The 72,089-nt window shown below is 27.7% G+C and overlaps 1 protein-coding gene across 5 annotated transcripts; it reads right to left on the bottom strand.

Annotated features, from left to right (window-relative positions):
* Nucleotides 1–11,852: 11,852 nt before the first annotated feature.
* Nucleotides 11,853–69,796, bottom strand: LOC136089260 (homeobox-like protein HDP1). 5 transcript variants are annotated; one of them, XM_065815102.1, is made up of 11 exons: nt 69,658–69,796; nt 49,887–49,970; nt 46,403–46,479; nt 45,745–45,831; nt 33,249–33,335; nt 32,580–32,684; nt 32,118–32,201; nt 31,656–31,739; nt 31,194–31,277; nt 29,498–29,548; nt 11,853–12,470 (listed from the first exon to the last, which is right to left on the bottom strand). In XM_065815102.1, exons 3-11 carry the CDS (start codon nt 46,461–46,463, stop codon nt 11,905–11,907), a joined length of 1,209 nt encoding a protein of 402 aa, XP_065671174.1. In that variant the 5' UTR covers nt 46,464–46,479; nt 49,887–49,970; nt 69,658–69,796; the 3' UTR covers nt 11,853–11,904. The 5 variants fall into 5 exon arrangements, with proteins under 5 accessions (XP_065671174.1, XP_065671176.1, XP_065671172.1 ...); XM_065815104.1 differs by having other exon boundaries at nt 32,580–32,663; XM_065815100.1 differs by lacking the exon at nt 46,403–46,479 and having other exon boundaries at nt 69,658–69,790.
* Nucleotides 69,797–72,089: the final 2,293 nt, after the last annotated feature.

Raw genomic sequence — 72,089 nt, 5'->3', positions numbered from 1 at the left:
ATATTTTATTAAGTTTTAGGCCAAACTTAAGTTTTTTAGTCCACGACACAATGCTACATTTAATATATCACCAGCCAAAATTTCAGTCGTAAAATTTGAACAGCTGTTGAAAAATCTTTTTTTACCCTTTACCCCATTTTTTGACCTTTAATGATTAATAAATAATAACTTTTAAAAATTTTTTAATTCTTTTTTACTTTTTTAGTTTTCTTATATTATATTATACAACTTGAAAAAAAGAAACATTTGTAAAAGAATGAATACATTTTTTTTTTCTAACTACTCTACTAATAAATATATAGTGTTTATAGTTGGTATATATGTTTATATTGTTTTGTTTCCATGTATTCTAATTTATGAGACTTGGCAAACGTGTAGAGCAAGATTTTTTAACTTTACCAGTCAAGCAATGTACTTGTAGCAGAAGTTTGACTTGGCAGCGTTTAGTCTTAAGTGGTGTTACTACTTTAGGTCTTAGTGTTGTCTAGTCTTTATAAATAATTATTCATGAAACATATAATAATGTTTTTTAATGATACTTTGCCTAGTGTTTTTACTTATGTTCTATTAAGTATAAATGTTATGTTACTTAAGTCATTTTATATACATCCTGCGCATACAAATTTTGTACGCAGGATGTAATTCTTGTTATATAGGCGAATCTTCTCGCTGCCCTAAAACACAAATGATTAAACTTAACGGAGAGGCAAAAACTCACACATAGACAAACTCACACGGGGAGACAAAAACTCACACATAGACGTTTTTCTAAGTGTGAGTTTTTGTCGAATAATTGAGTTTTTGTCTAATAATAACTGTTTCTCGATATTGGATTCTGTCTCCAATAAGTTGAGTCTAAGATTAAAGAAAGTTTGTTAATTGAATAGAAAAATACAGGTATATATATATATATATATATATATATATATATATATATATATTATATATATATATATATATATATATATATATATATATATATATATATCATTTTTACAATTTTTAGACCCTGCTCAATGGGCTCAAAGGTCAAATTTTCATCTCAACAAATTATATCACAACCGATTTTTACTATATCTTCAACTTGCGGTCCGTTTATTTTATTAAGATCGCTAATATTTAATGACGCTTTAAGGCTTTTTTAAAGCAGAAAAATTGATTTTTTTGCAAGGAGAAAAATCAAAAATAATTTTCATTTTTATTATTTTCTAATTTTATGTTTTATTTTAGAGGAAAAAATAATATATCTACATTAACAGTAGATACAAATATAATTTAATATTTAAAATAAATTGGGTAAAGATACAAGATGAACACATAAAGTTATTTTGATCAATGATACCACTAAGATCCTACCATCATCTCAATTGCTTACTGGAGAGCAAGTTGCCATTTACATGACAAACTAGTTAAAGCAAGAAAAGAAAAATTACAATATAAACTTAGTCATATAGTTTTTTGAAAATTTCCCCATGGGAGTTTTGAAATTGGTTGCAATAAACCTAGAGTGAGTAATTTTTTTAAAAACACTTGTTGTTTCGTCACTGAAAAAAATATGGAAAAGAAGTTCATTTCCAATAGTAACTGACCAATATATTAGGTAAATGACACATTATATATTTATTTTTAAATTTAATTTCTTAAAACAAATATATTCACATATACATATATATATAAATATATACACATATACGTATAAATATATATATATACATATATATATATATATATATATATATATATATATATATATATATATATATATATATATATATTTACATTTATATATATATATATATATATATATATACATATATATATATATATATATATATATATATATATATATATATTATATATATATATATATATATTCATATATATATATGTATATATATATATAAATATATATATATATATATATGTATGTATATATATATATATATGTATATACAATATATATATATAAATATATATATAACTATATATATATATATATATATATATATATATATATATATATATATATATATATAAAATTTAAGTACTATAGATAACTACAAACGTGAAATAAAGTGCTTATTTGCTATAAGTGTGAAAGATGCGTAGCAAAAAATTTTATTAAACAAACAAATCACTAAAGAGGAAAGAAATGTCGATATAAATTTTATGAATGATCAACGAGGAGAACCTAAAGCTACGATGGGTGGAATAGACAAAAAGTACTTATTTACTACTTGTAGAAAGCAAAGGGAGATTGAATCTACCAAAAAAGAGGGTGACTATTTCAAATAGTAAATTATTAGCTTCTGAATATATAAGCAATTTAGCTGTAAATCAGGTTAGCAATAAATAATCACAATACGAAGAGGTTAACCAAAATTTTGAAAATCAAAAGAAAGAAAACCGAGATCTCCTAGAAGAAAACCAGATTTTGTTGAAGTTATGCTACCTAGGAAAACCTTAACGGTTAGTGCTGTTACAGCAAAGTGATATGGTATTCGGAGTTCAGCACATAGAGTTACTTTGGCTAATGGCTTTAACTCAGATGGTGGAAACCCAAAAGACTTTGATATTTTTGTTAGGTCAGAAAAGGTCCATTTAAATGATGCAACTAGAGTTAATCGTTTAAAAATTAAGAAAGATTTCATTAAAATAGCTTAGGGAAAACTACTTTGTATTCATTTTGATACAAAACTACTAAAAGAGTATTTTTATGGCGAAAAGAGAAATTTTGAGCGCTTAGCGCTAGTGATTTTAAGTGAAGTATTGATAAAGAACAACTTTCTGGGGTTCTTTCTATAACAGTTATTCATGGAATAACACAAGCCAAAACTATTAAGGAAATATTGAAATCTTGGAATCTCTGTGTTTTAATAAATAGTGTATGTTTTGACACTACATCTTCAAATACAGGTGAGAAAAATTTGTGCGCGAGATAGTATAATAGATGATATTTTTGTAATTTGTTATTTTTATATTTTTATAATTTTCGTTATACTTTTGGTCTGCACTGGATGTGCAGACCGTTAACATGGTTTGCTTGCAGACATCACATATACTTCTCATTTGTCATTATCTAGCATGTAGCACTTGCAGTTTATGGGATAGTCTCAAACGGACCAGTTGATAATCTTTTCAAAAAAATTCAAAATATCTGGGAAACTATAAAGCTGCACATAAATGTGAACAACCTTAACAGGTTTGAATGGAGCAAGCGAAAAGGAAAATCTTTAGAAGAAAAGGTAGAGATTTGTTTACTTCGTTTTTATAAATTAAAAAAAAAATCATATTAACAAATTTGAACTACACTTTTTTGAATGCTTTTGAAACCAAAATTCTTGAATGTTCCTTGTTCACAGTCAATTTTCCACGAGGTGACTACAAGCATTTGGCAGAGCTTGTTCTGTTTTGGCTAAGCAGTGATAAACTAGCAAACTTTAAATTTCGTAAACCTATAGTTTTTCATCATGCAAGATTTTTATCAAAAGCTATCTACTACATGACAATAGGACTGCTTACATTTAATTTGCAACAGTTTGATATAATTAGTACAGAAGAAATAGCAGCAGTTCATCAAGTTGCTGAGTTTACTGGGCTATTTCATGCAAGATGGTTTCTGAAAGCTCAATTGGCAGCTCCTTCTCCTTGCTTAGATTTATGTGCAACCATGGACATGATCAAGTATGGATCAGTTAATAAAGCAATTTCAACTGCAGCAATTAAAAGTTTCAAAAATCATTTATGGTCTCTTACAGAACGAAATGTTGTACTTGCTATATGGGATGAAATGCTGGACATCAACACAAGAGAAAAAATTGCCAAAAAATTTCGATATCCTAAACTTTTGAGATTAACATTGGGAAAACCTCCTTTTCCAAACATTAACATAATAAAAATCCCAGAGTTATGGGAACTGCTTGGATCTCCATGTTGGATTCTAATTCAACAGCTAAATCTATCTGCAATAGAAACGGAATGGATGAAAGTTAGCTAAAAGTAAGTTTTTCGCTTAATTATTTAATTTTATTAAATTTTTTAGCATTTAAAATATTTAAAAATGCCTGTTTATATTTTATTTTAGAGATTAGAATAATTTTTCAGGATATTGAGTCCTAAAAAATTCATAGTAAAGTTAGCTTAAGTAAATGATTGTGCTGAGAGAGTAGTAAAGCTTATCCAAGACTTTACACACATGTGCCAGGATCCAAGACTTTACACACATGTGCCAGGATCCAAGACTTTACACACATGTGCCAGGATCCAAGACATTACACACATGTGCCAGGACCCAAGACTTTACACACATGTGCCAGGATCCAAGACTTTACACACATGTGCCAGGATCCAAGACTTTACACACATGTGCCAGGATCCAAGATTTTACACGCATGTGCCAGGATCCAAGACTTTACACACATGTGCCAGGATAGAAGACTTTACACACATGTGCCAGGATCCAAGACATAACACACATGTGCCAGGACCCAAGACTTTACACACATGTGCCAGGATCCAAGACATTACACACATGTACCAGGACCCAAGACTTTACACACATGTGCCAGGATGAGGAATTAAAGCAATATTTGATTCTTTCAATTTAAAGTCACAGACAAAAAGTTTCAGTCAATACTAAAGACAAGTTGTCAAAAATTATTTAACATGTGGTATGTAATTATTACATTGTTTATGTGATTGTTAAATTGTAAAATGACATCTAATTTTATAAATTTATGTCAAGTAAATTGATAAAAATATTATTTTTAAAACATGATTTTAAAATAATAATTTAAAAAAATTGTAATTCTTATTTATAAATGTGCTAAAAAAAGCTTTCTAAACCCACATATGTGCATAGCTATGCATAACACAATAAGAAAACTATCCCTAGTTGTATATTTCATCTGCTGTTGATAGCTAGCTATTAAGTCTAATAAAACGTAAAAACCGGGTTTTTTTGATAAACCAGGTCAAAGTTTTAACATAAAAAACTTACAAAACAACACCTGAAGCTGTCCTAATAGTCTCTATTTTGCTAAATAATTGTTTTAATTGGTCATACAAATGAATTCACTTAAACAAAACAAAACAAAACAAAAAAAAATTAATTAAGGGGGTTTAATTACTTATAATATGACTTTTTGTGGCAAAAATTTAATTTTCGAGCCCGTTGAGCGGGTCTAAAATTTAAGCAAATAAGTTAAATTATATTTTTTCTTGAACCTAGAGTACGCCCACAGCACATGGAAAATAGTAGTGCCTTTTGATTTTCATAAACAAAGGGCGTATGACCCACCCTAATATATATATATATATATATATATATATATGTGTATATATATATATATATATATATATATATATATATATATATATATATATATATATATATATATATATATATATATATATATATATATATATATATATATATATAGGTATGTATGTATGTATGTATGTATGTATGTATGTATGTATGTATGTATGTATGTATGTATGTATGTATGTATGTATGTATGTATGTATGTATATTACTGAGTATTTTAGGCTACATAATACGTCACTAATGCCACACTATAATAGGCAGCACCGTCATCTAATATCGTGTGGCCCAAGACTTCGTTAATAATGTATATATAGTATATAAGTTTGAACTGCAACAGAATGCTGATATTACAACTATATGTTACGGCTGGGCAGCAATTTTTTTTCAAAGTATTTACATATAACAAATACCGCCAAAAATAAAAAAGAAAGATTTATTAAGTATAAAAGCAAATAATAAAACGATTAAAAAAATTATTCATTTTCAATATAGCACTTATAATTTGACTATATGATATTCTTTTTGAATTACGTTTTTTATTATTGAGCTATATTTCTTTTATTATGATAGATTATACAATTACAATATCATTGCTCTTTTATAACGTAACTAAACAATAAGATTTTTATAACATTTTTTGTTTTCGTGTATACAATGTATATTGTCATTGTATATACAACGACAGTATGCAATATACACACAATGTATATTGCCCTATGAAAAATATATCCTTATAAAAGAAATGAAATGTAAAAGAATATTTCATTTTGGTAATAACTGAGACAACATTAAATTTTGAAACGAGATTTTAATTTCAGTTTACATGTTTGTTTGATTTGTGTTTAATTATAAAACAGTACGCTTTGAATAGTAACTCAGACGTCTTTTGAACGTTTCACGCTGACCAAAAAAAGTTATTTCGGTTCCAAAAAGGTCAAGGACGTTCAGATCCCAAACTGATTTTACATCGTACGTTCTTAGTACGTCTGGTGCCCGCTGGGGTATGTAAAATTTCAATAATTTGCTTATTTTCCCCAATAACTAGATAAACATCAACCAATTTCTTACAAATTACCGATATTGAGCTAAGTAATAATATTTCACATTATATCCATGTTGTACATGTTATATGGTATTACTCAATTTATTTTGTTCTCTAGGTTTTGAACAACTGAAAATAACTTTATAAAACAATCCACCACACATTTCTTTGAAATACTGTAAGGTACTTTTTCTTTCAACAAGGGATATGTGTTAAGATAAAGCTCTCACCATTTTTAACCTGGTTGGCAATCTTTAAACTATTGAATTGTTTTTTCAGTTATCATCCGCTATGAAACATTATCCCTAATCGATACTAAGGACAATATGGCGCCCCACTGATTTACAATATTTATTTTTTAATTTATGAAGCAATGTTGTTTTGGGTATTTCAAAAAATTTAGAAGCCTCAAAAGTTGACATTTTTCAAACGTATTATTTGCTAAATGCTTTTTTAAGAGTAGAATTTCAGTAATTTGATCAAATACAATATTTTCTTGTGCCAGGATGATTTCTCAAACATTTTCATGACATTTTTGAAACATATTATTACAAAAATGAAGAAAAGAAAAAGTTAATTATTATTGAAGATATAAACGTAAATATTATAATATTTACCTTTATATCTCCGAATATGCGTTCACTAAAAAACAACGAATATGCAATTACTAAAAATATCTTCCCCATTATCAATAAATCTACCAGAGTAACTTCCAGATTGATTACTGCTATTGATAATATTATCAATAACATACTTAATACAAGATATTTTTCTAAAGTCAAGAATAATAAAACAAATATTTCAGTTTACAATATACTTATAGAGTATAAGAGAAGTATATTGTAATCACTTTACAATATACTTCTCTTTGTCACAAAGCTCAAAAGCCACAAAAGTTGATAATTCAAAAATCTTATATTAAAAAAGAATTATTGATGAAACGGCTACTCAAAAATTTAAAACTTGCTATCGGCAACTAATTCGCAAAAGGCTGATCTCAGTCTTTTGTGAATTTCCTAAAACTTCAAACAAGTAATTCCTTTCATCAAATTTACACAAATTTTTATCATATTTATACACAAATATTAGTATGAAATGCGGTAAATAAATATAATGTGAAACATCTTATCTCAAAAAATTAGCAAATTCATTTTTATTTATTTTATTTTTTATATTAAATGAAAGAATATAGAGATATAGTGTTGGATAATTTTTTACATTTACATTATTATATTATTGTGTTTGATATTTATTTTAATTATGTCTCGGAGTTGCTATGCAACGGTAGTTTTATTTACTTTGTTAATTTTGGATTTTTTATTTATGATATTATTATTTGTAAATATTTACTGCCAATCTGTGATTACTTTGTGATTGCAATCCGTGGCTTCTTGTAAATACTTTGTAGTTGTAAATTAAACATGTATAAAACAAAAATAAATAAAAAGTTGAAGACACAGGACGCTATCGCTCACTGAATGTGTAACTGATAATTAGCTGATAACTGATAAATAGAAAAAGCATTATTTTTGACTAATAAGATTTAATTAACTATGGTAAAATTTATGTATAAAAAAAATTAATTAATCATTTTCTCATTGGTTGAAGCAAAAAAAGAATTGACCGAAAAAAAAATTTGAAATCATTTATTGGTTTTATTGACGTTATTCGCAAATTCAAAGTTACCCATAATGACTGTATGAAAAAGTTTATTATTTTACCGTTCCGCACAGCGCTATAAACATAATTAGTACAGCTTTAATGTTTCATTTTTGATAGAATAAAAACACCTTAAAAAGCTTTCCCTAATCAGTTTACATTTTTAATTAAGATATAATTACATTATTTACTTCTTTTATTCGCGTTTTATTCAAAAAATTTTACTCATTTCACAGTGGGGGAAAATATAATAAAAGTAAGGAAAGTTGGGGTAAGGGGAATAACATTATGGGGTATTTTTGTTCCCAGCCTCCAGTCGCCACAATTTTTTGGAAAGTATCATCATTTAACATTACCATAAATATATTTAAATTTGGAGTTTGCGCAACATCTGAAAGTGTTAAATCTGTAACAACAATAAAAATCCGATTTGCGCTATTGAATTTATATTTTTTTAACGGTCGAATTACATTGAATTAGCATTCCATGTAAAAAAATAAAAATATTTTGAATTGTGAAATCATATAAACTAAACAAGTTGATACAAATTCCAAGTTTTCTACAAGTAGAGGTTTGACTTCTTCGAGAAGAAGCAATTCCACTTTCTGCTTTGCAGCAAGTTAATCACTGAATATGAGCTACATAGAAGTATCCTCCTTTAATCCAGGTTTTTTTTTTTTTAGAAATTTTAGTGCGAAGAATTCTTTGAAGTTTTTTACATTTTTATTTTTGCTTTCCTGTGCTTCTTCATAAAGCATACCATTAGGTAAGCTTTTGTTGCGAACAACCTGATGAGAGAGTATTAAAAGTTTGTGTAAACCCTGGGGCATGTAATACCAGGGGTATAGATGAACAAAACGTTGGATTGTCTCCTTGCAATATATCTCTAGAACCTCAGGGTTTACCTCCTCCATACATTAGACAGTGCATAGTTTGATATACTAACGCTTGGTTAGTTGCTTGTCGATACCCAATACTTCAGCAGAAACAGAATAATCATGAAAACATTTTTGAAAATTGAAAATGAAAGTATTTTATAGAGCATATATCGCTTAGCTTAAAATATAAAAGTCATAAGGAAAAGTTAGATTTTTTTTACGAAGTGCACTGCTTTTCTTATAAATAGTATCTTGATTAATCATTTCACTAGGAGTTGCCCCAAAAATTGAACAACAAAGAGATGAATCAGTTCATCACTTAGAGTTGTTGCTTCTTTGCCATCCAACATGGTTATTTCTAGTTGATATTTAATAAAAATATTTTCAACAAGAGTGAGCTGAAGTTTCTGTCATTTGATATGATTTAGCTCCGGAATAAAAATATCTTTGTTCACTTTAACATATCTAATACGTATTGGTCTGCAGTACAAAGTTGATGAAGGCTTCTCATTGACCTATATAATTTCAGATATAGCAACTAAAGATAGTTGAAGTGGTACCAAGCAAGTCAGGAATAGACTTTCCTCAACAGAAGAATCTTCACAATCTTCAGTTTTCTTTTTGTAAACAGATTGTCCTACTGCATTCAAATCCAACTGTGATGAGTAGTAAAAGTTTGGAATTCGGAGGACAAGTATTGGCAGTTTCGATTATCCTCTTTGTCGTATGGTTTGGTATATCTTGATGTCCTACTTCATCTGAGTAGTCCTCTACTTGTATTCCAGAGGCAGGGATGCAGCACTCTTTTGCCTCTCGTACAAAACTATATAAGAGATACATCTTGCTGTATCCACTTTACTTCGATTCATTCCGCATTATTTGACAATCATTTTTAAATAATTTGCGTTGTAATAACAGAGCAAGTGCTTCATATTTACTATAGCAACTATCCTGCAGTACTACTCAATCCTCTTTACTACTGAGTATTTCGTGCAATACGTGTGTATCTTTTACCTTCGATCCATCTTGAGATGCATCATAGCAGCATGTAATAGTTCATTTGTGGACTTTTGGCTGCATAGTTCTTCGAATTTTTTTTCTTTGCCTTGCACGACCCACAAGAAAACTCCACTGTAGGTCTCTCTTGTCCTAAATATCAATGAGGCATTACAGAAATTTATCTAATTCTATCTAGAAGAGTATTATATCTTTATGATTAGACAGTCAGTTATACTTTCTTGGGTAGGAGTTTTCGGAGGTGGAACACTCATTTTTATACATATCATACTAATCGCGGCACTAGATATTTGTACACAATTTTTTAATACATTAGGCTTTAAAAGAATTTAAATAATTATTTTACAGTTTTGCTCAAAAAGAGTGGGTTGGCATTTTTCGAAATCTAAGATAAAATACTTTTGAGGAATGCATTACTTCATATAACTTCTAATCCATTTTTATTAAAGAAAACTGTAAACATTTAAATATAGATATAATAAAGATAGCATTTAAATATTGGCGTTGATAACATTACATTTGCATAGAAGACATATACTAATACATAACACTAAGGGTTATTATATAAATATATTATTATTTAACTACCAGGATTAACGGGTGAATGTGGCGGTTGAATATTCTCTACAGGTTTGACATTGCCATCTAACCAGTTCCGTTACTTAGCCTAAAATTGTGTCCGAGTTCTGTTTTTCTCCATCCATTTCTTTCTGTTTCTAAAATCCAATTTAATCCGGTCCGATATATTCAAACCCTTCAAAATAATGTCAGCCTCGATATTTACTATACTGTTAATCTTCTTTTCCCACTTTGCATTTAAAGGTTTATATACAAATCTTGTCGATTCATCGTGTTAAAACTGTCGTTTAATTTTTTCAATTTTATTTATTAAAAGTGGGTTTTGTAGTTTATTTATTTTGACAACAAACCGTTACAGCGCGCTCTACCGGCTTGTGCTCAATGCTGCAAAGACTTGTGGTCAATTAAAATTAATTGATCAACGCTTTGGTGGCGGGTGTTAATTATTTGTTTAATTATTAAAAAGAATGACTTGAATAAAAAGGTTTTAAGCAAATTACGAATATACTTTTGTAAAGTAATTTTTTTGTTAAATTTTCAAAATTTGGTTAAGTCAACCTTTGACAACATGCGGTGACAAGGAGGGCAAGGAGCGAGGGAGGGCAAATGGGGGCAGAAAATCATTTTTTATAAATTGTTAGTTATGGTAATAAAGTATGCATTTAAATTAATTTCTTCTTTACGTATTATAACGTGTCGTAAATAAAAAATTGAAAAATAATTTCCTAACAATGTAAAAAAACTTGCAAAAAAATTAAAATCACTGTTTTTTTTAAATAGTTATAAAGTTATAGGAAAATATGTATAAATATTTTCAAGTTCCATAAGGATTGATTATTTCTAAATGTTACAGATGTATTACCAGTATTTACATGTTGTTCACGTTTTTCACACATATTTAACAACTTTTTGTCTTTGAAGCATCCTAATGGGTTTACAAAACTAATCAAGTGCATTATAAAATAAACATTCATTGCCGTATACATATGCATGTTAATTGCAAATGATTAAAAAAGTTAATATACGACCCCTTGTTTTTTGACCTTTTTGTTAAGCTCTGGTCCATTGTACATCTGTACCAATATACGATTGAAAAAATGCAATTGCCTTAATTTGCGAGCAATTTTATTTATAAAATAATATATAAAAGCTTTATTTTTTTCAAACTAATACAATATCTGGTAAAACTTAATCAATAAAATTTGTTAGGATCGATACTAGCACAACAAATAACTTGTAAAAAAAATTTCGCAAAATTATGATACCGTATATGAATGATAAAAGGGTTTACTTTAATGAAGTAGAAGTTTATGGAGTTTTATAAATAAAAGTTAAAACAAAAGTCGTATTTTTTTGACAAGTCATATTGCTTTTATTTTCTTATTAAACATTTTAACATTTTACTTAAGAAAGTATTTCAACTCATCAAGATCTTGATAACATCTTCCACGAAATACAATTGAAAATTCTTTGATATTTGTAAAACAAATCCATTCGTAAATTTGTGTTAAAAAATCAATGCCTCTGTGAAGATCAAGATATAGTCTTTTACACACTAGAAGCCACGGAAGAAAACATTCTTCAAAATGTTTTTTCGAAATATAATAGAACGACATTAGTATCCTTAATTCTTCAATATTATCTTTCGGTTTCCAATTCTCAATTCTACATGGACAATGAAAAGAGACAAATGAAACATTTTCTGAACTTTTAATGATGAGATTTTTTTCTTCAATACTTAAAACATTTTTATGAACGCTTAACCATCGTAACTTTAAACCTGAACACATAAAACTATTCACAAAATAATATTCGCTTGAAGTTTCATAAGGAGTTTTTTTATTGTAAATTGAAATATCCCACTGATGTTTATCGATTAATGATTTTATTTCATTAGTGATTGATAACTGACCCTCATAAAAACGTACTACGAATATCTTCATAAAGTCTGCTTTATCTTTGATATCTAAAGGAGAATAAAATTTCTACATTTAATAAATTGAGATAAATATTTAATCATCAATAACGCAACAAATAATGAAGTCAATTGTATGGAAAGAATTTGGTTTAAACTTGATTATTTAATTAAGCAGCTATTCTACTAATAAATATTTGAATAATAGTTGAATAATAAATAATAGTAATGTTAGAAACAATTAAAGAAGTTTAATTCAAATTTTTGACAAACTTAAAACGTCCTACGGACTTGTGACGTGTGTGCCCGCTGGAAACTTTCGAAAGTTTCAACTTAAATTTCATTAAGGTTAACGTTAAGGTCCTCGAACCAAAATATTACTTCAAGAACTTTTTTTTAAAATTAGGCTCTTTTTTTCGTGACATACCTCAACGGGCTCAAAAGTCATTTTTCGCCCCTTTGTACCTTTTTATTTTTGATTAACTGAGGGGATTGTTCCATTAAGCAAAGTAACTTTTATGAATATTTAATTACAATATTTAGCTTAACTTGTTACATTATCTAAATAGTGAAGATCAAAAAATTTAAAATAAAGCATTTTTGGCATAATAATTCCATTTTTGGCTTATATGTCATATTTTAATTGCTTTCTCTCATATCTCACAAACACATACATTCATGTACATACATGAACATACAGATCCTATCTCTAAATTCTTAGGTTTAAGTCGTATTAAGTTTTTTGTTTTACTTTGCGATAAAAAACCTTATTTTACTTTCTATATTCGACGAAATTTGATTTTTAGTTTTTTTCGCTTTGGTTAACATTAATGTTTGCGGTAACTAGTTAATTTTATTATACATTAAAAATGAAAATTTAGCGTTCTGGCAATAGGATAAAAGTATTTCTTGTAAAATTGCTTAAAGAAAAACTCTAATACTATTAATTTTCTATTGGCAAAGAAATACTACTTATATCTGGGAAATTAAAATCCAAAAATAAAACAAACAGTTGCTATTGGATGCCATTTCAAAATAAATTTTAACAAGTTCTAATGCTCTTCACACACAGACTACTATGTAATGTCTGAATTGATAAAACTTTAAATTTTGCTGGAGTCTTTCCTTCAGAACATTGGAAAATATCAGGTAAAACTTAAATTATCCAAATAAATAACTTTAATACCCTATATTTTTTCAAGATACTTTAATTTTTATTTCAAAAATACCTTAAACAATTTAAAGAAAAATTTTTATTAAATTAAAAGATTGAATAAATGTTAAAAGAAAAGATTGATTAAAGGTAAACAATTAATACAAATTGAAAAAAAGTATAGATAAAGGAACGCTTATCAGATTCAAAAAATAATAAATTTGTTGACGAAATGTTAAAATGCTTTTTGATTTGTAAATCCATTAAAAAACTATTTGAAAACATTAAAGACAGGAAAAAGACATTTTAAGCCAAAAAATGAAGATATTGTCTTAAATTTTGACCAAATAGTAAATATGATGAAGCAAGTAAAAGCAAATGGGAAAAGGTTCACTTACAATATAAATAGATCACATAAAAAATCATTTTGTAAGTTAAAAATAGAAATGGAACTAAACAGCAATTACACTCCATACAGAATATAAAACTTTTTATGAAAGTTGTTATAATAAATACTAAAGACAATCAATATCTCCTCTTTTATAACTAAAAAATATTTTAAAGAAAACAGGTCTCACAACGATAGATAAAGTACTTTCTGCAAGAGAACTTATTGCAATAGTGGCAAGTGTTATTACTAATTCAAAGTGGGATGTTTCTGATTATACACTATCTTTTTCAACTGCTTTTTAGAGTTCCCAAAGAAGTTTTAATTAAAGGAAGAAAAAAGATAATAAAAATTATCACAGGTGTTTTTAAATTCTTTCTTATTAAATTGCCATCATTGCTTGTTATTCGCCATTTAAATGGAAACAGTAAAGGAGTTCACAAATGGAAAAGACTATTAACAGACTTGCTGTTTTTATCAGGACAAATGGGTAGACTGAGTTTCTATGGATGCAGAAAAATGAAATTTTGAAAATTCTTTACCAATTTGACAATTCTGGTAAACTACAAAGCCCCGTTTTTGGAAGAAGTTTTGTAAATTCTGGTAACAAAGAAATTCTTTGCATTAGGTTAGCTCACAGATATCACATTTATGAACTGCCTATTTTTATTACGGCTCGAACATTATTAGAACAGTAAAGCTAATGGTCCAAATAATACTTTGTTCATGATGATAAAAAAATTATGATTTTCAATTATTTAAAAAGCTATTGTGTTAAACTTTATATAAATTAGAGATACTAATAGGTGGCTGCAAAAGCAGTTCAAAGAAGCCCTAACTTTTTCTCAAAACATCAAAACAAAAACATCAAAACATTAAGACAAACACAATTCAAAAAGTATTGAAATTCTAATTATACTGAATACTTTATTGAAAAATAAGTTCAGTAATGCAATATTATGCATTGTATGTTTTATATATATAATATTATTTAGATTGGGTGCACGTGGTTATCTGAAGTTAGGAGAATTAGCAACAATAGTATTATATGGTGATGAAAAGAACATATTTAAAAATTCGGGTCAGTAAATCATGCCGGACGCATGATAAAAGAAATAAAATTCCTTATTTTGAGAAGAATGAAATAAAAAATGCTATTCTTCACAATTATATTTTACAATATAAAAATGCCATTCTTCATAATTATATTTTAGCAATTTGTCCATCTATATAACCTGAAAAAAAGAGTTACAGATTTGACTAAAAAAACAAGTTATCTCTTCGTTTTTTTTAATTGTGAGCAGTTTTTATGAGCTTGAGTTCTAAGCAATAAAATGGAAAGTGGACATAGTAACAATAGCAAACTATCCACTTAGTAAGAGTAAGCATTGCCTAAAAACCTCTAACTATTAGGAGCGCAATAATCAATAAGCAAAATAAATTAATTCAAGTGATGCAATATTAACCTGCTATTGTAAGTAAATAGGTCACTAAACTAAAATTTTCTTTGGTCAGGGTAGGCAGATCAAGGAAAATTTTTAGAATGTTGTTGTACAAATAACATATATACTAACATTTTTACTATCATCAGCGGCCACATGTACATTTGCACTAACATCATCAAAAGCTGTGAAAAAACTGATAGGTCTTCTAGGGGCTCATAAAACAAAAATCAAAAAAAGAAGTGATGTAGCAAAGAACTGGAAAATCTTTTTCTGATTAATTTACATCAAATAGTGAGCAACTTTTTATATCTTTCCATCTAAAAAGCTAAAAAAGGTACATTAGTCCATAAATGAAAAAATAATATACAATTTGATTAAGTCATATATACAATTTCATATCATTTTAACCAAAGCCTCAAGCCGAATCCGATATTTTCTTTGTACATTTGGAAGCGTTTAAAAACCCTGCCCCAAAAAACTACGGATTTGCAAAAATGACATTGCAATTCAGAAACTGGAAACTATTTTATTTTAAACACGTCCGGACAACCACAATTATCCTTCAAATTGATAATTTCTTCTTAAAACGAATCAAGGAGGCTATCAAAGTCTACCGTAAAAGTATTCTTTACTAGCGAAATTCACTGGCAAATTCTTAGAAATTCTTAGAAATTTTATCTCGAAACCCATTCTCCTATGCAAGTTGAAACGTAAAGGGTATTTAAGGACTTGCTTTTTAATAGTTTCCATCATTTCATCTTAATAGATTGCATTTTATCTCCATTGATGATGATAAATCTATTCCAATAAAATACATCACAGGTGTACCCAATGGTTCGTGTTAGCGTCATTGCTTTTTCTTATTTTATAAACTATCGTTATATGTGACAAAAAATTTTAATCACTCACTATTTTTCTGACAACACTAACTTACTCATAACAAACAAATCACTGAAGAAATCAACAAACACAGTAGTTATGATTTTTCAGATCAAGACAATCTATTTATAAGTATCTATTTATAATATCTATATATATATATCTATATATATATATCCAACTAAATAGTCCAAAATTACTTATCGTAATTTCTTAAAACTATTTAGGAATCAAATTTAACTCAAATCTATCATTTTTTATTCATTTTAAAGACTTAAGGTGATACCAGCATCCTGCATGCACAACTTTTATTTTTGATGAGGTGGATTAAATAGAATTTAAAAATGAAATTTAAAAAGCATATTTCTAAACATAATGTTGGATAAAAAGAAACTCTTTACATTACTTGTAATAGCAGCATCAGCCCAAAATATTTTTACAAGTACAAACTTTTGAAAAATTTGTTTAGTTTTATGGCTAGTCATGGTTGATAGGCTAAGTACTGAGTCTGATGTTACAAGACCTATAGACTTCGATACAGGTATTCATAGTTTTTCAAAGAAAAAAGCAGATTTCTTAAATTAAACGAATCTAGTTTTTATTTAATCTCTAAAATGTTTAAATACTTATATATATTCAAACGTTTAACGTTGGCAAACTCTACTGTGAAAAAAAACTAAAACCCTTTTTAAAAGGATTTTTATTTGAATTTAAGTGTAAACAATTTAATTTTAGTTAAAACTTATTTAGAAAAGTTTCTATTAATATTATCAAGTTTACAAAGTTTTTTTTAATATCATCAAATTATATAATACTCTGACCTGCAAATTTGTTGAAGAAATACATTAAATAGCAAACTAATAAAACTTCTTAAAAATACTAAAAGGACTTTTTGTGAAACTCCTTGTTTATACAAAAACGTAAGGGTTAGTGTGAATAGTTTTTGAGAAACAATTTTCAGTCCTTGAGAAGCAATCATAAAACCTAATTTTTTTTAATGGCTGGGTTTTGAAAGAAGAATTGATCAACAAAATCAAAACATTTATTAACAAAAGTCTATTTATGTCTTGATAGTAACTGCCATAACCCAAACAAGCAGTTTGATGTATGGATTCTTCCTTGTACATTTTCACTATTTCAGTACTACGGAAGCAATGACGTTTTCTGCAAGGTAGAAATAAAAGCTTTTTTTTTACAGCTATGTTTTTTTAGCAGCAAACAGATTTAGATTTACTCAGCCCTATTACTAATTGCACCTTAACACAGTTTAGTTAAATACCAATGTCTCATCGGATATAGCTCATTGAAATTGAAAAAAAATGTCATGTCACTCAGAAAAATTGAGAGCAAGCTAAAAATTGCTGGAATTGTTCAACATCCACTCCTCATTAGTATTAGATAAAATTGGCCAAATTCGGACTGGAGCTTTCCTTGAAATCTAAGAAGGCGTGCAAAATAGTATCCAAAACAATATTTGTAATATCTCAGTTTGTAGATAATTTAAAATTTTGGTTCTCACATCTCGTAATATATTTTTGAAAGGTATTCAATTTTGACATTATTTTTTAGCTAAACAGCTAAAAGATGGCGGCAAAAAAGATACGTATATATATATATATATATACATATATATATATATATATATATATATATATATATATATATATATATATATATATATATATATATATATATCGAAGTTAATGTTATAGATTTAATGAAGCATTTCTAAATTAAGTGGATTTTTTTCTCATATGGATTCTCTGAGATGGATTCTACTTTTTTAAAGCGAAATCAAAAAAAGGTAATTTATAAGTAATCATATTAATTACAATTATAAGGAATTTGTTCTTTTTTCCCTGTGAAATTAAAGAATTTACTTTTTGTTTAACTTTTTATATTTCTCACTGATTGCGAATCAAAAAATTTAGTCACAACGTAAACGATATTATAACGTCAACTACCTTGCGGCTTAGAAAGTGTGATTTACAGTACGTTTATATGTCATTATTTCTCAACTGTAATTTCTATGAGGCTTCACACGTACGTATACAAATTCTTCTTACAACATAGACTTCTAATTACTTTCTAGCTGTTATTTAGACGAGATTTACAGCACAATATAAACTGTTGCCAATCCTTATTCTTTTAGTTCACTAAAAGTAAATTTTATTAATTTTATTATGACAGACGTAGCTGATAAGTTATAAATCTCTTTTTTATGCTAAAGTAGTTGTTCATAGAAGTCTTTAATACTTTTTCACAAACATAATTGTAATACTAGGTCTTCACTTTGGTACTTTAATTATGTTTTTGTATGCCATTTTCGAATAAACGTACGAATAAGCAAGCAAAATAACGTCTGGCTATAACTACAAAACTATGGCAAGGTTAAAAAAATGAGGAAATGTACGGCAATCCGTGTTCACGATCATTGCTAATAATCAAAGAGTAATTAAATGCTAAAAGCATTCAATGAATAACAATTTCTAATTATGAGGCACCTAGCTAGCACAAATATGTTGAGCCAACGTCGAAACAACGTCAAAAACGTTGGACAATTTTTAAACTTAGCGCTAACGTCGAACCAACGTCGGGCCAAAGTCAGGCCAACGTCTATTTATAATTTTCTCAATTTAAAATGCGTACAGTGTGTTACAGTTTATAATGTTAAAATAGTTTTTAGCTATTTTTTTGACGCAATTCTTTAATTAGAGACTTTTGTTGCTATGAATTTATAACTGAATTAAGATTAGTATATAGACCATAAATCATGTATTCTTTGATAAATTTATAAACTTGTTATTTAACTTGTTTTGAACAGCTGCAAGTGAAAGAAAAAAAAAATTAAATGAATGAGTGCCTTGAAGCAAAATTTGCAATTATTGAGGACATTACAAAGTCATAGGTAAAATATGCAGGTAATCATACAAGGGGAAGGAATGATGACGAGGAAGATGATAATAATAACAATAATTGATGTATTTTTATTTGAAATCATTAAATATGCAGTATTTAATTTTTCTTTAAAATAAGGGTTTACTTAAGTAGTTAACTATTTAGTTGTTTGTTTGTAGTTAATAATTGCATTGTTAAAGAAACATATTTAAACATTTTCATACGAATTAACGCAACGATATAGTTAAATTTGTATATAGCTCCGTTTTTAATAAGTTGCTAATATGAAAGCTTTGCAAAGACGTTGTAAAGGTGTTATTTTAAAGCATAAATAGAATTACAAGAAGAATTGGTTATTAAAACTTAGAAAGATTAAGTCACTAGAAGAAGTAGTAATAAGAGAATTAAAAAAAGGTTGAATCACGAGAAGAAGTAGTTGTGAAAGGAAATCGCATTAATTGCTTTTAAGAGAATACAATTATATAATATTTTATTCCCATTATTGTGCTTCTTTGACACTAGTTGTTATACTCTCACTACCACTGTTTTTAAATTTTACATAAAAACTTTATGTTATAAACTATTTTAAGAAGATTTTTAAAGTTCAATCAAACTTTAACAATCACAAGGTTCTTACATAAAATGGAACCATAAACAAAATAACTTTTTTGTGTAAAAAATACAATAAAAATGCATATTTTAGGTGTTTACGAAATTTCTAAATAAATTTATCCACATTATTTTATGTTATGTTAAGTTAAGTAAATTAGGTAAAACTTTATACGTAACAAGAGTTCTATCAAGTGAACTTGCTATTGAACATAAATTTCACATTCTAAAATCTTGTACAATATCTGTCCGCCATCTCTATACCATCTTTCTAACTCAACTTCTTCTGAATTTCACTCTAATATCCTTCGTTCTTTTAAAAGTTACTTATTTTGGTCTGCAAAGCGGGTAATGATGCTCTTTAGTGAGCTGAACTTGTCTTTTTAAGCTTTGGCATGTGGCCTCTATATGGCATTTAACCGGAGGAGGATAAACCACGATACGAATTTATCAATATTATTTTTAACAGTACAATTATTAGGAATTTAAGAGTACCAAAATAGTAGTGAGGGTCTGGGTAAAAATTGCGCAGTTGCTATGGCTCCTCATTAGAGCAGCATTAGTTGCAGGAGAATCTACAAAATTGTGCCATAAGGATTTAAATAAAGCTACCATATCTTGCGTAAAGACTACCTTTTATGCTCTAATGCTTTTATTTTATTTTAAAATAAATATTTTTCAAAGTCAAAATCATTATACTTTATTATTATTTTTTAATATTACTTTCATTGCAATATCTGAACTGATTTAAGTGTCTGCTGATTTAAATTAAAATTTTCTTTAATGTATTTTAAATAGTTTATGGTCTATTAATCAGCTGATAAAAGTTTTTTTTTTTGTATTAAATATCAAACAATAATACTAAGCTACTAAAAATATACATTGTATTGCAATTGATAATCAGTTTTATTCCACTAATAATTTACTAATATTACTAAGTTTATTCCGAATCTTTGTTGAAAATATGGTAAATAAGAACATAAAGAGTAAGGAGAATACCCTTGAGCATAAATGCGTCACTTAAGTGCATACTACTATATGTGCAACAAGATTAAGATCATTTCTTTTTACCATTCAAATTGGATTGTCTACGTACTTGCACAGTCACTTTGAATCCAAGACTCTAATTGAAATGTTTTCAAAAACTGGAATGTGTTCGTCTTATAATGAAGCAAAGTTTTTCAAGTCTGTCATAACATTATCTAGCGTAGACTATAAGATAGAATCAGATGCATTTATCCAGTTTGTTTTTGATATTGTAGATTTTAACATTCGTATACTAGATGGTAACAGTACGTTTCACAGCTAGAGTGAAAGTCGATTTATTACACCTGCGCATGCAACCAATTCGTATATACATTTTATTAGGCCAACGACTCTACCTACTTCAAAAGAAATCTGTTGGGAAGATAAGATTATAGTTTAAAATAAACCAAGGAGCACAGGTCTTTGAGATTTATTTGTAGAAAACGTATAAAAGTTTACATGAACTACGTTGTTTCTTGATGCACCATTACGACTTAATTTTTTGTGAATGTGTAGTGCATGGGTCTGCATGGAACTGTTTATACAAAAACTTCCGTGGTTCACATGCTGAGTGGTCACGGCGATGCAGGGGCACTTCGAGCTTACTTATTGACTTAATCAGCGCTGAAAGTTGTTGTACTGAGGCAGTTAATTGAACTAATCGAAAAAACTACTTAAGATGAAACAGCTTTTGTGCAGGTTTGTGGAAAAGAAATAATAATACTCACCGCTCTTCAATCGTATAGTATGTATATTCAAAACAGATGAAGAACTTCTATCATGTTTTAAGTACGAGTTACAAATTGGGATCGAGGCTCCCCACACTTTTTGGTGAGTTGGTTTTAATACAAAAAAATTCAAAATCAGTTTAAGGTGACGCAATAAAATCAATTGTACTATGTGACGAAACAGCAACTGTCTCAAAATTTGCTATCGGCGGAAGGATCTACTTCACCGCATTGTATGGATGAGACCAGCAACATATAAAAATAAATATATATAAATGTTATGTATTGTACACCCTACGTCAATATGGGAAAAACTGTTGGGTCATTTTTGATGGCTATTCTGATAGTTTGCCTAATACCAAATGAAAAGAACACAGACAACGCCAGTCCAAAGCAGTTTCAGCAAATGTTATTATTTGACAAATTGATGACAGTTAAATTAAACCAGGCAAATTTTCTTTCAAATCCATGCAACAAAACCAGATTTATTGAAGCCTAATCAGTGCGTCTAGCAGATTATAGAATTCTTGTTAAGCAGGCACCAGGAGATGCGGATACACTAATTATTAATACAGCAATTAATTTGAACTACCTTTCAAATGCTCTTCCGAGGTGCTCTGTGATATGACCGTAAAACTTCTAGGGCATCTAAAATTTAAAACCAAAAAAAAACAAACAATGAAGTTGCTCATACCGGAGAACATTTTTATCTAGCATTATATGGATCAAAAAGCAAGACAATTTTGCTTGATAAACTTCATTATTATAAGTATGTTTGCAGATAAGCATCAAATCCAGTTCACAAAATGTTTGATTGAGCTGTATTATTATTTTTTATTTTAATTTTATTTTTGTTTTTTCGTTTTTTGTCAATTAAGTATTCTTTTATCTTTAATTTTTTGTTCTTTATTTAAAACTTTATTACAAATTGTTATATATTCTATTTTTATATTTTTTAATAAACACTTTGTATAATATACAGCATTCGACAAAACATTTGCAACCAACATCGAACAATGCTAAAAAGTGTTCCTAATTTTACATGTCTTAAAAACGAACTATACTACCACAGCAAACAGTTCAGGAGTCTGGAGTCATAGCATGCCATGACATGAGCAATCAGCTGACAGGTGACAGCACAAAGACAGAATTTCGTTGACAAGTGCCATTTTGCAGCGGACAAAACAAGTGCAACTTTGTTGGTTTGTTTCATTTTCTTAAGTCTGGTGTCAACGTCACGGATGTTTTTTAATAATTAAAGGAAGTATCCAGAAGTTTCCAGAAGATTCCAGAAGCATGCAGAAGCTTCCAGAAGTTTCCAGAAGAAGCATCTGGAAGCATCCATTAGCATTTAGAAGTATCCAGAAACATTCAGAAGCATCCAGAAGCTTCCAGAAACATCAAAAAGAAGCATCTAGAATCTTCGAAAACAGGTTCACACAGGTTCATTGTACTATATAAGAGACATGTAAATTGACATGTAATTCAGTCAGTATATGGAAGTCAATCAGTCAATATTATCAAGACAGTTTATCGAAGTGAGTTTTATTAAAGTGATTTATCGAAGAACATCAATACAGAAAGTGAAATACAACAAGTTTTTCATTACATCAATACAGTCCACATCCAACCAAGACGTTGTGTTCCACAGAGCATTATTGTATCATCACAAGGTAAATGTAACACGGTAAGCCTTGAGAAGCGTGATTGTTTATTTTTATTATTTTTATGACTTCAAGTGCAAAAAAGGCTCTCGACAGTCTTGGATTAGAGCTAAAAAAGGAAATTATTGGCGATTACGTAAGTGGAATGTCACAAAAAAGTATTTGTGATAAATATCGCGTGAAAAAATGGACCGTATCAAGACTATGTTCCAAATATCGTTCTACGGGGAAGTTGGCAGCAGATAACAGAGGTGGAAGGCCGCGTTCCTTCTAGAGAGGATTCTATGTTCGTCAGATCCGTCAAGACGGATCCCTGGATATCATCAGTCGAGATACAAAAGCAATTAGAGCTACCTGTATTGGACCGAACAATCAGACGACGTGCTGTTGAAGCCGGATTGTTTTCTCGACGCCCTGCAAAGAAACCGCTGATTTCACTAAAAAACCTGAAGAAAAGACTCCTGTTTGCTACACCTCATATTGACTGGAATGTGCAGAAATGGCGAACTGTCCTGTTCAGTGATGAATCGAAGTTCAACATCATCTTTGGGAGCGATGGCATTTGCCGTGTACGTCGACCGGCCGGAAAACGCCTCAATTTATGTTACTGCCATAAGACCGTGAAGCATGGTGGAGGCAATGTAATGGTCTGGGGGTGTTTTTCTGCTAACGGTCTTGGTCCAATACATCGAAACGATGGAATAATGGACCGTTGTATGAATAAAAATATCCTGAAAGATGTTATGTTACCTCATGCTGAATGGAATATGCCAATAAAATGGCTTTTTCAGCAAGACAGCGATCCGAAACACACTGCAAAGGTAGTCAAGCAGTGGTTTCAAGACAACCACCGATCGGCGATGGATTGGTTGCCTCAATCTCCGGATCTCAACCCTATCGAGAACCTGTGGGAGATTGTCAACCGCAGAATTAATCGTGAAGGTGTTCGTAATAAGGATCAACTGTTTGAACAAATCCAAAAGGCCTGGGCAGCGATTCCACAAAGATTCAGTGATCACCTGATTGAATCTATGCCTCGAAGATGCAAGGCTGTGATCGACAACAAAAGGTTCGCCACGAAATATTGATAGCGAAATACAGCTTGGTCAACATTTTGTCGAGTTGCACTTGTTTTGTCCAAAAGGAAATCAACTTTTTTAAATACTTTTGATTAATTTATTAATTTTCGTGTACAAATAATGAACTTTGTGATGAATAAAACTTGACGAATTTTGTCTCTAAACAGTTACATAGTTATTTCTCTAAATTGAAAAAATGCAGCACTTTTATATAAAGAAACTAAATTAGCATTATTTGGTTGCACTCGTTTTGTTCGATACTGTATGTATATAGTGTGATTGCAATTCACGTATATAGTATGATTGCAATATACGTATACAGTATGATTGCAATATACGTATATAGTATGAATGCAATATGCGTATATAGTATGATTGCAATATACGTATATAGTATGATTGCAATATACGTATATAGTATGATTGCAATATACGTATTTAGTATGGCTCTTGTAAATACTTTAACTTATTTCTTATTTTTTGTTTGTCTTTTTTTCTTTTCTTTCGATTTTTCTTATTTACTTGATTATTACTCTCAGCATGAATATTTTTGTTAAAGTATTTCTCAAACTATTTGTTATTTATTTTTATATTTATAATTTTCAATAAATAGTTTTTAAAGTATAAATATTTTATACAATTATTGTAAACACGTACTTTTGGGGCTCAGTGATAAGACAAAGTAATGTCTTACCCGCCCCGCCAGTGTTTTTATTTATAAACTTTTAAATTGTAAAAGTTATTAAACGGGGAAATAAAAAACTAACAATAGTTTGTATGAGCTCTAACAGTTTCTGGAGCAAAGCAACATTCTTTCCGTGTCTACCATTAAGCACAGTAATGGTCGAGTCATAACTTGGATCCACTGGAATTGTTTTGGAAAATGATAGGATCAAATCTTCCACCAACTTCAAAACTTCAACCACCAGTTCCAGAAAACTTGTGGCACCTTGTGAGCTGTAAATGCAAAACTGGATACATTAGGAATTGCAAATGTAAAAAAGGTAAATATAGTCTTATGAACAGTAAAATGATAACAGCAATTAAAAAAACACAAAACTTTCTACCAAAACAATACAGTTCTATGATAGTTGATTAGCGATAATTGAAAACAACTTTTAATTTTTGTTTTTAGTTGCCATGACATGAAGCATGTTGCTTAAATCTTGAAAACGTAAATAATGCTGACGCATCTAATAAAGATAAAGATTCTTCCATCTGAAGATTTGTTTATTTACATTTTCACAACTACATATTAGTTACTATTTCTTCACATTGTTATATAAGCAAAATATACTTCCGTTACATAAGATTATATTTAAGCAAATACAGAAAAAATAACACTCAGTTAAAAAAGAAGAAGCAACTGAAAAAAAATAAATTAAGGAAGCATTAGATGAATATATTATGAAGGACTTTTTAAGATAGATTTTATTGTTATAGGTAGCTCGTAGAAGACTGAATAAGTCTTACCATCGAGAAGCTTGAGGTATTGCCCAAGATTCACATAAACATTGTGATTCTTATGCATAAATATTTTAAATATTATTGTAATAAAATTTTTGTTTTGTTTTTTCAAGTTGCATTATGATTTGTACGTGTGTATTTTATTTATTTTTTTAATTTTTTTTTTTCTTTTTTTTAGATATATTTACAAATCAACTTTTCTCACGTTGTAGATTTTTTTTAGTTCAAATTTTGATTTATCATGTAAACTAGAACAATTCTATGTAATTATCTATTTTAGGAACAAGATTTTTAAGTTTTGTCTTTAAAGAAAATATATAGTCAGGAAGAATAATTAGGGTGTATTTCGGAATTTATTTGTTTCTTTTGGGGGTAAGATAAAGTTACCAGTTGCTCTAGTGTTAAACTTATTGGTAATTGAATGATAGGAGCTTTCTGTGAATCGTGAAAGTACTAATCCCATTTTATATTTTAGCATAAATAGTACATTAGCATAGATTTGATAAATGTTTAGCGCTTTCATATCTTTTCATACAGGTTTAGCATGGGTATGTTTGTTTTGATTATATATAATTCTAGAAGCATATCATGTACCTCTGCCGTCGATAAAGAGACATTAATTTTGTCTTGTGTGTGCTTCCCAAAGCAATGTTAGCGTATGTAAGATGACTATGTATAAAAAAAGTAAAGAATTTTTAAATTTTTTTGTAATAAAAATGGTCTAGCTTAGAAAAGTAAACCAAGATTTTTAAATATTTGAATGTTGATGGCCTTTGTTTGGGCTGTCCATAAAAGATTTTTGTCTAAAACTACTACAAAAAATTCAATTGTTTGGGTTCTTCCAATATTGTTAAAATCGATATTTAGAGAGGAAAGAATTGATGGAAGTTCCCTTTTTTTGTTGCTTTGAATGAAATAAAGTATAATTAGTTTTTAGTATGTTAATTGATAACTTATTAGCACTAAACCATGTTTTAAGTTGTTGAAGCTCAAGGTTGACAAGATAATGATAAAAGGCCGGGTGAATAAAAATGAGCAATTCCTCTTACTCAGTAATTGGTCAGCTTTACGTTAATTAAAACTTTAGCAGTTTTGCTCAAACTTTTATTTAAGTAAAGTTAAGCAATTTACTCAGTAATTGCTCAGCTTTACGCGAATAAAAACTTAAGAAAAATTAATAAAGTTTTTATTCACTTAAAGCTGATCAATAAAAACTTATGCAAAATTGCAAAATTGATAAAGTTTTTATTCACTTAAAGCTGACCAATTACTAAGTAAAAGCAATTGCTCATTTTTATTCACCCGGCTTAAAGACTCTTCATCTGAACTACTGACACGGAAATATCAGTAATTCAGATAAAGAGCCAACATAAATAGTTTGCAATCAAATTTAATAAAGGTTGAGATAATACAATTGTGATAATTTTTATCGTTTGAACAAGAGCTTGATTACACATACGTGTAATTAAGCTATTGTTCAATATACAATGAGATATAGTTTAAAGTTTCTGATTTCTTTATTTAATATTTGTTCAGAATTGTTTTTAAAAGTGATTCACATACTTTCATATTTTCTTATGGTTGTTGTTTGGGCAGCCTCCTTATTATTGACAACCTTTTTTATTTTTTTTTGCAAAAATAAAATTTTTAAAGTTGATTTGCATGATCTGAAAAATATATCTAGTATTATATTTGACTGCCATCTTGCATTTTGGCAACCATAATTTTTTACAAGATTGGAATTAAATTTTTTGACCTCACAAACAAAATAGTAGACACAAGAACTATACTTCTAAGTGATCTACAAGCTCAGATATTACAAACTATATTTTAGACGCAAATCTTGGACGCCATTTTGGAATTCAGATAAAACTCCAATCCAATTTTGATCGATTTTTATGATATCAATCAGGAATGCATAGAAAACATTTACAGCAATTTTTAACTTGCTCCTTATTTTTTAGAGTCAAAACTTATTTTTGACTGGGCTAATAGGTAGATTTGGTCCGAACATCATGATAAACACACACTTACTCTGATACAATAGTTGTTTTTTAACCTAAGGAGTTCATGCTCTAATAAATTTCAAATAGTGATTAGACTGTTGCTCTCTTTTTCACCTCTGGCACATTAAATATTAAGATTATATTTTTTTGATAAAAATACTAGATTAGTACTTTTATTAAAATATGGATACTATTAAGTATTCAATATAGATACTCTTCAGTTAACTTTATTTATTAATATCTGGTGAGTAAACAGAATAAAAATTAGTTATCATTAACTATATAGAAATAATAACAAACGCTACCTCTTTCGACATTACAACTATTAGTTTACCCTAAACATGTATTGAAATTTGCAAAATAAAGTTGCTTGAACACTTTACACATGTATTGAAATTTGTAAAATAAAGTTGCTTGAACACTTGACACATGTATTGAAATTTGTAAAATAAAGTTGCTTGAACACTTGACATCATGTATTAAAATTTGCAAAATAAAGTTGCTTGAACACTTGACAGCATGTATTGAAATTGGCAAAATAAAGTTGCACTAAAGAACACTATTTTAAGTTTAATAAAACTTTTATTTTTTGTCTTCAAACCTAAAGTTTACGTATAATACAAAAAAATTGGTTTTAAGTATTTATTTTATAAAAATATTATTTTCTTTAACCAAAACTCAACCTTGTGCATCTTTTTATTCAGAGAAGTGACATCTTGGCAGGGGAACCAGCATTTTTTGATCTTGGCAGCAGCGGTATAGAGTTTTGAGCAATATGCTTTAGTCACTTTTATGCATTAAACTACTGTCTTTTTTATATACTTTGTTTATTGCATCAAGATTTGCAAAACTTATCTCATTATTTAATGCGATTATTTAAAATCTCTTTTGTTGTTTGCATGATTGCAACTTACTCCAAATTACTGTACAATCACTCATAAAAAGGCATTTTAGTAATCAGTGAATATAGCTCTGGCAAAGCTAGATACTATTGAGTTATTAACTCTATCTTATATGAAAAATAGCAGAACTAGTTATATTTATCTAGATAAAGCATTAAACTAAACAATCATTCAAGAAAACTTTGTCAAGATCTATTTTTGAAACATAAAACTGTTTAAATATTATTTCATTCGCAATGTTATTTTAATTGTAAGATTTGTAGTTTTGTGTAAATATTTTGCAGAATATTTGGTCTGCATTCTATAACATATTTTAAACAAATGCAAATAAAAGTAAAATCTAAAACACTATACTATTACTATTTTGAACTTTTACGCGTTTTTAACTTAAAAGATATTTAAAGTTTACATATAGATTATATTTATCAAATAAATATTATCTTAACAAAATTTTTTGTACCAGACGTGAAAAATAGAGCAACAGATTAACAGATTGTAAAATAAGCACTGTCAAAAAACATTCTTTTAAGGTTTGGTTGTTCAATTAGAAATATTATAACTATTGCAGTTTTAAAACAGCCTAAGGGTTAGAACTTTACCTACAGCATGATCCACTGTTAAAATAACTAGGGAACTCTTCAGATATTTTTAACAATTTCAACAAGGTTTTCCTAATTTTTATTTTCTGTATTTGGTAAGTTAAATTTGGTGAAAACTGCCATTTATTGTAAATGTTATAGGGCTAATATGACTTAAATGTTATGGAAATCCATATTTGAACAAAATAGAAAGTATTAAAAACAAAAACTATTTTTACTGTTTTAGTAATCTCACCTTCTAACTCTGTTTTTTTTTCGATCATTACATCTGAACGCTTGAAAGGTTCTAAATTTTTTAAACTCAATTTATTAAACAACACTAAATGTAAGAAATTCAATTTTAAGACGTAAAAAAACAAAATTGCAAACTTCAAAATAAGTTAACAGAAAATAAAAAATATAAAAATCAATATATCTTATAAAAATTATATTAAAAAATTAAATCACGTAACAATAAAACAAAATAAATATATCTTAAAGTTGATTCAAACACAAGTTATTTTTGTAACAAATATGATCGTTGAAATCTATCACGTAAATGTACAAAAATAGTTGTCTTATTTTTCAACATGAAAGCCCATTTATCTCACATTCTACAGCCTCTTTATGTCGGTGTATTTTGCCAAGTTAAAGATATTTGGCGTGATATTTAAAAAATATTTTATGCTAAAAGTGGTTTTAGCAATTTGTCCAAAAAATTTTCCCAAATCTCCTTGCACAGTATAGAAGCAACAAAGCTTACACTCGTACTCAAATTATTGCTGGTTTTGAAAACACTGGGCACTTTCCATTAAATGAAAACAGCATAAAAATTACAGACTTGAAAAAAGTTTTATAACTCCTTAATAAAATCATCAGCAGTTACATAATCACCTCGCATCCCGAGTTCTTTGCCTCAAACTGCTTAACAAACACAAACCTTAATTATGCCTGCAAATCCAACTTCAATTTCAAATTTAACTTCTCAAGAAGAATTATCAACTCGTGTAAAAATCAGTTTTGAAAGAGCTCTCATGAAGCAATTTCAATTCCAAAATGTTAAAAAGCATCCTGCAAAAACAGCCAGAACAGTTTTAACAGCGGCTGGTCAAGCTTTTACAAAAAGAGCATGGTTAAAAAAGTCAAGAGAAGAAGAAGACGTGAAGCTGTTAAAACGAACATATGTTAAAACTGCAGCAGCAGAAGTAAAAACTCCTGCCAAGAAAGCCCAAAAACAGTACATAAAGTGCCCAAAGTTTTTCGAAACTGAAAAGTCAGAGATGCAAGTTTAAGGAAAACTTGTGAAAAACCAAGTTGCAGTTCGAGGCATTGTGAACCTTGTCTCCCAAAAATGATATATATAAGGCGAAGAATTCTTTTGCACAAAAAGTTGTATAATCTAGTTTATAAATTTTTATTTGTTTTTTCAAGCTCAAGCCTGCTTATGTTTTCTTTATTTGTTTTTTTCAAGTTTTTTTTGTTTGTATTATAATTATGTGTATATTTTAACATTATAAAATAAAGTATTGAGTTTATCAATTTATCTGTTTTTTTCATATAATTTGGAACAGAACGCTTTTAGGGACACTTTTCTAAAAAGCAGACACTTTTCAAAAAAAAACTTTATTTTCCATAGAAACTTGAAATTAATTTTTTTTTTTTTAACTATATTTCAGAAAAAAAAAATCCTACAAATTCTTAATATTAAAAAAGTTAATTTACTTTTTGTGTAATTGTCTTTGAAAATAGAGTAAAAGTACCGGTTTGCGGTACTTTTTCTCTATGTTCAAAGACAATTTTTCTCTATGTTCAAAGACAGTTTTGTAGAACATGCAAATGCTTTAAGTACATTCACATGATACATTTACAATAATATGTATTTTTAAACCTTTCAGAAAAAAGGAGGTGATAAATCAATAAAAAAAACATTTCTTCAGTTTAGTAATTTTTACCTTCCGATTCCACCTCATTTTCAATTACTGTGTCTGTACAACTAACCGACTTTAACTCTATTGAATTTACGTTAACGCTTGACACTAAATGTATAAAGTTCTATTCTGAAATGTGAAAAATAACTATACCAAGTTTATAGAAAATTTATTAAAAAACACAAAAAAAACTAGTATAGTTTGTTAAAATAAATAATGTATAAAAAGGTTATATCACATAATAATAAAATTTAAAAAGTAGAGTTAAATGCTAACTTGCATACAAGCAAAATTATTTTAAACTTGTTTAAAAACAAATATGCTATTGTAAATGCATAATGTAAGTTTAATAACTTTGTAAAACATGCAAATGCTTCAAGTACACTCGCATGATACATTTACAATTATATATATTTTTAAACCTTTCAGTAAAAAGGAGATAATAAATCAATAAAAAAAACATTTCTTCCGTTTAGTAATTTTTACCTTCCGATTCCACCTCATTTTCAATTACTGTGTCTGTACAACTAACCGACTTTAACTCTATTGAATTTACGTTAACGCTTGACACTAAATGTATAAAGTTCTATTCTGAAATGTGAAAAATAACTATACCAAGTTTATAAAAAATTTATTAAAAAACACAAAAAAAACTAGTATAGTTTGTTAAAATAAATAATGTATAAAAAGGTTATATCACATAATAATAAAATTTAAAAAGTAGAGTTAAATGCTAACTTGCATACAAGCAAAATTATTTTAAACTTGTTTAAAAACAAATATGCTATTGTAAATGCATAATGTAAGTTTAATAACTTTGTAAAACATGCAAATGCTTCAAGTACACTCGCATGATACATTTACAATTATATATATTTTTAAACCTTTCAGTAAAAAGGAGATAATAAATCAATAAAAAAAACATTTCTTCCGTTTAGTAATTTTTACCTTCCGATTCCACCTCATTTTCAATTACTGTGTCTGTACAACTAACCGACTTTAACTCTATTGAATTTACGTTAACGCTTGACACTAAATGTATAAAGTTCTATTCTGAAATGTGAAAAATAACTATACCAAGTTTATAGAAAATTTATTAAAAAACACAAAAAAAACTAGTATAGTTTGTTAAAATAAATAATGTATAAAAAGTTTATATCACATAATAATAAAATTTAAAAAGTAGAGTTAAATGCTAACTTGCATACAAGCAAAATTATTTTAAACTTGTTTAAAAACAAATATGCTATTGTAAATGCATAATGTAAGTTTAATAACTTTGTAAAACATGCAAATGCTTCAAGTACACTCGCATGATACATTTACAATTATATATATTTTTAAACCTTTCAGTAAAAAGGAGATAATAAATCAATAAAAAAAACATTTCTTCCGTTTAGTAATTTTTACCTTCCGATTCCACCTCATTTTCAATTACTGTGTCTGTACAACTAACCGACTTTAACTCTATTGAACTTACATTAATGCTTGGCACTACATGTATAAAGTTCAATTCTGAATAGAAAATTTATTTAAAAAACAAAATAAAAATCAGTATTATTTATTAAAATAATGTATAAAAGGTCACATTGCAATAAGTTTTAAAAAGTAGAGTTTCGATTATAATCCCAAAAATGAAATCTAATAAATATAATTAAAAAGTAATTTATATACAAATCATTTAGTAATAACTAGGGTTTTCGAATGCATCAGTTAATATTTTAATAATATAAATATAATAATATTATAGTGTTAATATTATAACAATATAAACATAAGTTATATTTATAATTATAACTTGCACGTTATAATTCTAAAGTCTATATTATAACGTTATAATTATAAAGTTAATGTTATAACAATATAAATATAAGTTATAATTATAAATATAACTTGCACGTTTTATACTTATGTTTAACATCACATTTTATTAGTTAAATATGCACATCGTATTAGTTATGTACGCTCATGGTATTTAGATTTACAAAATGCATTTGCAATAAAACATATTTTTTACATTTTAGTACAGAGAAAAAAATTAACCAACTAAAAGCATTTCTTTTGTTTAGCATTTTTTACCTTCCGATTCCGCACTGATTTCAGTCACTATATTTGTACAGCTAACCGACCTTAACTCCTCTAACGAATTCAAATTGTTGCTTGACACTAAATGTTTAAAGTAGATTTCAAACGTAAAAAAAAAAATTATAAAGTTTATGGATAACTTATAAAAAACAAAATAAAAATTAATATAATATTTTTAAAAATGTATAAAAAGTTATCACATCACAACAAACGTTATATATCACATCACAATAAACGTTAAAAAATAAGTTAAAAGTTGATTTGCATACAAAAGAAATTATTTAAACATATGTTTAAAATCAAATATTATTGTAAATGCCTAAGGTAAATTTACTAATATATAAATAATATATATAATATAATATAATATATAATACGGTTTGCATGCTTTAGAAAACTGTAATAAAGGAATAATATGTTTTTATTTTAAGAAATTAAAATAAAAATCAGTTAAACTTATTAAAATAATGTTTAAAAAATTTTACCACCCAACATTAAAATTTATTAAATATAATTAAAAGGTGACTTATATACAATTCATTTGGTAATCACTGTGGACCATAGTGACCCCCAGGTTAAGTTGTTCCCCAGGTCTGATTTTTCTTTTTTAATAGTTGGGTATACATTAGTAGACACCATTTATGACATTAAAAACTTCTAAGTGATTGGACAAAGAAAATAAAAATTTGCTCAAAAGTATTTATTTTTAGCCATAAAAATTATCATAAATTAAGTGAAAGCCCGCGAAATTATTAAATTGTGTATGCAATGGTGGACTGTTTACATAAAACGTGTACTGCTTTTCTTATACAGTTTGGTAAAAAGTCATCTAAAATCCAAAAATTTCTCCAGCAATTAAACAAAGGTAAAAACTTTTGTCTGGAGCCAGTATAGTTTAAATGTAACCAACTACTCTAAAGTTATTTGTAAAAATTACAACAGAAACCTCTATGATCTCAACAAGTACAAGATGGCGTTCCTAGGGAACTGGATAGAGAAGATATCTAAGAAAAAATTCATGTTAATCTGTTTTTTTATATATTGTAATTATTATTACTTTTAATTCTTTGTTTTATTTACAACCACGCAGTTTCATAACTAAACATATAAAACTGATTTTTTTTTTTTTTTAATACGTCTTATTATACATATACATGTATTAAAAAATAATACAAGTGTTGTTAAAAAATAATACATGCGTTGTTAAAAAAACTTTTCGTTTTTCTATTGTATGCGTGGACTTAAAATGTATATAACTCTATATATTATATATGCAGCACTATAAGTATATGTATATACATATACTTACTTTAAGTATGACATGTATTGAGGTACTTGAGTATAGCGTGTATGTATGTAGTATATACATATAAGTTATACAAAACACGTATATAAGATATGTGTATTGTATCAGATAAACAATTTTTTACTATTTATTTATTATCTATTTATTCATTGTTTAAAGTGTAAGCTTAAAGCTTAATTATATAGTATATATAGTTAAACTTTGAGCTTATATAGCGTGATAAAATAAATAAAGTAAAATACCATTTAGTATGCTTAAATAACATCGCTTACTGATCAATATTTTTTCCATTATTTTAGTTTTATAAAATGCAGCTTAGAAGATCATCAATTATTAATTACATTGTCGATGAAGTCAATGCTTCTAATGATTCTGAAAGTGCAAAGTCTTTCAGACAATGTTCAACATGTTTTGGTTTTTGTTGCGTTAGTTTGATAACGCTACAGCCAGATTAGCTTCTTGCGCATGCCAGCGTATTTAAACTAATGCGACATGCGCTGAATTCTCTTTGCTCTTTTGCTGCCCTTAGCTCTTGTATATGGGACGACAAAGTTACTTGAAAAAGAATTCATATCAAGTGAACTCCAGTCAAGTCTTTGTTGGCGTACATTAGCTAGGTGACCTAACTAACAGTTAACCTTTTAACATCGTGTGCAATCCTGTCCGCTTTTTCTGTTATTTTTGTAACACGCTTCTTCTGTCTTTCATTCTAACATATCTTCGTTCTTCCAAAACACACCTTACTCTTGGTCCGTAGAGGGGTCTGACGCTCCTTTTAGAGCTGAATAAGTTTTTGCGGGCCTTGGTAATGTGGCCTCTATATGGCAAGTAGCCGGATAAGGATAAACCACAATACAAGCTCTTGTATACTTGGATTATTGTAATTTGTGTTGAGCATCCTGAAATATATGTATAATAGTCTTTTTTTAGTATTTAATAGTATTTAGTCTTTTTTATGGAGCCCACGGACAGATGATGCTTGTTATAGAACACATGATTAAGTAGATATTGGAAGATTAAACAGCTAAGTTTTCTTTTTATATTTATTAAATTTATTGCAATTAATCTTTATTTATTTATTATTTACTTAAGATTTAATTACTACATTTTATCTATTTTTCGATTTAGAAGGGTAACCTGGGGCAAAGCGAGACAATTAGGTTTTCTAGCTTTGTACAGAAATGAACTTTTTATTGAAGTGAATTAGTAACTTTGTTTAATTATATTAAAAACTTCGTTTTTTTTTTATGTTTTAAGCTAGTTTTCATCAGTTTTTTCATATAACATGACATAGAAAAGTGGGTTTAAAGCTTACGAGTTGCGTCAATTTGATTGAAAAATCAAAATTATCTTTTTTTTCTTATGTGGAGAAAATCTACGTACGCTGCAATTTTTTACCACAGAACAAACATATTATTGAGTTTGTAATCATTTACTTGTCATCTTTCAACTGCCATTTTTCTTTTTATGTCAGATTATTTTGTTTCAAAGATATTTTAGAAATATATAACTTTACATATACGGGGAAAGTACGACAATGATGGTTACTGAAAAAAAACGTTTAGGATAGCAAGTTTATAAACTTTATAAATTGTAAAAGTAAAAGTTCGCGATATCATCATTTTATGAAAGAACTTTATGTGAAAGTAAAACATAATTTTATTAGAAACTTTAAAAGAATATAACATAACTTTGTTGTCATTTAGTGACCAAAGATTTTTAAATGAGAAACTACCAGAGAAAAACTAATCAAGCTAACTGGAACGAAGATGACATGAAAAAAGATATTACAGCAGTAAAGTTGAATCAGATGTCTTTAAGAAAAGCTTGTAAAAGTTTTAGGGTGCCAAAAGATTTACTACACCGGCGTGTTAAAAAGGCTTCACTTGAAAGTAGTTTACATACAAAATTACTTGGAAGATTCAGAAAAGTGCTTCTCTAAATCTTCCAAGAATAAGATCTGAATAAGTATATTAAAGATATGGACAATTCATTTTATGGTCTCTCAATAATGGATATTAGATTAATAATAATTGAGTTCTGCAAAAAAATTTAATTCCAAATCCTTTTAACAAAGATAGTAAATTAGCAGGAGTAGACTTTGTGCGAGACTTTTTGAAACGCCATCCTGACTTATCACTAAGAAAACCAGAAGCAATTTCTATAAACAGAGTATGTGCGGCCGTGGCGCAGTGGTTAGAGCGCTTGCTTTATAAGCAGGAGATCCAGGTTCGAAACGAGCTCTGGACAAATTTACGCGCACGGTAAGGAAGGAGGCGTGAACTTTCTGGTGAAATGCACTTCCGCGGTGCTTTGTGACAAGACCGTTGGGACTTCTTGGGGCACCTAAATTAAAATAAAAAAAAAATAAAAAAAAGCATTTGGTTTGAACGAAGATAATATTAAAATCTAATTTAGAGAATTTGTTAGATAAATATCACTTTGAGCCACATCAAATTTTTAATTATGATGAGTCTGGGTTGTCATGCGTCCATAAGCTATTAAAAGTTATCTCATCTACAGGAAAACAGTGTGTTTCATCAGTGACAAGTGGGGAAAAAGGAGTCACAACAACAATTTTATGCGCATACAATTCTGCTGGTCATTATGTACCACCCATAATGATATTTATGCGCAAAAAAAAGAAATTATTACTAATAGATAATGCTCCAGTTGGAACTTTTTAAGGATGCTCAGAAAATGGCTGCTTTAATACTGATTTATTTCTTGAATATATACAACATTTTGTTAAACATGTACGATGCACCTTGATCAACAAAGTTTTACTTATATTTGACGGTCATCGTTTTTATACCAAAAGTTTGAAACATATAGACTATGCTCGTTACAATGGATTATTTTGTTATCGCTACCACCACACACAACCTATAAACTTCAGCCGTTGGACCGTGGATTTGTTAGGCCTTTTAAAACCTTTTTTAATCAAGCATGCATGAGATGGATGCGAAACCACTCAGGAAGACAAATACAAATAGAAAATCTTGGAGAAATTTTTAATGAAGCATATTTAAGGGCTGCTAATATGGAAAAGGCTACTTCCAGTTTTAGAGCAACTGGAATTGTCCAAGTTAATTGGCATTTGTTAGAAAATGAATATCCAAGGACATCTTTTAGTGATAACAACAATAAAATCAGTTTATTCATACCTCATGAAATTCACTTTGAACGCGATAACAAAAAAGAAAGTGAAATTATACAGCAGCCAGAATTGACTACATTAGAATTAATGACTCATGATAAATTATAGCCAATTGAAAGCTTTTCAGAGACACTGCTACTTCATCAAGTTCTTTTGAAGACATACTTCAAATTTCAAAACTTTATCCTCCAAAAAGAAAATTAACTGAAAAATCTCAAATTATAACTAGTTCTCCATATATGAAAAAAATTTTACTTTAAAAGAACAATGAGAAAAAAACGATTGAACAACGAGAAAAAAAACGATAGATAAAAAAAAGAACAATAACAAAAAAATTTACTTGAAAAGAACAATGACAATAAAGTGAACAAAAAAAATATAAAAAAGAATAAAAAGAAAAGAAATGAAAGAAATGCTTGATTGAAAAAGATGTAAACAATGAAGAGGAATGGTTTTGTCCAGTTTGTCAAGGAAAATGGTGCAATGATACCCAAATCGACTGGATAGCTTGTTATGTGTGTACTGTTTGGGTAGACGAAGACTGCACATTAAACGATGTTTGCCTTTTATATGAATAGATTTTATTTAAATTTTTTGACTAACATGAAACTTTGCATATCCGTTTTTTTATTGATAATTTCATTTTAATTCCTATCATGTTTTTTGATTTAAAAGGAAAAATTACATTATAAAATGATACCTTTGTATTTTTATTTGCATTCTTATATTTAATCAGATCGGATTTATTAAAAGTCTGCTTTAATTTTATTGAAAACTATATTTTTTTTACTTAGTTTTTTCTTCAAATGAAATCTATCTCACTCTGCCCCAGGTTTTGGGGAAAGTGAGACAGGGTAGTTGTTGACATTTTGAATTTAATTATGTACCAATGCAACAACATATCACCACAAATATAATGTGCTAGTGGCCTGCAAAGTTTCTTGTTGTGAAACGTGATTCTTCTCAAGTTATAAACATTGTTCCTGAAAGTGTCTCGCTTTGCCCTAATATTTAAAAAATGACTTATCTAAGAAATTTGGTGCATGGACAAACTTATTCTGCAATTAATGGACTGTCGCTTTCCAATGACAATTATAATATAGCATTAGACATTCTAAAACAGCGATTTTTGAACAATTAACATTTTCATTTTTTATGAAAAACTTTTAAAACTCGAAAGCGTTAACAATATTGAAAATATCAATTCGTTGCGAAACTTTTTAGATAATGTTGAAATTCGAGTTCGTAGTCTAGAAAATATTGGCATTGATTCTTTAATGTATGGCTCATTACTTATTCCAATTTTATTAGAAAAACTTCCCGAAGAACTTAATTTAATTATAAGTCAAAAGTTTAACGAAGATGGAACATGGTATATTAATGATGTATTAAATGTATTAATATGTGAATTAAGGGCACGTGAACACGTTAGTTCTTCTAACTCGGTTACTATACCCTTTACTGCTAGTACGTTCCATTCTGGTGAAAATTCTAACAAACATTAAAATTACAAGAAAATAAATAGTTATAAGCAAGATAATTCTTTTTTACCTTTGTGTGCATTTTGCAACAATGATCATAAATCGCATCAGTACAAAGTTGTAATAAACAATGCTGCAAGGAAAACGATTTTAATTAATAACAATGTTGTTTTTGTTGTCTTCGTAGTGGACAAATGAGTAACAAGTGTACCTCTTAATTAAAGTGTTTAAATGTAACCGTTTCCATCATATTTCAATTTGTGACAGTGATAAAAGTTGTAATGCAGATTGTAATAATAAAGTACGAGTGAATCAAATAGACGGTGAATTGACTTCAGTTGCGAGTACTTCTTTTCATCCTTCTTCTAAATCTTTTTTACAACAACTGAAACCGTTTTATTACAAACAGCGTTAGCTACTGTTAAAAATAAGCAACATTCAAGATATGCTGCATGTAGACTTTTATTTGACAACTGTTAGCAATTAAGCTACATCACTCCTGAAACATGTGCTAAACTTCATCTAAAACGTATTGAAAGTAACAAAATTAACATAAAAACTTTTGTACATGGTAGCACTTCTGATATCTTAGAAAAAGTTATGATTTCTGTAAAAAGTATCTACGGTTATTTTATTGATGTTGAATGTTTTGTTAAAGATAACTAAGTTAATATGTACTCCTTTAAGCGGACAACATATTAACTTAGTTTGTGATAATTATAAACACCAATGTGGTCTAAAATTAGCCAATAATGATGAGCTTAAAGAAAATTTATCAGTTGATATTTTAATAGGTGCTAATTTTTATTGGAAATTTATGGAAAATTCCATTATTAGGGGTGTTAACGGACGTGTTGCGATTAAGTCAAAGGTTGGATATATAATAAGCGGACCTATGATAGTAAATAGAAATCAATAAGATGACTTAACTGTTTTATCATCTCATGTTTTAAAAGTCACCTCGGAATTAAGTAATTATAAAATTATGGTTAAAAATGAATTTAATTTGCTATGAGATGATTCTAAAATTACTGAGAGAGACGTAATATTTCACGATAATTTTAGAAAAAATATTAAATTTAAAGGTACCATATACGAAGTTGAGTTACCATTTAAGTCAGATTACCCAGTAATATGTGATAACTATAATTTATGTAAATTCAGATTTTCAGCTTTAGAGAAAAATTTGCAAATGATAGGGATTTATTTTCATCTTACAACAGTATAAATAAGGATCAGTTATCCAAGGTTATAGTTGAAAAAGTTTCAAGTTTTGAAAGTAAAATTGGTGACATTCATTATTTACCTCACCGTCCGGTAGTTTGAGAAGATAAATAAACTTCTAAAATGCTTATTGTATTTGATGCAAGTTCATGCGCATTCGGTTCTACGTTAAATGAATGTTTATTTTCTGGACCTTCTCTTACATCTTCATTATTTAATGTACTTATACGTTTTCGTGCAAAGCAAATTGTATTTATAGCCGATATTGAAAAGGCATTTGTAAACATTGCATTATCTGAAAAATATCGTGACTTTTTAAGATTTATATGGTATAAAGACTTATTTGATTTAGATATTAATAATTTACGTAATGCTGAAATATGCGTTTATCGAATGTGCAGGGTTCTGTTTAATATCAAGTGAAATAAAATTCCTAAAGTCCTTTGGTATCAAGTAGAATAAAATTGAAGATATTTACACCTTTTCATTTATGGATATCTTATATTTAATAGACAAACCTACGAAACGTAACATTTTTAAATTTGCTGCTAGCTTTTATGATCCCTTAGGATTAATTACTCCTGCTATTGTGGGATGTAATTATTTTCCAGTCAATTTGCAAGTTAAAATAGGGATGGCGTTCACCTTTAGAAAATGATATTTTAAATGAATGGGAAGAGGTAATTAATGGGTTAATATCGGTTTCCTATATTAGTATACCTAAATGGCACAGTAAGTCCGTAGACAACATTGAACTTACTAAATTTGAATTACATGGCTTTTGCGATGGAAGTTTAAAAGCGTATGGGTGTTGCATTTAATTAAGATGTAGCAATGAAGGGTTTTTACCTTTAGTTAAAAATACAATTCCTAGGCTAGAATTAAGAGTAGAAGTATATGAAGAGTTGCTATGTGTTTTAGACATTTCTTGTGTTAAATTTTTTTCTGCTTCTATTATTTGTCTCCATTAGATTAACAATGTAAATAAAAAATATGAAACGTTTATTCAAACACAATTGGAAAAAATTCATTCTGTATATAATATCAAATTTTGTTATTTTATTGAAAGTGAAAGACACCCCGCAGATATTATATCTTGTGGTTGTAAACTTTATACCTTTCAAAGTAATGATCTTTGGTTTAAAGGCCCAAGTATATAATAAATTAGAGTTATGACCTTCCTTTAATTTAAACAGTCGAGGAGATTGTTTTTCTGAAGCAGTTACATTATTAAATTCATATCAGTCTAGCTTAAATTTAAATTTTATTGATATTAAAAATTTTAAAACGTATAATTGTCTCCTTAAAGTCACACCCTTTATTTTACGCTTTGTGAATATTATTAAGAAATCATGTACGTATAATTTATCTACTCCTACAGCCTCTGAATTAGATCATGCAGAGACATTATGGATTAAGTTTATTTAAATAAATATTAAATGTATAGATTCTTGTAGCCAATTAAAAAAAAGGTTTTTTCTTAGTTGACGGAATAATTCGTTGTCACGGTTGACTCAGTAATGGACCGTTACCTTATAAACACAGCGGTGTTAATGAAATTAAGATCGAAGTTTTGGTTGTCTAAAGCTCGTAATCGAATTAAAAACATAATTAGGGACTGTTACATATGCAGAAAAAACGATAGCAAACCTTTTCCTTATTCAAATGCTCCACCTTTACCTCTATCAAGACTTGACGATGATTATGCCTTTAAATACGTAGGAGTAGATCTTTGTGGTCCAGTTATGTTAAACGATATATATGAACATTGTGGAATTTATAAAGCATTGATATTAGTCGCTACATGTTGTAGTACACGTTTACTTTTATTTAGAATTGGTTTCCGATTGTACAGTGGAAGCTTGCATTTGCGTCCTTCGTAGATTTATTGGTCGCTATGGCGCACCTTATCAAGTCATCAGTGACAACGGCTCAAGTTTTACTGCGGAAGAAACTCAAAAGTTTGCAAGTGTGCATTGAATTCGTTGGAGTTTCAATATTCCTGCAGCTCCTCGGTGGGAAGGGATATTCGAAAGATTGGTTCGAATTACTAAAAGAACTCTCAAGAAGTCCAATCACGTTCACTTACGAAGTTCCAAGAGACAAACAACTCACACCAAATCATCTGTTATTCGGAAAAAAAGTTCACCTTAAATTCGTGCATTCCAAAGATATACTACTCAAAAATGACGATAAAGCAAGATTTGTGAAACGAAAATTAATTACAAATCATTTTTTGAACGTTTAGAGAACGGAATATTTAACTACGTTACGCGAATTTCACAAAAGCATCTTACATCAGAATTCTGGGTCTATTTAAAAATTTGCGTTGTTGTGCTTGTTGTCGACCCGAACGTTCCTTGGTCAATATGAAAAATAGCAGTTGTTTAAAGTTTGATACTATCGAGTGATGGTCAAGTACGAGCAGCGAAAGTTAAAGTTATATTTAATGATGACCCGTCAATTATTAAAAGAACCCTAAACAAGCTGTATCTGCTAGAAAATCATAAATATTCGAAACAATTAATTGACATTACATTTATAGATGAGAGAAACATTGCATTGATAAATAATTTAATAGTGCCGGGCGCAGTGTTGCGTTAGTTTAATAACGTTACAGCCAGATTAGCTTCTTGCGCATGCCCGCGAATTTACAGTATTTAAACTAATGCGACAATTACTGAATTCTCTTTGCTCTTTCTTTGCACTCATCTCTTGCATATTTGGATTATTGTAATTTGTGTTGAACATCCTGAAATATATTTGTAATAATTTAATTGAACTTTTATTGTAAAAATAATACTTGCCCCACGTAATGTTTTTAGTTTTGTAGGTTAGACTTTTATTATTATTGTTATTATTCTTGTTTTATTATTATTATTGTTTTATTTTTTCATATATATAATGCTTCACATAAAAAAAATGATTATACTTAATAAAATATTTCATTATTTAAAAATTGTGTTAACTTTTTTTAGAGGCAAACTTACGGTGGGAGGGGATGTTAAACCTAACCTTCCCCCCCCCCCTCCTCCTCCAAAAAAAGTGATTTTTAAGTTACAGTCGGGTTTTTTACGAATTGAGACGCCTAGTCGGAAAATTTTCGTTCGGAAGACAGTTTGTACTTTTTGAGGATTCCTTTCATCCCCATTCCCCCTTATTTTATTTGTAGAATCACATCTGTTTGTTTTTAAACAAAAATATTTATTTCAAGGTGTAGCTTATATCTCTACAGAGAGCAGAGCTGTCGACAATTTAATTGAAGCAGCGAAACATCTTGGACTTAAATATTCTGAACGGGCAGCCTCAGGCAAGTATATTAAGCTGCTCATTTAATATAAATACATACTTCAAAATTCCAAATAATAAATATATTTTATTTACGTATGCTGCCAGCTATACTTAAGCACAACATGATAGCTGAAAATATTTGTAGACGACAGAAGTTTCGGCTTGCTACAGAGGGGTCTTCTTTAAACATTGTGGTTGGGACTTTTGACAAAAAAACTGACCAAATTTAGCTGAAACACGTGTCCTTTGATACTGTTATGGAGTTGGTTAAAGCTCTTGAGCTTTCAAAAAATCAAACAAACATTTTTTTTTCCAAATATCGATCTACTATGGGAACTCAAATCTGCATTTAAGCAAACATCTTTGAAAAATTTGAGGCTTTCCATAACCTTATAGATGAATTTTACACTTCTAAAGAAGCAGATTTTATAGATGGAGAAAAAGTCATTACTAGAACATTGGTTCATGTAAAAGATAGATCCATATTTATACAGCGCGCTATAACAGAAAGAGGAATTGATCTACATGACTCCATATTGAGAAAATGCTATGGATTCAGGTTAGGGATTCCTTAAAGTTATTGCAAATGTTTTTAATCCCCCGTAAAACACTTCTTCAGATTCAGAGCTAGATGATGTTGGAGTAAAGAGATTCTTTCTTATAGCAATTGTTGAGGGTGTTTCTGAGGCTAACGATAATCTTTGGAAGCTTATTGAGCCTCTGAATTTAAACAATGTAAAGTTGTACGTTACATTTGATCTTAAATGTGAAAATTCAGTGTTCGGAATTAGTAGTCATGCTGGGAAGTACAGTTGTTCATATTCAGAGGGACATTGCACTCTTGAGCAATCAAGAGAACACTTAAGTCCTTGGATGAGCACTACAACAACTCTACCTTAGGCGGAAAGAAGAAATTAAAATTGTCAATGATCCTGAAACTTTTCTTGAGGAGTTGGTTTCTGTTCTGAGCTCCATGTTTTATTGGGAATAATAAGTAAACTTCCATTACTTCTGGTGAGTGTATGGCCTTTGTTTGAGAAGTAGTTACAATCAAATTACATTATATTTTGAGGATTACAAGACGTAGGGCTTGATGGAAACAATGCAAGCGAGCTCCTGAAGTTGGTGGATATACTTAAAAGAAATATTATAAACAATGGAAAATATGACTTATTACCAATAGTAAGCTATCTTAGAAAGTTTAAATGCCTTCAAGAAGAAGCGTTTGTTATGGTAGCAGGATATAACATCAACACTGCTGTTCTAGAGTTTAAAAAGTTCTATGCAGACTTTATTGAATACGTATATGTCACATTCAAGGGTATCAAGCTCAGTATTACATGGAAAGTTCCCATAGCAGTATGTCATATTCTTCCTTTTCCTCATTCTACTGACCGCAGCCGAGGAGTTTACTGTGAGCAAGCAGGAGAAGCTATTCATCATGAATTCAAAAAAACATGAATAGATAAAAACAAAGAGTTAACCATATAGAATATGCAAAACGGTTAAAATTCAGTGTTGTTGAGTTTGAATCAAAATCAGTTAAATAAATTGAATAGTTATATAGTTTAATTTAATATTTATAATTTCAAGTATATATTGTAAAGTATTTTATTTTTAGCATTTAGACTTATAACATAACTAACATAAAGCATTTTTATTTTGTGCTTTTATTTGTGTAAGTCATTGCAATTTTCTTATTAATTTTTTATTAATTTTTTTTTTAAGTTTTATTAACACCCCAGAAGTTTCGAATGTTATAAATAGTGTCTAATAATGCATACCCAACTATTAAAAAAAGTCAGACATGGGGAACAACTTATCCTGGTGGTCACTCTGGTCCACAGTGTAATGGTTATTGAATGCATCAGGCATATTTATGAGTATAACTTGTTTTATATTTTTGTTAAATAGGCACACTATGTTAATGCATTTAAATAATGCATTTAAATAAATACACGTTTTTTAACATGTTAGTAAAGAGAAATAATAAAAGCAATTAAAAGCTTTTTATTTAGTATTTTTCACCTTTCAATTCAATCCTGTTTTCAATCACTTTATCTGTACAGCTAACCGACTTTAACTCCTCTACTGAATTCAAATTATTGCTTGACACTAAATGTATAAATACAATTCTAAGATGTAAAAAGCAAAGTTACAAAGTTTATTGATAATTTATAAAAACAAAATCACATAACAATAAAAGTTAAAAAATAGAGTTAAAAGGTGATATGCATACAAAAAAAGTTATTTTTAAAAATATGTTTAAAAACAAATATTATTGTTGATGCAAAGGTAAATTTACTAATATGGTTTGCATGTATATTTAAAAGTATGTATATTTAAAAAGTATGTATATTTATTTAAAAAGTATGTATATTTAAAAAGTAAAATAAAAATTATTTTAACTTATTAAATTAATGTTTAAATATTATATCACCCAACAATAAAATATAATAAATATGACTAAAAGGTGACTTATATACAATTCATTTGGTAATAACTATGCCTAATAAATGCATCGTGTAGATTTATAAATATAACTTGCATGTTCTACGATTTTGTTAAACATGCAAATCATTTTAGTACATTTACATAAAGCATTTACAAAAATATATGTTTTTAAACATATTTGTGCAGAGAAAAATAATTGAAATAAAAGTTTTTTCTGTTTAGTTATTTTTACCTCCCAATTTCACCTCATTATAAGTCACACCATCTGTACAACTGACAGTATTTAGCTTCATTGAATTCAAATAATTTCTTGACACAAATGAAAAAGTTTACTTTTAATGTACAAAAATAAAAAATTTCATAGTTTAAAAATAATATACAAAAACATAAACAAAACTTAGAATAACTTAAAAATAATTATAAAAAGTTATATCAAATAACAATACAATTTATTAAATACAAATAATAGGTGGTTTTCTTACAAGCAATATATACGTTAAGTAATAAATATTATATATATATATATATATATATATATATATATATATATATATATATATATATATATATATATATATATATATATATATATATATATATATATATATATATATATGGCTAATTCCATAGTTCAGTGGCGCATCATGCGGAGAGATTATTTTTAATAGAAATTTTTCTATAACTCAAAATAATTTTTCATTACTCTAAATTAATCTTGAATTAAAATTTTATAATATAAACTAAACACAATAGTATTAATATAACACTGCTACATAGCAAAAATTAAACGATAAGTTCAGTGACGCAACGCGGAAAAAAGTGTTTTTTTATCAGCATACTTTTAAATGGAGTTTTCGCTGAAATTTTAATTCTTGCTTGACTTATTAGATTTTTTTGTTGTAATTTATTCATTTGGCAATAAGGTAGTCATAAAAAAAGCCACAAACAATAGAGTTTTCATATCGTTTTATTTTACAGAAAAAAAACTATCAGTTCAGTGACGCAACGTTCAGTGACGAAACAAAAAGACGAAATTAAAATCATTTTAAAAAGTTTTGTTATTTTGTAATAAATTTTAATTATACTCAGGTGAAAATAGCATCGGAACAACGTTATCATTCTGAAGATAAAAATAATGTGATTTTGATATACCTTTGATTTTTCTTGAATAACTTAAAATTGAACTGAATCCAAGTTCATTTTTTTGTTGTCTTGTATCGTTTTCTGACATGTGAATTACAGATATTTGCAAATCTTGTAATGCTAACGCAAAATCTGCTGCTGATCTGATTTTGTATTGACTAGTTTTAACTCTCAGGGCTGCGATTCGCTTAACAGTAGCTCCTATTCCGTCAACCACTCCTTTCCCGTGCATCGCTGCAAAGAAATGCCAGAAGAATTTTTTATGAAAACGTTTTTCAAACACAACCATTGCAGCCATAATGCTTTTATTATTGAACTGAGAAGTGGCATTATCGCTGAACATGTGTACTTCTTTGACTTGATCAGGAATAAGGTGAAGGATTTTGTCAATGTACGGTATAACGGAAGACTTGGTATGATCAGTTGAATCTGAAACTATGGCAAATGTTTTTAACTCAATGTTCCAGATAGCAGTCTGGGTCATGATAGAAACTTGATTTTGACCAAAATGAGCCGCTTGTGGCTCATTTTGATAGAAATACCTAGCGTTTTCAGCCCAGTCAACTTGGATTACCGCAATTTCAGAATTAACACTCATCGAAACCTCCTTCAGTTTATTAAAAATTGTTGATTGGTCAATTTTTACAAATGCGTGTTTAACGAACTTATCACGCATCGCTGATATGTGTTGGATGAGTTCTGTTACAGTAGACTTTTTTAAAATTTTTTCAATGTTTGCATATGTTTTAGTTTCAGGCTTTCTCCACTCGTCCCAGGGTACTTCAAAACCCAATGCATTAACAGCTTGCAAGTGTTTATCGAACTGTTTCATACCTTTGCATGCAACGCATTTGTCATAGGCGCAATCGTATGTGTACGGTTCACAAACAAAGTTATTTATCATTTCAGATCCAACTTTGATTGAAGGCGCTTGAATTGATTTTGTTAATGCATTTAAGGCAAATCGCATATTTTCATGCAAACTACAAACACAAACATTATGCGGAAATTTTGTTACTGACTTTACATTGCGTGGACGAAGGTCGTAAAATTTGCTGAGTCCAATTTTTATGTCATGCTTTTTCTTGAATAACTCGAAAGCTTCTTTTAGCGTATAATATAAATGACGTATCTGAATATTGTTTGCTTTTCCGTCAGATAATTGAATTCGAGTGACATCTTTTTTGTTTGGTGATATTTGGGAAACTTCATCTTCATTATAAAAGTTTACAACTGCTAAAACATTGCTTTCAGAAAGACCATACAGCTTTGAACATGCTGGAGGTAGGCCCGAATTATCTTTACAAGCAGAGCTATTTGAAAGAATAGAAAGAATTTCAGATTGTTTCTCCTTTGAAGTTGGTAGTGCTCTTAAAACTTTTTTCAATGCTTTTCCTCTTTGTTGAACGTTTTTAAAAGATGAGCTTGGTCTTTGATATTGATTTAAAAGTTTTCTTTTTAAAGCGCAACTTTTTAAAACTCTTAATTTTGCTTTAGCAGCATAAGCTGCTTTTTTATTAGGATCGGCTTTCAATTTTCCTCGATATCTCTTAGATCTAACTCTGGACATTTCTTTCTTTTTATCAGCATTCCGAGAAACATAATTAGCTTGGTATTCTGCATAACGTTTTTTTTTTTCTTCTAATTTTGATTCCATTTCTTAAAAATTTACAACTTTATAAGAAAATGTTAACATAAATCCAAAAGTTTACTAATATTTACTAATAGCCCTTCACAATACTAAAATGCAAAAATTTATTCGAATTTGAAAAATTTGAAAACCCACAACGAAATCTAAACTTTTGGATGATATTTTGACTTCCTTACCGCGCTATTTTATAAAACGCTAATTATCCCGTCGATGGGTTCAGTGACGCAACAGCTTTTAAACTATAACTATATGTTAATACAATGCATTTTGACCAATTTTTTTTTTAGTAATGATTAAAAGTTGACATTAAAATATATAATTTCTAAAAAAACCTCGCCATAAAGCATAATTTCATTGCGATAATTAAACTTTTTTAGCTTTTAGTTCAGTGATGCAACGTACTTTTTGCAGATGTGTATGTGACAAAAAAACACTTCAATTATTTTTAAAGAGTAAAAGTTTTTTTACTCAAGACATATATGTAATCTCAAAGATTCTTTCTAAACAAAAATATGGATATGTTTTGGTTAAAATATTGCAATAACTCGCCCTCAAATTTTACTCACTTTTTCGAATAATAAAAAGAACAAATAGTTGCTAACATTCATCAAATTTATCTACTTGGTTCCAACATTTTCCACTCAAAATTTATTTTAACAATAATTTTAAGGTGTTTAAACTATAATTAAAGAAATAAAACCTTTTGAAAAAAGATATTTTTAAACACGAAATTTATCTCTTCCATCGTGGAAATAGCCATATATACATATATATATATATATATATATATATATATATATATATATATATATATATATATATATATATATATATATATATATATATATATATATATATATATATATATATATATATATGAATGTATGTATGTATGTATGTATTTCTGTTTAGTTAGTCTTACCTTCTAATTTTCTCTCATTTTTAATTACTATGTCTGTACACTTGTAAGATTTCAGCTCTAATGATTTTGATTGATGTATTGACACTAAATGTTAGAAGTGTTTTTTTAAGATGTGGAAACAAAAACACAATGTTAAAAATAGTTTATAAAAAGAATATAAAAAAGCATAGACAATAAAAAGATTATTAAAAAACCAATATTATTTCACAAGTCTATTTAGTTGATATCAATAAGTAACGATATACACATAAACATATTTTGTAATAACTATAATGCAATGCATACTAAAAGTGTAAAAAGTTATTAATGAAAATACATATAGTGAAAAAATATTATTAATGAAGATATATACCAATAAAAGGACTAAACTTTTAAACTTTTTAAAAATCATGTTTCCGTTTTAATAGTTTTAATTAATGAAAATTCGTAGAAAATAAGTACATAGTTTATCTAAAACATAAGAACCTTAAGTGTAAAAAAAAACACAAAGTGTGACAAAAACCTAACTATATAGATTATTATTGTAAACTATTGTGAAGTATTTAATATAAAAATAAATGGTATTTAGTATTACATATATATATATTTTTAAACATTTTTATTTCCAATTAGGCTATAAGCAACCACTATTAGTGTTTGAAGTTGCTGGATGAAGAAAGGATAAATTTTATAGGACAAGATAACGATTAACAAACGACTTAAAAGATTGCAATTTATATCAATCAGGAAAACAAGGTAAAGGGAGCAAATAATTAATAACTGTTTTTTGAGGAAAAAACAAAACGAATAAGAAATGTTTTGGTGCACTTAGGAACAGTCACAGAAAAATGATGAGATCTTATTGAATGACGAGTAACACAAGAACGTCTTTTGTAGATGGCAGCGCCCGTTATAGTACTTATAGGAAAAAAAAGAGAAGCAACATTACGACAATTTGTACATTACCGTTCATAAATATATAGAAAGATCTAGATTATTACAATAACAATTAGCAAAAGAAATTAAGCTTTATCTGAGTTAAAGTTTATCATTCATTGAGAGCCCCATGCTGTAGCAGAAGAGGGGTCCTTTTCAAACTCAAACGCCCTCACAACAATCAGAGATTGTTGGCTTCTTATCAAGACAAGATTACATGGTAGTATCATCAGCAAACAATGCTACCTTGGTGTGAGAGTTTCTTGGAGATTTTTTATGTAAACTAACAAAGGTATATGGCCAAAGGTTGATAAAAAACTTTGATAAAGCCCTAAAGTCATAGAAAATGAAGAAGAGTGCTGTCCAACGAGGATAACTTTTAAACTACCATTGGTAAAGTAGGATTTGTTAATCTTATAAATGTTACCTTATACACCGTCAAAAGAGAGCTTATGGAGGAGACTAGCATGCCAAATTTTATCAAAGGACTTGGAAATTTCAAGAGTGATAGCATTAGTATCCTCACATCTATCTAATACACGATAAAACCTATCCGGTATTACCGTTAACAAATCTGCAAGAGAACGGAAGATTGTAATTCATTTTGATGATCAGAAAATAAGTCATAGATTGGAGATGAATAATAAGTGTTTGTTAATTAAAAAGTCAAAATTTGATTATGATACTAAGAAGACTAATGAGACGGTAGTTAGAGGATTCAGATCGTTCTCCAAAATTCCTGGAAAAATGAAAATAGATGCCGCTTTCCAGCACTCTGGAAAACAATACTTTAATAAGCACTTGTTAGATAGTTCTCAAAGTATAAACAAAAGCTCCTAAGAACACTTCTACAACATTTCTTTCTATAACAGGTAAGTTGTCTGGACCACAAGCTGTAGAAAATTCTAAGCTGGAAATCAATTTTTATTTAGAAGCTAGAGTAATACAAATGTCAAGCAATCAATCAACACTTTTGTCGGCTTTATCAAGTATAATGAGATTTATAGATTTAAGATAAGTTTGATGAAAAGTTCTTAGCAAACATATAAGCTTTTTCTTTCATTGAAGTTACAAAATCTGAACCATGCAAGAAAGGTGGAATCATAGATTTGCCATTATTATAAACACTGTTTGAGATTTTCCAGAAGGGAGAATCTGAAAATAGCGGATTTTAGCGTTACATGTATACTTTTTTAATGGTTTCTAGTTGAGGTAAACCAAAAATTTTTTTGGAGAACTGTTTGTGTGAAAGAAACAATGTTTAGGATTGGGAATTGCGGCAGCACAATCAGAGGAAAATCATGAAGAAGAGTGTTAACCATGGAGAAAAGTCTTTGACACAGTTAAAATGATACCTTGTTAAATAAAATAAAACTGTTACAAAATTTTGAAGTGTATTAGAATAATACCAATATATGAAATAATAAAAACTAAAACAGTTGCTTACCCAAAGTTAGATGAACAAAACTCTATAACAAACTTTTCAAAAATAGAAGTTTGAAAACGAAAAAAAGTACAAAAATTATATTAATTATTTGTATTAAAAAAATTACTGCATATAAATTTGATATAAAAATGCTCTGGAATGTAATTAACAATATAATGGATCGTAATAAAAGTAGTTCATTACTTCCTTTTAGCATTACTATTAATGAGGTTAGTATTCACTGCCCTATGCAAATCTCAAAAGAGTTTAACAACAACTTTACTAACGTTGGTCTAAATATGTGCAGTAAAATCGTATCTCCAATTGATTCATTTAAAATCAGTTAAGTTCATCTAATGATAAATTATTTTTTGACAGTAAATTAATGGTAAACGAAATTGAGGATGATTTTCTTTAAAAAAAGGTAAATCTCCGGGTTATGAGAGAATATCAGCTAATATAGTAGTTTTACACAAAAAAAATATCAGGAGCCTTTATTTTATATTCTTAAACCTTTAATATATGAAGACATATATCCTGATATATTAACAGTAGCTAAAGTTAACTCAATTTATAATGGCAATTATAGTTCTGACATTTAAATTTATAGAACTATATCCGTATTATCCATTTTACTAAATATGTTTGAACCTCTTTTTTATGATAGGGCTATATGGAGAAATAAATATTGAATTGATGAAAGTGAATTGTTTCGAGCTAACAAGCTCTTAACAAACACAGATAAAACTTAATATACATTATTTTATTAATAAACACAATATGAAAATCTTCTACTTAAATTACCAGCTCTCTTTATAAATAATAAAAAAATTAAAAGCAGGAACTTTTGAAATACCTAGGAGTTTTGTAAATAACAACTTATTTTGGCTTCCTCAAAAAAAATACATCGAATCAAAGTTATACAAGGCAAATGTCATAATGTACAGAATTCGCCCATTCATGAATATTCAATGTCTAAAATTAATATACATTAGCCTAATTCATAGCTAGAATTATTATAGCTACCACGCAACTTTTTAAACTTAAAAAGATATTTAGTGTGCAAAAAAATGATACTAGAAATATCTAACGAAAAATTGATTTGAACATGCAAAGCCATTAATAAGGGAAATAAAAATGTAGAATGTATATTAGATAAACAGATTTCAACATATGTTCTTCATGTTTACTTATTTTAAAAATCTTACACCAAACATCTTTGAAACAAAATTTAAAATAAATCAAAACAATAACTATTCTCTAAGATCTAATGAGAAGCTTACATATTTACTGCCTCGTAAATTAACTAAATATAAAGAGTACAGCATACTGAGGGCCTAAGATATGAAACAGCTATAAAAATAGGCAATTCGATATGGCGAAATCAGTAAAATCGATTAAGTTTCATATAAAAAGAGAAATTTTGAAATCAAACAAAAGCTTCGAAATTCGATATACAAACCTTTTTGATAAATCTTTTTGTTAAACTTAATTTCTTATATTATGCTTTATTTTTTTATTTAACTTAATTTATATTTATAGGATTTTATTCTACTTGTTGTCTTTTGCTCTAAATATATAACGGAGATGCTTATTTTTTGCTCTAAATATATAACGGAGATTCTAATCTAATCTAAATAAAATCTAATAAAATCTAATAAAATCTAAATTTAAATGGAGATGCTTATTTTTTCATATTTTAACAGAGTTATATGCTACTTTTTCTAATAGTTTTATTTTACTTTAAACTTATTAAAAGTCCATATACGGGTTTTATAAAATAATTGTAATGACTTTGTTATCCATATCTTCTTTGAATCACTGTCTGTTTATATAAATTGTTTTTTTATTATTATTATTTTATGAAAACGTTACTTTGTATTTCAAACGCTTCTTTGTATTTTTATTTTTTAGATGTATGAACAGCGAAATATATGTTGAAAGAAAAAATGAGAGTAATTAAAAAATTTAAAAAGTATAATGAACTTATTTTTAATGTTTACATAACATTAAATGTGTGCTTTTGGTTCTAGCAATTACCACAAGGTAGGTCTAGCAAAATTTTATTTCCACTGCTAAAAAAATTTTATTCTTTATAAAAAAGAAATTTTATATAATTTTTTTATTTGAAAGCGCACAATATTATTACAATGTTATTAAAGATTCATATTGTCCACTTGTTGTAACTACCCTAGGGTAATTGACAGAGTAGTGATTTTTTTTATGATATTGTTCCATCTTCGTGTTTTTTAACATTAACTAGTATAAACATGACGAGCAATCCACAGATGTGCCATTCCTCGTTGTGCGTAGTTGATTGCACATTCTGTTTGGTTGAATGCAGCATTCGTCATAATAAAAACAAGGCTCAAGGTTATTCTTTACAAAATGATAGTTTCCAATATCAATTACTTTTTGGAATCTGAGATTTTTGTTTGGATCTTCACCAAAGCAAAACAGAACAATTGGCTTAGTCATATTAGTTGAAGGATTTCTTTTAGTAGAGCTAAATTTCTTGATATTCAATCTGAAATTGTTGTGCATGAGCGTAAACTGTTGCAGATGTGTGTTTTCCTGATCTAAGAGCAATGTAGGTTGGCCTAGAATATATAGATAATATAAGCTTATGCAGAGCTGCTTCGATCTATTCGTGGTTACCCAGAGGTTACCCAGTACTCCGAATCTATCGACAGCGCGGAGGTTGGTTAGCTGATGAAATTCCAATTGGAATTCTACTCTTGTTGTTTTGGATAATAAAACGCACTTCATCTTGCCACAAACTATTTTAAAGTTCCTTCACATATTTAATAGTTAATCTTCAGAAGATTACATCAATTTATTTTGAAGAACATTCATTCTACGCTATGATGTAAGAGGAACTAAGTTGTCGTGCAATTTGTCTTCTAATGTTTTGCTTTTTCTTTGAAGTAAACGAGTATAGCATTTATGCTAATTTAGAATCTAGTTTTAAATGTTAAATTATTGATGGTTTTAATGCTCTAAATAATAAAGGGATATAATTCAATACAACAAACTTCTTAACAAAAAATAGGATTCCTTTCATTAACCGTATTAACAGGAGAGCATTTAACCGTCGTCATTCATCAGCGGACAAACAATATCAGTAATCACTTTCAAAAGAAGAGGTTGATCAACATCTAATAATGGTTGACTAGAATTCTTCATGATTTTAAACTTCTTTTCGACTTCTAGATGTTCTAGGCTGATTTCTTCTAATCTAACTTTGCTTATTTCTTTAGGTTTCGTCTGTTGATCTTGATCATATTTTTTTTATAGTCAGTTGCAGAGTGAGATTATCTTTTTTTTTTTTAAATATCCTTTGCAGCTTTAGTGATAAATCTACTTCTTCTTGATGAACTTTTTTGATTATCAGACAGTTTGCTTTTTAGCGGTCTTTCAAACAAATTTGACTTGTTTTGCTCAGCAAGTTATAATATTTGTTTGGATAGTTTTGTGTTAGTATTAGTATTTATGCATATTTGAGGGATATGCGAACTAAAGAAAAATTTAAAAAAACTCAACTTTAACAGCAAGAGCAGGTCCAACAATATTTACAACACGCTTTAAGGTTTTTTTGAATAGTCAGATAATACGGAATTTCTTGAATTAGAAAATCGTGAATTAGATTAAGAAATACAATAAAAAATCCTTTTTATTTGCTAAATTTATAAAGAATTATATATATATGATTTATATAAAAAGTCAAGTCAATAAAAATGAGACATCAAATAAGAATTATGAAACGTCATAATCCAAAAAAAACATAAAGTTTACGAATTTTCAATTGCGTTGCCATTCATTTCCACAGAAAAATCAATAATACTTATTCTTTAATCTTGTGATTTGAAAGTGTCAGGAAATTGTTTTTCAATTAGTTTTGCGTTATCCTTGGATAAGCAATAATAAGACCGAAAAAATATATGAGGAGTTAAATGCCTGACTAGTTTTTATTAAAGACATTTTAAAAAATTTTTTAAACAAGTTTTCGTTGAAGATGTCTTTAGAAAGTATTTTCTAAAATAAAAAGACGTATATTTTTATGTGACACTTTGTGTAGACATAATTTTGAATAGAAAGGCATTAGATATTAGCCACATGACCCTCACGACAAATGTTATTGAAAAAATTTCAAACAGCTTTAAGGAGGCAAGTAAAAATATTAGACGAATCTCATGTAAAAAATTTAAAAAAATAAAATTTTTATCTGAAACACCTTAAGTCCCAGTGGGCACAAGAACGCTTTTCAAACGTTCAGTCAACGTTTAATGGTCGCTTGAGCGACCATTGTATTAGTAAATCAATTAAAAAACGTTCAATAAAAGTTTTGATTGGAATATTTTTATCATTACTTTATGGGATTTTTAATAAACATTTTAAAAAAACTTTTGACTAGCTGTAAGTGGCGCTTTATGCTTGTGTTAATTTACTTTAAAATAAAGTACTTTCATTTCTCTACAAACTTTTACGACTATAAAGTTAATTTTTTAAAGTAAATTATACATTTATTAATTCTTTGATAATTCAAAGAAAGATATATGCTCATACATAAATATATACTATATATATAAATATATATATATATATATATATATATATATATATATATATATATATATATATATATATATATATATATATATTTATATATATATACATATAAATTATATATATTATTTGATACCAATTTTATCGCTAAAATCTCATTGAAATTCTGATTCTTCTGAGATCCAGTTAGTGTACTTTTAAAGAAAAAAAATTCACTGATATATGGGAGCCAGTGTGTAATCAAGGGGCATGGTGGGTGATCTTTTTCAAATTTTAAATGAGACCATAGACTTTTCAGTTACTTTCAAACCAAAATTCATCTATTTTTTATATTGGGAACTGGAAATACCAAAGTTTACCAAAAAGTCAATACCTAATATATTTATATATATATATATATATATATATATATATATATATATATATATATATATATATATATATATATATATATATATATAGGCTTACAAGGTACAGTTCTATCAGCTCCAAAAGTTATTTGTTTTTGTTTGCAGTACAATATTTTAATTTTGTATAGTTTGCACATGCCCATGCAATATTGCAATTATTTAAATAAAAATGAATAAAAAAGTAATATAAACTTTTTAAAGAACTGTTGTTTGAAAATGGTTTTGTCCTATATATCACTGCTAAATTTTTTGATATTTTATTTTCAATACTTTTTATATGTAAGCTCAAACGTAAATGTTCATCTAAGACTACGCCTAAAAAGTTTACTGTTAGTGTAACTTAGAAATTAGTGTTATTGATTATTAGATTAGGCAACTTGATGGGAATAAATTTTGATTTATTCACTTTGTGAAACAAAATAAATTTGGTTTTATCCACATTTAGAGAAAGTTTATTATTATTAAACCACTCATTAGTTTTCAATAAATGTTCGTTTGTGGTTTCAAATAGTGTATTAATATCTCTGTGGGAATAGAAAAGATTGGAGTCATCTGCAAAAAGAATGCAATTTAATAGGTCTGTTGCTAAATTTAAATCATTAATGTACACTAGAAACAACAGTGGTCCTAAAATATATTCCTGGGGAACCCCACAAGTTACGGCAGTCAGGAATGTTTGTTTTTGTTCATACACTATAAATTGTTTTCTATTGGTCAATTAACTTTTGAACTAAAGCAAATTGTTACTTTTTACTCTATAGTGTTCAATTTTTTTTATTAGTATATTATGATTAACGGTATCGAAAGCATTTGATCAATGAAAATTCCCAAGGTAAAGTAGTTACTACTGAATGCACTTGATATTTGATCGACTAGTTCAAGCACTAAGATTTTAATGGTGTTGAATTTATAGGAATTTTTAATGCCTTATTCGGACCAGCATTAGTAAAGAAGCTGTTTATTTTTCCAGCAATAATTGATTTATCATCATAAATTGTGTTTTTATCAATTGTTATTTTTTTTTGCCAGAATGTTTCTCTCATAATTTTTTTTTCCGATTCTTTTTTTAATTACAGTCCATGTTTTTTAGTGTTTCCGGTGATTTTACTTAATTGCTTTGCATTATAAAGCTTTTTGAGTTCCTTTTTGTTTATTCAAATATATCTTTATAATTTTTATGTCATTCCGTTTTTATAAGTTTTTATTTTCAATTACTTATCATACAACTTTTGTTTTCTTTTCGAAGATTTTAGTAACCCGTTAGACATCTATGGAGTTAAAACAGTTTTGGTTTTTACAATAATTTTTTTGACCATATCGCTTGCAGAATTGATTTAAAAATAGATCATATGCGTTGTTAACGTCATGTGACTGCAATACCAGATTCTTATCAACATCGTCTCTTCAAAGATTTTGAATTTTTTTTACCGAGTTTTCACGAGCCAACTTTTTTATGCTGATGATATTGTCCTGTGTGCACCGTCGAACAAAGGTCTCCAGAACTTCCTTGACTTATGCTCTGGATATGCTGTGAAACATCATATAGCTTATAAAATTATTAAGTCTCAAATAATATTTTTTTAAATAAATAATATATTTAAAAGCTGAATATATATATATATATATATATATATATATATATTTATATATATATATATATATATATATATATATATATTTATATATATGCATATATCAATTGATATATATGTATATGTATATATATATATATATATATATATATATATATCAAATAATATATATATATATATATCAAATAATATATATATATATCAAATAATATATATATATATATATCAAATAATATATATATATATATATATCAATTGATATTTATATATATATATATATATATATATATATATATATATATATATATATATATATATCAAATAATATATATATACGAGAATTAGTAAGTTTATAAAATTAAATTAAAGAAATAAATACAGTAAGAAAAATGCAAGATTTTTTTTTTCATTTAAAAATACAAAAATATGTTTATGTCTGTTAATTCAAGTAAATACTGTTTAACTGTATTTTTAAAACAATTTATTAAAGTTATACTTTTTGTATTTTCATTAAGAATTATGTTCCACAGACGAGGTCCTTTATATGAAATTGAGTAATCAGATGTTTTAGGAGTTGACTTAGGTAAATTAAAATTATGGATACAGCACCTCGTTAAGTATTTGTGAATAATTTTAAGAAATCGGTTGTTAAAGGATTTTCGAAGCATGTCATATTGATATTTAAACATGAATAACAAGTTTTGGAACACGCTTAACTCATAGACATAAAGAGCTTTAATTTCATGGAGTAACGGCTTTTAATTTTCCGGAGTAAACATTTTTTACTTAGTAGGTGTTTAATGCCTATAGTTTTAGAAGTTTTGTATTCAACTAGCCTAACATTATTTTTCCAATTAAGATGTTCATCAAATATTATTCTTAAGATTTTAAGAGATGAAACTCTGTTTACTATATTGTTATTTATTATTAGCTGAGGAAATTGCAGAGGCAAGTCATCGGATTTAGATCGGTCATGAAATAAAATATACTTAGTTTTATTGATATTCAAAAAAAGTTTGTTTGATTTAAACCAGTCATTAAGGTTTTCCAGTTCACGATTTACTGTAAAGAAAATTGTTTTTATATTGGAACTGGTATAAAAAAGATTAGCGTCATCAGCAAAAATAAAAAAATTAAGCATGTTTGAAGATAGGTAGATATCATTTACGTAAATCAGAAATACTAAGGGTCCAATAGAGCCTTGAGGAACTCCTCAGCTTATTACTTCTAACTTTGTACACGTTGAATCATAAGATACTCCTTTTCTATTTTTAAGGTAACTTTGCTGCCATTTTATGTTGCTATTTGTTGCTCCATTTTTTTCTAGTTTGTACAAGAAAATTTTATAATCAACAGTGTCAAAAGCTTCTACAAGTCAATGAACAAGCGGAGAGTATAACTTTTTTTAGCAAACCCATTCAGAATTCGACTGGCTAAATCAGTTACTGCATGATGTGTTGAATTCTCCTTTCGGAAACCAAACTGTTTGTTGTATAAAATATTATGTTTTTTAAGATAACTATACAGTCTGTTTTACATAATACGCTCAAGCAACTTTGAAAAACCAGAAAGTATAGATATAGGTCTGTAGTTAGATGGTAAAGAATCGTCGTCTTATTTGTATGCAGGGACTACTCTTGCAATTTTTAATTGACAAGCCAAAATGCCAGTTGTTCACGAAAAATTGTTGATAAAAAAAAGAGATATTTTAATAATATCAAAAACAGCTTTAAGAAAATTAACAATAATATCATTAAACAATTTTATTTATTTTAAGCGCATTAAAGGATCCCTGAAGTTCATTTAGATACAGTTCCGACTTATGCATTACATAGTGTGTTTTTTTAAATAGGATTGGAATGTTTTTTATTACCAGGAGTTATATCTGCTGCTAATTTTTTTCCTATGTTTATAAAAATTTGTTGAAGTTTTCAGCTATTTCTTTCTTATCAAATAATTGTTTGTTCAAGTTTAGATTTACTCTATTTCGAATGGTTTTTTTGTAATGTTTTTTCCCTGTAACTTCTTTAAATACTTCCCATGTTTCTTTACTATTTCCTATTGAATGCTTTAAGAGGTTAGAATAATAACTTTTTCTTATTTGCTTTTTTTATTCTTTCAAAACAATTTTAAAACTTTTTGTTTTTAATTTCATAGTTATAAGTTTTATTTTTTTAAACTTTTCATACAATCTTTGTTTCTTTTTGGATGATTTTCTAAGACCATTTGTCATCCACGGATTATTAAAGTTTTTGGAATTAGTTGTTTTTTTAATTTTTGGAAAGGATCTTTCGCATTGTTTAGAAAACAACCGTAAAAATAAGCTGTATGCATTATTAACATCATTGCACTCAGTTAAAATATTCAAATCAATTTCTGTTAATAATTCTCGAAATTTTATAATAGATTTGTTGTTATTTGTCTTAGAAATGTTGCGAAAAAATTTTTAGATTCAGGAATTAAAGATTAAGGTGGTAGTATAGTAATTAGCAAAAAAAAAAAAAAATCAACTTTTTCAAATAAAAAAAAATTCTAAAATGTGTAATATAACATCAATAAGCAAAAAAAAAAAAAAAAAAAAAATTATGACAAATCTTCTTTAGCATAATTATCGCTGAAAGCCCATAAATGGGGTAAACTGCGACAGAGATTTTTCAAAAACCCTTATATATTTTTTATTGAAAACTTAGCTGGTGATATATTACATGTGGCATTGCAACATAGACTAGAAGATTTTGATATGGTCAAAAAAATCAAAAAATATTTGCATTTGTGTAAAATTTTGCAATTTTGGGGGTAATTTATGAAAAAAAAATGATTAAAAATTACTGAACGAGAGAAGCAATAAAAATTATCCTTGTGTATGTTGTAGATACTAATGTAGTGAGTATGTGTGCCAAATTTCAAGTAAATCTGATAATTGGTTTTTTAAAAAATCCACGTCGCAAACCCCAAATACACGATTTTGAGAAAAACGCAATTAAAAAAAAAAAGAAGAATAAAATAGTTCAAAATTCACCACTTTTATAAGTTACACCTTCCAGTTCTTCATTTTGGTCACAAAAACCTTTTTTTATTGCTCTTAACTTTTTTCTTCTTGATTTTGCTTTAGCACTACATTGTTTTTCTGCTTTAATGATTCGTTTATTGTCTTTACGTAAACAGTAATTTTGCGCATTTACACCGAATTCCATTCCAAGCTCATTAAACAACTTATTTAAGAACTGCTGCCCTTCATTAAAATTTAGTACAGCTGAGGCTACTCCTATACTTAGAGCAGTTCTTTCAATAAATATATCTTTTGCGCATCGCTTCCATATCAACTGGTTTAAAGACTCATTGGGATTCTGCGTTTTTCCATGCAAACATTTTTCAAGAAGTTTATCGGAACCAAGGTCTATAAATATTGGTTTGATGGTGTTGCAGACAGCAGCGGGAATACAAATATTTTCTTTATATGAAATTTTGTCAGTCAGTTTGTCAGACTGGAATTTGCACCAAGAATCTTTGGTACGCAAACAAAACTGATGACGCGTTTCGCCATAACAACTTTCAGAACAGTGAAAAAGTACAACTGCAACACTCTTTTTCATTCCATATAAATTTCCAACGTTTTGCCTTATTGCCTTACCATAATAATTTTGCAATGTATTTATAACATGTTCTGTTAAGCGACCTGCTCCTCCTAACTTTTAAACTTAAAAAAACAAAATAAAGAAACATAAAGTTTCTTTATTTTGTTTTTTTAAGTTTCTTAATCTAGTACCAACACGTTTTTGAATATGCCCAATGCACTCTGCTTTTTTTATTACAAAATCTCCATAAGGTTTTGCAGAAACGACATTAACATATGAACTGCTATCTCCATCTCCTAGAAACGTTGTATATCTCAAATTTTTTTTTCAGAACGCAAAAATATTTTTATTGTACCACTTGATTCCATAGAGGAGGCTGAACCGGTATGACTGATTTTGCACTTTTTATAATGTAAGGAGTGAAAATCATTATATTCTTCATGATGTGTGTATTTTTTTAACTCCCATATAGAACACAACTTACAAGTTTTTGTTTCTATTTCGTAATCAACACACTTACCATTTTCTACAGCAACAGCTGTTACTAATCCATTGTTTGAGGTGTATCCACGTTTCTGCCATGATCCATCAAACCCACAAATAATATCTTTAGATGTTTCATTGATTGATAGTAACTCATTTGCTGCATTTGACATGCTTTTGTCAACCAAACTTTGATAGACATCCAAAATTATGTGCAATGTGTCATTATAGCAGTTTTTATTCATTGGAGGGTTCATGTTCATAATTCCACAAAATGTTTCTATTGCTGAAAATCCCTTACCCATTTCACGAAATGCAATTACTGTACGAGTGTTTATGTCAAAGCGTTTTCGTCCAACACAATTAATTTTTTTATCCATTTTAGCAGATGAAAAAAAAATCGTTTCCCATTCACAATCACTGCAACAAATTTTTAGTCCAATACTTAGGCCATATTTTTTTGAAGAATCAAACTGCAAGTTTACTAACTTGTTACATTCTGGGCATTTAAGGACCATTATTGCTTTTTTAAGTAAACCAAAGTTCATAATAAAGTTAAAGTTTCGTTTATCTGTTGAGGTTCATTTACAACTTCTTTGTTGAACAACTTCTTGTAGGATGAGGAACATGGTATGTTTTCAACTGAAGGTATGGCTACGGTTTCATTATTTTTGCAGACATTTGTATGTCTGTTTCCATAAAACTTTCTTTTCTTATTTTGGTATACTCTTTTAGAAGATTGTTTTCTTTTCGTTCGACCCATTACACTTTTATTAAAATAAGATATTTTATAAATTGACTGATGCATACTACACTATAGACTATTGGTGAACTTATAAAGAGCAAAAATTAGCAATAAAGCGTGCTCATTCGCGTATAAATCGAGTCAATAAACAAGAAGTAACTGCTGATTAACAATTTTCATTATAAAAGTTAAGCATGAAACTGTTTTTATCGCTTATTTTATATAACTTTGATTGCAAAAACCCGTAGCAACCTGGTAAATAAAGCGTTGCTATGGATAAAAATTGATATTGAACAATTTAAAAGCAATTTCAGAGGTATATACTGATTTTTTTATTATAAAGCAAGATAAGATTTCGACTACGCAATAGTTATATTAGCTAAAAAATGTATATTTGAAAAAATGAATTTTTCAATTTTAATTACTATACTACCACCTTAATTTACAAGAAAATTTGGAAAATGATCGCTGATATCAGTTTTTAATATTCCACTGTTGATTTGGCAAGTCATGACAATATTAGTAATAATGTTATCAATAATTGAAAAAGTATTGCTTGAAGTAAGTATATATAAAGTATATTATTAATGGTGTTACTTAAACTATATATAAATATATATATATATATATATATATATATATATATATATATATATATATATATATATATATGTATATATATATATATATATATATATATATATATATATATATATATATATATATATATATATATGTATATGTATATATATATGTGTGTGTGTGTGTGTGTGTATATTTATATTGAGGTTCGTGTTTCGGAGTTATAGAGTTGAGAGAGGGTTATAACCACTATTAAGTAGCCTCCTCATCTGTAGTGGCCTTCTTGGCCTTGAGGAGGTGAATAACAAAAAAAAAAAAAATATGTACAATTGAAAAACTATAAATCTAATCTTAAAAATTTACATAGTATGAAATAATTTAAGTTTATGTAAAAGTTCTATAATAAGAAAATATTAAATATCAATGTCCAGCTTATTTTTTTTTTTATTTTATGAAAAGTTAGCTCTACAATTGTGGTCTTTTATTGGAAACTTTTTAGAGATTATCAAGTTTTTCACTTTATTAAAGTCATGTCCTCAAAAACCACAACTCTTCTTTACTTTCAGTAACTTTTTGGGTACCACAAAGCTCTATCCTTGGTTTCATTTTGTTTTATCCTTATCTGCATTTTGTTTTATATCTTCACAACAAAGTTTTTATTTATCTTAAAATTCCTTAATAAATTATATATATATATATATATATATATATATATATATATATATATATATATCTTCATTAAAACCTGGTTATCGTTAAAGTGTAACTCACTAAATGGTTGCTTTTCTTATTTGTACAGTTAAAATAATTTTTGTAAGCTCCATAGTATTTTTTAAAAAGAATGGTCGAATATAAGCAAATGTTAATGCAGTTTTTTACATTGATGACTGTCTTTACGTGGCCATTCACACAAAATGGAAGTTATGGCAGGTTAAAAGTTTACTGACACGTTGCAATCGTGCGGCTATATGAGCTTTCATTGTTAAATCAATTTTTATGGCATTTAAAATTTTTATAGTTCAATTTTTAAATTCTTAATTTTTAATTTTGTTTAGTTCAATTACTATTTCATGAGAATCATAAACCGTTTCATTATTAGTTTTAATGTCGTTTTTTAAGGCGAATGATTGTGATTTAGTGTTACCAGTAGTTTCTCTTACATTTTTCCAATATGCGTTTGAAATGGTTTTCGTTTTGCTTAAGTAAATTAAAACAGTTATTTTTTTATTTTTCTTGTGTCTTTCAAAAACTTTTGCATTATTCTTGTAGTTGGTTTTACTTTAAGTTGTCTTAGCTTTTAAATATTAACTGTATTATTTTTGTTTTACTTTTGAAGATTTCTTAGACTATTTGTAATCCATGGCGATTTTACATTTTTCGGTTTTAGATTTATTTTATTTTTTGGAAATTTTGCATCATAAATTTCATAAAAATATTTTAGGAATTGATTGTAAGCTAAGTTAATGTAAGACGAAGTGTTTGTATTTTTCCAATTAAGCAATGACAGTTAGTCCCTAAGCAATGATAAATTTGCTTCGTTGTAGATGCGTTTAAAAAAGATTTATTTGTCAATTAGTATTTAATTTGATTCTATATTTGTTGAGAAAAAAATAGGAAAAGTATCGGAGATGTCACTTTTAATAATACCTTTTTTTAGAGATTCATTAAAAATATCGTTTGTTATGATATTTTCAATTAGCGAAGCTGTTTTTTCGGTGATTCTAGTTGGTTTATCTATTAATAAATTAAATAGTTTAATTGGTTTTTTGATCAGTTTTTTTAATAGTTGTTGTAATTAAATAATTGTTAAAACATTAAATTACGCCAGAAGGTGGGCGATAGCAATAACTTAAAAATATAATTTTAGTATTTTTGGTTAAAATTTCGATTTTTAAAATCTCTTTATCGTCTTCAGAAATATCGTCTTCATGCCAAACCTCGTAACAAATTGAAAACATTCTTTTATATAAAGAAGCACCTTGACCTCGCTTTTCCGCTTTAGTTATACTATTTTAAAACCAGGCAAGTTGATATTTGAATTAGAATTTACTTCATCAGAATCGCACCATGTTTCGGTTATACAAATTAAACTAAAAATGTTTAGGGTATCTTTGATACTTATAAAAATATTTTCAATTTTTTTTTTTTAAACTTCTTATTTTAATAAGCAAAACATTCGAACGATCACACTCAAAGAATTCTTTTATTTAGTTTGCATAGAAACAAATGCAATTACTTTGTAATGCACCTGCTTTTCTAAAATAACTTAGATCTGGGTCTGATCTTTTATCAATAAAATAGTAATTTATTTAAATAAAATTAAATGACGATAATTCAAAATCATTAGCCAGAACGGAATCCATTTTAGTAATAAAAGAATTCTTATTCTAAAAATCACGCGTTATCAATTTATTGTAAACAACTTTCGCATATTTACCTTTTTTCGTAGTTTTTTAGCTTCCATCAGCAACTTTTTTCTTATTTCAGTTGTTCTCTCATTATAATCTTCATTTATGTAGTTAGTATATAATACCTTTAAAATATATGAGTCATATCGTTATAATTTAAGAATTTAACAACTCTAGATCTGTTGTGCTTTTTTGACTACAATACTCTCTTTAATACCAAGTTTTGAATGTAACAAATTTTGTATTTTTATCTCGCTTTCTTGCCAAGTTTCATTATCGCTTTCTTTGATCCAACTAAACCTTTAATTATTTCGGTGACTGCAAACCTCTAGTTCTGCTAGCTTGTATTTAATCATATTATTGCTCTGCTCAAGGTCAATGCTAGGGTTATTTAAAGTTGATGTTGCTATTTTTTTTTTAGATTCAGTCAGTTCTGATAATATGCTTTTGTATTTTTCATTTATTAACTTAACAGAATTCTGTAGTTCGCCAATTTTATTTTTTAAGTTTGCGTTTTCCATTTGCACACTGACATGCCCGGGCTTCATATCCGGGCTTCTTCTCATAGGCTTTTTCTTATTCCAAACTCTCAGTAAGGTTTTTATAAGTTATTATATGACGTTACTCTCATTTGGGTAAAAGATTTCACGGCCTGGTTTATCTTAAACAAATAACTCATTGTTTGACAAACTGACTGTGCAAGTTTGAGGTCAAAAAATTACTTTTCTTTAATGTAATGTAAACTCTTGGGGTAAATGTAAACTTTGTCTAGAGTTTAGCTTATTCCTAAAGAGCTATGGATAATACTGGACTCTACTGGAGTAATAGTTTTTTTTGTTTTTTTTTACCATTAAAAAATCATTTAACTCAATTTAATTTGGAGACCAAATGAATTTTAAAACTGTTAAATATTCTTAACTTATCCTTTTTACAGAAATAGCAGAATCTGCAAACTACTCTCTGGACAATACTGTGCTACATTATTAGACGATATTCTCTCTAAAACTTGATAAGCAGATTGCTGTTCTTATAATAGAAAATTTTAAAATAATGTGTATTATGGGGAATGTTTGCATCTTGCAAGAGACTTCCGGAGCACTACCTACAATCACCTGCGCAGATGGATATCACTATAAATTACCAAAGACGGAATATAAATTTCATATTTAAAATAATTAGTTTGTTACCATTACACGGCAATCTGTTTTCTGATATTTAACAGCAGTTAGTGGAGTTGCATTTCCAACATTTTGCCTTTCTTATCCCGTTCTTCTTACTAAACAAAGAATAACTCTTTACATTTTTTTTTCTTACTGGTTTTCTGTTTTATATTTATAAACTAACTCTATACTTAACAGCTGGAAAAAAACTCAATATCATATTTTGACTGCAAGTTATAGAGAATCGAAGTTGTCTCTGGATATTTTTATAATTTGTCTGAATGTTTTATTTTTATGCCTTATGTTTGTGCTACCTCAGAACATATTTGTCAACTTCTTGGTTGATTTATACAAGTTAACACCATAACATTAGACAAGATCTAAATATTTATTATGATTATATTTATAAGTACTTATTTGCGTAGTTATCTATACACATATTTATCCACATATATTTTTCCAATAGTTTTGAAGAAATTACTTTTTTTTATCGTATTTCTGTTCTGTATTCTTCGGAAAAAGCAAGAAAATTGTAAATTACAGTAATAAAATTTTTACTGCAATAAAAACGTTTGTTAACATTTAATATATTTTATATATATTAAACGTAAGAAAACCTTTTTGTTTGTTAACTTTTAATATATATATTTATTAAACGTTATAACGTTTAATAAATATATATATTTGAAAGAGGACTTTAAAATCTATTTAAATTTAATTTAATTAAGTTAAAAATATTATTTAAATATTGAAAAAAAAATGTGTCAAAATAGAGATTCTCGAAAAAATTATCAAAATTTTTTTCCAAAAAAATCGAGAAAAAAGTAAAGCGTTTGTTGCTAAGCAGTTTATGGAATGGGGTTTACCCCATTTACCCCATTTACCCCATTTACTGTTTACCCAGATCAACTGCTTACAATAAAATCGTAAAATTGGAGAATGGATCTCTAAAAAGAAAAGTTTGATGTGGTTGAATCGCTAAGGTAGCTACTAAAGAAAATATTCCAAAGATTGCTGCATTTTTTGAAAATAAGTCAGGGTGTTCCCAAAAGAAAGTAGCTCAAGTTTTTAACTGTAGTCAAACTCGAGTTTCCCAAGTATTAAAAACAATGACTAACATTCGAACTTTCAAAAAAACAAATCGTCCCGATTGTAGCCATCAGCAGAAAAAAGCTATGCGTCGTAAATTGTACGAAAATTATAAAAACTTGGATTTTGTTATGGATAATGAAAGCTATTTTAACTTAAACAATAGCACATTAGCTGGTAATGATAGGTTTTATGCCGCTGATCTTTCTCAATGTTCTGACCAAGTAAAATACAATATGCGTAAAAAGTACGAGGACAAGCTCTTAGTTTCTTGTTGCATCAGCCCCCGTGGAATAAGCCCTCTTTATATTCATCACAGCAAGCAGGCAATAAACCAGTTCAATTATAAAGAGATACTTGAAAAAACTTTACTTCCTCTAGTATCAGAATATTATAAAAAAGACAATGAGTCTATCTTCTGGCCTGATCTAGCTCGATCACATTAGGCAAAGTCGGTCATCAACTTTTTAAAATTGAAAAAAATCAAAGTTTTAACCAAATATATAAACCCAGCTATCGTTTCAGAAGCAAGACCAATTGAAAATTTTTGGGGTAATTTAAAATGGCTAGTGTACGAGAATAATTGGAGAGCTGAGAATTTGGAAGAGCTTGAAGCAAAAATTGTTATTCAAAGATGAATAAAGAAATTTTCTTTACTCAAATAAAAAATCTTTCAAAAAAACTTTATAATATTGCTAAATATGGTACTTGAAATAATTGTTTTAATATATTTATAAACTAGGTATGCTAACATTTACAAATATTAAATTAAAAAATAAAAAATTAAAAAGTAAATTTAAACTAGTACATAAAACAATACCACGTTTTTGAACACAACAGCATAACTGTAAAATTCCCATTTCTTTTTGTAAGCCATAAAACATCCAGGGTAATAATAATAAACTAATAAAAGGGTAATAAATAGTATTCGCAATTTTTAAATAGGACAATCTATTACTAAAATAATAATAAAATGAAAAACAAAGGTATTCACATTACATATAGATTAATATTATATATCTGTTAGTTATTTTATTAGGAAATATGTATAAAAAAAGGTAAAAAATCTTTTCAAAAAATTTTAGTACAAATTGATAAAACTTTGCAATTATAACTTTTGTTCTACAATTGAGTGAACTTACGTTGTTGGTGGTGTTATTAAACAATATTTGATGTTGGGTGTTAGTAAACAAATAATGTTGGAGACATCGAAGCATCTGTTATGAATTAGTTTTAAATATCACTTATAAAATTAGTTATTCTTTAAAATTACTTCTTTTATAAAATCAGTTTAAATACGTTCACCATATAAAGTATCTTTATTAGGTGAACATAGCACAGCCTAATATAAAATAACTACATTTCAGTTATTAATTATTTAATAACAATAGTTACAAAGATTACAGATTTAAAAACTCCAGTATTAATCCGATGCAGGCCCACACAAAACTTAAAGGCAAGATTTAAAAATTTTATGTAGACAACTAAAACTTTACTCAGACTGCCACAAATAACCTAAAAACAACTACCTTAGTTTATAGAAGTAAAAATTGTATGAACTCTTACTTAATCAACTGTTTAACAAATACTAAACAAACTATTTAATGAAATTTATTACAAAACTGTAATTACAAAACATACATTATTTGACCAGTTTTAGGTTCCATAAAAAACCTATAAAGATAAATTTTATATAATTCTATAAATATTTAGATATACTTTTCCAATAACTGTTTTAAGAAAGCATTATAATGATTTAAAAATAGTTTTGCAATGCTATTATATTCATGTTTGACAAATCCTGTTGTTTCTGTCGTAACGCAAGTATTAAATTAAGATTTAATCTTTATATATAAAGAGCTTATATGTTAAAGAATAACAATGTTCACAAATTTTCTTTATTATATTTGAACAGCTTTGTGATTCTTTATTCAAGTTAATAATAACTTGGTAAACAATTATGATATAAGTTCGATTATGGTCCACACAATTTTAAAAGCTTTATTAATTTTTCAACGTAACTATACTATATAACTTAAATTAATACTTATTTATTTTTTATTACTTTTTTTTATATAAGTTTGAACTTTTATACTTTTTCTTAAGTTTAAATTCTTTTTTTTAGTTCTGTCTTGTTTTATAAATGTTTTATAAATTGTTTTATAAATGTTTTATCATTGCTTTATTATTGTGTTATTAATGTTTTATTATTGTTTGATCATTTTTTTATTGTTACTTTATCATTCTTTTATCATAGTTATACCATGATTTTATCATGGTTTTATCATGGTGTTATCATTGTTTTATAATTACCTTTAAAAAATTGAAACTTAATTTAATGAGCAATTAGAAATGTATCTATTAATTCTGAAAAACAGTTATCGTTACTGGAAACCAAAATATTTTATGACATTTAAACGAATACTTTATTATATATTGAAATTAGTTTTAAAAAAAAAAAATTGTTGTTTTTGATAAGTACCTCGGCTTAACATCTTCTTAAGCTAAGTTTTTAAGGTCTCTACATTTAAAAATATATGTATGTATTTATAAATATATATATATATATATATATATATATATATATATATATATATATACATATACATATATATATATATATATATATATATATATATATATATATATATATATATATATATATACATATACATATATATACATATATATATATATATATATATATATATATATATATATATATATACATATATATATATATATATACATATATATATATATATATATATATATATATATATATATATATATATATATATATATATACATATATACATATATATATACATAATAATAAATCTCTTTCTCTCTCTACCTCTATTAATACATATTTATAAAACCACTAAATATTATTGCTGAACTTTATACTACTGTTACCCATTCGTGCGCGTTTGACCATAGCACAGTGGGCCAGAATGCACTTTTACTGGACAAAATTCATAACTAATTTAATATTAGAGCTATATTCACTAAAATTAGTATGAGTACTAATATGATGTCTGCGCTTTTTATGAAGGTAATATTATTTTATTTCGTTGCTATGGATACCTTTATTTTGCTTAGCATCAACCTACTTTTGTTATCTGCAGATATTTTATAAGTGCTATATTCACTAAATTTGGCATTAGTACCAATATGAGATCACACTTCTTACAAAAGTGATAATTTTTTAAATTTAGTTGTTATGGATACTTATATTGCTTAGTTACC

Source organism: Hydra vulgaris, chromosome 13 (assembly GCF_038396675.1).
Source record: "Hydra vulgaris chromosome 13, alternate assembly HydraT2T_AEP".
NCBI classification, from domain to species: domain Eukaryota; kingdom Metazoa; phylum Cnidaria; class Hydrozoa; order Anthoathecata; family Hydridae; genus Hydra; species Hydra vulgaris.
This window is presented reverse-complemented; position numbering and strand designations above follow the sequence as displayed.

Coding starts and splice junctions, on each gene's coding strand:
- LOC136089260 (XM_065815100.1), bottom strand. CDS start 69,721: ATGTTTTATGGCTTACAAAAAGAAATGGGAATTTTACAGTTATGCTGT. Junction 31,278..31,655: donor AAATGAGGTGGAATCGGAAG/GTAAAAATTACT, acceptor TTATACATTTAG/TGTCAAGCGTTAACGTAAAT. Junction 12,471..29,497: donor AAAAAAAACAGAGTTAGAAG/GTGAGATTACTA, acceptor ATTCTCCTTTAG/ATATCAAAGATAAAGCAGAC.